We start from the raw sequence: 72,089 nt of genomic DNA, 5'->3' as shown, positions 1-72,089 counted from the left end.
CACTGTCTTTACATAAAATATGCTTTTTACATTGTAAGGCCCTTTCAGTACAAGAGGGACACAAAGTTAGAGGGGGTTCCACATCTAAACACATAGAACAAAGAGTTTCCTCAAGTTCAGAAATGTTAAACAGACTAGCAATAGCAACAATAGTCATTCTTAACCTTAATTATTGTCCTCTGAAGTAAAAAATCAAACTCAAAAATGTTTTCAAGAAAAATGTACTGCGCCTTTAAATAATAAAAGCGCAACAATTTTTCTGCATCTCACAAAAACGATCTTTTGCAGCAATAAAAAATAACCTAACAAGCTCAAATTAGCTAAATAATATTGCACGATTAGTTAGAAAATGCAAAATAGCATCGCTATTAAATCTAAAAAAATTTTAAAACAATATCAGCCCCTGCGCCTACCTGCCCCCAGGGTACTCAATTCTGTGAAAATAACGATCCGTTGATTGTAAATCAAGCCTTATACTGAAAAGAAACTACTCGTCGGAGCGTGCGAATTAGGCCCCGCCCACCATGGGCGTCGCACTAGCCATCCCAACAACCGCATGGGAAGAAAAATTAGTGAAGCCATGTGGTCCCCTAAACATGAGAATAGTACAAATGAATGCAATAATCAGGCCAATTATAAACAAATAACTGGCATCTACCAGTGTCTAGCCCATATTGACTCACATAAAACATAATAGCATCAATATAAAACCCAGTAATTCCAGTTCCGCCATAAAGCATATAGTGCCTACTGATTACCCCTTCCCTGGTAGGGAATGTCAGCCTGTTCTGATATAACAAGTCTCCCCAGAAGTAAAGGACTTAACATACCTCAATGCTGCTTGTAGCATGACACCATTCTCCACACTGAAGATTTTTCTTACGCTACCTTCAGAAGCTGTGGGAACCAAAATGGATCTTAGATAACGTTTGCTAAGATCATCAACATCAGGGCAGAAAAAATTAATGTCTCCATTCCTCTTGGGAATCCAGACTGACGATTTCTCCCTGAGGAAAATTGCACTCACTGGCACTATTTTAAAATAAAAAACTTCTTGATTGAAGTCTCTAAATTAACACCTCACTTTACCTCTTCCTATTACTAACACAGGCAAAGAGAATGACTGTGTGCTGTGGTGCTCTTTGCCACTTCCTGTTAGCAGGAGGATAAATCCCACAAGTGGGGATGAAATCCGTGGACTAGTCATATCTTGTAAAAGAAAACCTTTTTTTATTTTTTATTTAAATTTTTTATTCACTTGCTGCTTATGGCATGAGCATCCTCGCACAGTAATTATGCAGCACCATTTGCTTCTGTAGCGGCGAGCGTTCCTGTCCTTTACCAACTTCCCTCTGCTCTGCTGCCGTCCCGTACCGGGAATCTGCTAACCCGATTGGAGGATATGGGTCACATGCTCAGAGGGACACGTTGGCGGCACTGACACAGCTCAAACCACCGCTCCACAGAACTTGTCCCACTTTTTGAAATTGAGGCTGAGCTACGCACCCCGCAAGTGAAGGTGGCCAGAGAGACCGGCGCCGCTGTACTACTGGAAACTATCGCCTAGATTTAGAGTTCTGCGTTTGCCGTCCAAACCAGCGTTAGGGGGTCCTAACGCTGGTTTTGGCCTACGCTCACTTTACAGCTGCAACTTTTCCATACCGCAGATCCCCTTATGTCAATTGCGTATCCTATCTTTTCAATGGGATCTTCCTAACGCCGGTATTTAGAGTCTTGGCTGAAGTGAGCTTTAGAACTTTAACGACAAAACTCCAGCCGGTTCATAAAGCTCTTAACTACTGTGCTCTAAAGTACACTAACACCCATAAACTACCTATGTACCCCTAAACCGAGGCCCCCCCACATCGCCGCCACTCTAATAAATTTTTTTAACCCTTAATCTGCCAACCGCACATCGCCGCAACCTACATTATCCCTATGTACCCCTAATCTGCTGCCCCTAACATCGCCGACACCTACATAATATTTATTAACCCCTAATCTGCCCCCCCCCAACGTCGCCGCTACCTTACCTACACTTATTAACCCCTAATCTGCCGACCGGACCTCGCCGCCACTATAATAAATGTATTAACCCCTAAACCGCCTCACTCCCGCCTCAAAAACCCTATCATAAATAGTATTAACCCCTAATCTGCCCTCCCTAACATCACCGACCCCTAACTTCAAGTATTAACCCCTAATCTGCCGACCGGACTTCGCTGCTACTCTAATAAATGTATTAAGCCCTAAAGCTAAGTCTAACCCTAACACTAACACCCCCCTAAGTTAAATATAATTTAAATCTAACAAAATAAATGAAATCTTATTAAATAAATTATTCCTATTTAAAGCTAAATACTTTCTTGTAAAATAAACCCTAATATAGCTACAATATAACTAATAATTATATTGTAGCTATTTTAGGATTTATATTTATTTTACAGGCAACTTTGTATTTATTTTAACTAGGTACAATAGCTATTAAATAGTTAATAACATCTTGGATGACGTCCCTTAAAGGAACCTTCATTCGTCGTCTAGTCGTCGGGAGAATAGGATGTTCCGTGCCGGAGGTCTTGAAGATGGAGCCGCTCCTCGTAGGATGGATGAAGATAGAAGATGCCGCTTGGATGAAGATGTTTGACGATCTGGATCTCCTCTTCTTGCTGGATAGGATGAAGACTTCGGAGCCTCTTCTGGACCTCTTCTTGCTGGATAGGATGAAGACTTCGAAGCCTCTTATGGACGGATCGGTGATACCCGGCGTGGTGAAGACAAGGTAGGAAGATCTTCAGGGGCTTAGTGTTAGGTTTTTTAAGGGGGGTTTGGGTTAGATTAGGGGTATGTGGGTGGTGGGTTGTAATGTTGGGGGGGTATTGTATTTTTTTTTACAGGCAAAGGAGCTGTTTTCTTTGGGGCATGCCCCGCAAAAGGCCCTTTTAAGGGCTGGTAAGGTAAAAGAGCTGTAAACTTTTTATTTTAGATTAGGGTAGTGCATTTTTTTATTTTGGGGGGCTTTGTTATCTTTTTATGTTAAAATATTTTTTATTGAGAAAAACGTCACATCACATATTAAAAAGCATTAGTAATTCAGTACATCACAGTACAATTAAGACAACCCATCCCCATGGTATGGTTATATTTGCCATCTTTTGTCTCAACTTTTTACCATTGGATGCAAACTAGTATATGAGTCCACAATGTCCAAACTGTTTTGATTTTTTCTCACAATGATGCTTCACTATAGGCATACGGCCTCAATTCCGGTCTGACATACTGAGCAGTGTATTTTTAACATAGACATTTTGTAAATTTTTTCAAAAAGAAAAACCAAAGATGAAAAAACAAAAAAATTAGAAATAAGGTCAATCAAAACAAAAAATAACGAACAATAAAAACAAACTAACATGTGGACAAGCAAAAAGCAGTTATGTGTGTCATTGCCATTTAATATATCATGGAAGCTATGTTCTTTAATGGGGTGTAGAATGTCTATAAATGAACCTTCCCTAGCATATGTTATTTGTCTTTCTATCGCCTAGATTTAGAGTTTTGCGGCCAAAGGGGTGCGTTAGCTACGCGTGCTTTTTTCTGGCCGCACCTTTTAAATAACGCTGGTATTTAGAGTTCACAGAATGGCTGCGTTAGGCTCCAAAAAAGGAGCGTAGAGCATATTTACCGCAACTTCAACTCTCGATACCAGCAGTGCTTACGGACGCGGCCAGCTTAAAAAACGTGCTTGTGCACGATTCCCCCATAGAAAACAATGGGGCTGTTTGAGCTGAAAAAAACCTAACACCTGCAAAAAAGCCGCGTTCAGCTCCTAACGCAGCCCCATTGTTTTCTATGGGGAAACACTTCCTACGTCTGCACCTAACACTCTAACATGTACCCCGAGTCTAAACACCCCTGACCTTACACTTATTAACCCCTAATCTGCCGCCCTCGCTATCGCTTACCCCTGCATATTATTTTTAACCGCTAATCTGCCGCTCCGTACACCCCCGCCACCTACATTATCCCTATGTACCCCTAATCTGCTGCCCTAACATCGCCGACCCCTATATTATATTTATTAACCCCTAATCTGCCGCCCCCAACGTCGCCTCCACCTAACTACACTTATTAACCCCTAATCTGCCGACCGGACCTGAGCGCTACTATAATAAATGTATAAACCCCTAATCCGCCTCACTCCCGCCTCAATAACCCTATAATAAATAGTATTAACCCCTAATCTGCCCTCCCTAACATTGCTGACACCTAACTTCAAGTATTAACCCCTAATCTGCCAACAGGAGCTCACCGCTACTCTAATAAATTTATTAACCCCTAAAGCTAAGTCTAACTTTAACCATAACACCCCCCTAAATTAAATATAATTTAAATCTAACGAAATAAATTAACTCTTATTAAATAAATTATTCCTATTTAAAGCTAAATACTTACCTGTAAAATAAACCCTAATATAGCTACAATATAAATTATAATTATATTGTAGCTATTTTAGGATTAATATTTATTTTACAGGTAACTTTGTAATTATTTTAACCAGGTACAATAGCTATTAAATAGTTAAGAACTATTTAATAGCTAAAATAGTTAAAATAATTACAAAATTACCTGTAAAATAAATCCTAACCTAAGTTACAATTAAACCTAACACTACACTATCAATAAATTAATAAAATAAACTACCTACAATTATCTACAATTAAACCTAACACTACACTATCAATAAATAAATTAAATACAATTCCTACAAATAAATACAATTAAATAAACTAACTAAAGTACAAAAAATAAAAAAGAACTAAGTTACAAAAAATAAAAAAATATTTACAAACATTAGAAAAAAATTACAACAATTTTAAACTAATTACACCTACTCTAAGCCCCCTAATAAAATAACAAAGCCCCCCAAAATAAAAAAATGCCCTACCCTATTCTAAATTACAAAAGTTCAAAGCTCTTTTACCTTACCAGCCCTTAAAAGGCATGTTGGTGCTCTCTCCCTCCAATACTTAGCAATGCACAGTCTTGTAACTGTGCAAAGTATTCTGATAAAAGTGTTGATATGGTGATGATAATTTGGGAGTGGTATGTTGAGTAGTCCATGGGACATGGCAAGTGTTATCTGTTCCCCTAATAGTGTACTAAGGTGGTTGGACAGGCACAACCAAATCCCCTATAGCATTGTCTGTTTTTTACCTCTGTGAAGTGGGAAGTTCTTACCAGGGTTAGGTACCACCTGTAGATGGTTTTATAGCTGTTTTCTCGTAGATCTGCGCTTATCAAACCTCTGCAGGAGGAGTAAAGTAATTCATACCATTCTTTCACCTCCAAGTTAATACCTATATCAGTTTCCCATTTGCACATGAGAGGGGACTTTTCCTTGTTTGTTGCGGATTGTAAAGCTATATATATTCTTGAGATGATGTGTTTCTGCCTCAAATCAGCGCAGCATATTTTCTCTAACGTGGTGCTGAGGTGATTATGTGTGTTTGAAAGAAATTTATGTAATGCAGAAGGGATTTGCAAGTATAAGTACCACCTAAGGGGTTCTGGTGTCAGCTTCTCCTGGATTTGCGTAAAAGTTAATGGTTTGTTGTGTAGTACTATATCTCCTACCCTATAAAGACCCTTATTTGCCCATTTGTCTAATTGTTTCCTATATTCCTTTGGGATAAGATATCTAAATGGTGTCTTGAATGAGTATTCTGGGACCAGTCTTTTCTTTTTATTTAGAGTTCTCCAGTGCTCTACTGAGTGACCGGTGATTGGAGAGTAAGCATGGTGCACCTGTAAAGATACAGAAGTGTCCCATAATAAAGTGTCTGGGGGTTCAGAGTCTCCCAAGTCTGCTTCCAACCCTATCCAAACTATGTCTGTGTTAGATGTTCCTATTAGCACTGTCTGGGCCAGTCTTGAGGCATCATAATAGTCCTTTAAGTTAGGTACTCCAATCCCTCCCAGCTGTCTATGTTTTGTTAGCGTTTGAAAGGGGATTCTAGAATATTTTTTGCTATTAATGAAAATAATAAGTTCAGATTGCATTGTTTCCAGGTCTTTTTTTGGAACTGGGATAGGTAAGGTTCTAAACAAGTATAACAGTCTTGGAAGAATATTCATTTTTGTTGCCGCTATTCTGCCATACCATGAGAAGTTAAGATGCTTCCACTTTGCTATATCCCTGCGAATCTCTTTATATAGGGGCAAATAATTGATCCTATATAGTTCCTCATATTGAGCTAATAAATTCATTCCCAAATATTTAATATATGATTTGACCCAAGAAAATTCAAAATTGAGTTCAATTAGTTTTTTTGTCTGAGGTGGCAACGCTATTGCCATTGCTTCGCTTTTATCCATATTTATTTTATACACCGATATGGCAGAGAATCGGTCAAGGACGTCATAGAGGTTGGGGAGAGAAGTTAAAGGTTTGGTCAATGTCAGCAAAACGTCATCTGTGAAAAGGGCAATCTTATGATCCCTATTTTTAAGTTGAAAACCTGTAATAACAGGATTTTGCCTAATGCAGGCAGCTAAGGGTTCCATAAAAAGCGCAAATAACAACAGCGAAAGTGGGCATCCCTGTCTAGTTTTGAGTGGTGTCCAATAGCCCTAACCGTAGCTGTAGATGCAGAATATATACCTTGTAAAGCAGTGACAAAGGGGCCTCTAAATTCCATTTTCTCCAAGACAGCAAACATATACCTCCAGTCAATTCTGTCAAACGCCTTCTCCGTGTCCAGTGATAGGACCAGAGAAGGGGTTTTTGTCTTTGTCAATTGGGTAATGGTTGTAAGTATGCGTCTAATGTTATCAGGGGCTTCCCTGCCCATCACAAACCCAACTTGATCTGGATGGACCATTTCTGGTAGTATCAACTTAAGCCTATTAGCTAGTATCTTGGTAAAAATTTTAATATCTTGATTTATGAGAGATGGGTCTATAGCTAGCACACCATTTCACGTTTTTCCCCAGTTTGGGTATTACAGCTATCCTGGCTCTGAGAAGGTCAGGAGGTATCGTGTGGCCCTGCATGATATGATTGGAGAATTTAAACAAGTGGGATACCAATGAGGATTTGAACAATTTGTAGTATTCCCCTGGTAGTCCGTCCGGGCCAGGGGCCTTTCCTGGCTTTAAGTCTTTTATTGCCTGTTGGACTTCAATCACCGTAATATCTTGATTTAACTTATCTCTATCTTTTTCGGTCAAGGAGGGCAGTTGTGTTTCGTCAAGAAATTTATGGAGCAGAGTTTTAGTATGTACAGACTGAGCCACTTTATTCCCGTCATATTGTTATGTTATAAGAGTTTTTTATCCTTAACTACAGGACCACTCAGTCTCACACCAAACCTAAGACTCATAAGATGTAATCAAGAACCTTGTTTTTGCACATTGATCTGAGGGTCACTGCTGCATGGATACAGAGTGAAAGAATTAAAGGCAAAAGGAATATTATCACGATTGCAAAACCAGGTTGCAATATGCAGATAATAATATAGATAGAAAATATGTAATTCACAGAGTGAAGATAGATAGAATTTGATATTAATAGGTAATAGTGTAGTGTGGATGTTGGAATGTCAGCCACAAGTATTCTAGATTGTATCCTGTGTGTGTTCCACACAATTTCAAGCAACAAAGCACAGCTCCTCAATTATAGTTGATAAATGCAACAGGCAGTCTCTTGTTAGTCAACAATGTTAAACACAGCTCCTCAATTAAAGGTGTAAATAAGCAATAGGCAGTCTTTTGTTATTCAACAATGTTAACACTTTAAAATGAACGTAAGGAAAGTAAGCACAGTACATACAGCAAGTTGTTAGATGAAGCAGGCAGTCAGCTAGTAACCGTTATATAGGATATGCAGATGCAGTCACAAATAATTCAAACAGGAGTTGCCACAAGAAGTTATTGCAGATAAGGTACAATACGTTACCAACTTCAGAGAGAAGGAGAATGCAGAAGTAACCAGAACTTCACTGAGAGTTGCGGTAAGGCACACAAGCTGTTTGTTTGCAGCCTAAGTGAGCGTGGATCCGGAGGTTGCAATGACGTCAGACGCTGGCTCACGGCTTCACTGAGAACAGCCGGATGCGTCTCAACAGCGGGGAAAAGGTACCTGAAAGATCCCAGACAGTAACATGGAGTCCTGGCAAAAGACGATCCTAGTGTGGATGCTCACAAGAACACAGGAACCAAGTAGTGCAGGTACAACAACGTTAGTAGAATTTCCTTGTAATGGAATAGGAGCGAGGTGTCTTCGTTAGGGCTCAGCCAATAGCTAAGTGAACAAATTACCAAGCACAGGTAGACAGGAGGTGGGGCCTTAAATAGGGATGTCAGAACCTGATCAGTAGGAATTAAAGGGACAGGAACATAACACATATAGATCACTGTAATAGTTAGCAAAACAGTCAACTATTTCCTGTGGATGAGTAGTGGTGGTACCATCATGTTTCTGAATCTGTGCTATAGCCGCTACTCTCAATTTTTCACGAATTTTATTAGCCATATATTTATCTGGCTTATTGGCATAGATATAGTAATTGGTCTTAAGCCGGAATGCTGCCCTGACTGACTGGTCGTTAAGAATGTTAGCTAATGTCGAACGTTTTTTTTGTAGTTTCTGGTAAACTATCTTAGGCCTAGATTTGGAGTTCGGCGGTAAAAGGTCTGTTAACGCTCCGCAGGCTTTTTTCTGGCCGCACCATAAAATTAACTCTGGTATCGAGAGTTCAAACAAATGCTGCGTTAGGCTCCAAAAAAGGAGCGTAGAGCATTTTTACCGCAAATGCAACTCTCGATACCAGAGTTGCTTACGGACGCGGCCGGCCTCAAAAACGTGCTCGTGCACGATTCTCCCATAGGAAACAATGGGGCTGTTTGAGCTGTAAAAAAACCTAACACCTGCAAAAAAGCAGCGTTCAGCTCCTAACGCAGCCCCATTGTTTCCTATGGGGAAACACTTCCTACGTCTGCACCTAACACTCTAACATGTACCCCGAGTCTAAACACCCCTAACCTTACACTTATTAACCCCTAATCTGCCGCCCCCGCTATCGCTGACCCCTGCATATTTTTTTTAACCCCTAATCTGCCGCTCCGTAAACCGCCGCAACCTACGTTATCCCTATGTACCCCTAATCTGCTACCCCTAACACCGCCGACCCCTATATTATATTTATTAACCCCTAACCTGCCCCCCACAACGTCGCCGACACCTGCCTACACTTATTAACCCCTAATCTGCCGAGCGGACCTGAGCGCTACTATAATAAAGTTATTAACCCCTAATCCGCCTCACTAACCCTATCATAAATAGTATTAACCCCTAATCTGCCCTCCCTAACATCGCCGACACCTAACTTCAATTATTAACCCCTAATCTTCCGATCGGAGCTCACCGCTATTCTAATAAATGGATTAACCCCTAAAGCTAAGTCTAACCCTAACACTAACACCCCCCTAAGTTAAATATAATATTTATCTAACGAAATAAATTAACTCTTATTAAATAACTTATTCCTATTTAAAGCTAAATACTTACCTGTAAAATAAATCCTAATATAGCTACAATATAAATTATAATTATATTATAGCTATTTTAGGATTAATATTTATTTTACAGGCAACTTTGTAATTATTTTAACCAGGTACAATAGCTATTAAATAGTTAAGAACTATTTAATAGTTACCTAGTTAAAATAATAACAAATTTACCTGTAAAATAAATCCTAACCTAAGTTATAATTAAACCTAACACTACCCTATCAATAAAATAATTAAATAAACTACCTACAATTACCTACAATTAACCTAACACTACACTATCAATAAATAAATTAAACACAATTCCTACAAATAAATACAATTAAATAAACTAGCTAAAGTACAAAAAATAAAAAAGAACTAAGTTACAGAAAATAAAAAAATATTTACAAACATAAGAAAAATATTACAACAATTTTAAACTAATTACACCTACTCTAAGCCCCCTAATAAAATAACAAAGCCCCCCAAAATAAAAAATTCCCTACCCTATTCTAAATTAAAAAAGTTACAAGCTCTTTTACCTTACCAGCCCTGAACAGGGCCCTTTGCGGGGCATGCCCCAAGAATTTCAGCTCTTTTGCCTGTAAAAAAAACATACAATACCCCCCCCCCCCAACATTACAACCCACCACCCACATACCCCTAATCTAACCCAAACCCCCCTTAAATAAACCTAACACTAATCCCCTGAAGATCTTCCTACCTTGTCTTCACCATCCAGGTATCACCGATCCGTCCTGGCTCCAAGATCTTCATCCAACCCAAGCGGGGGTTGGCGATCCATAATCCGGTCCAGAAGAGGCTCCAAAGTCTTCCTCCTATCCGGCAAGAAGAGGACATCCGGACCGGCAAACATCTTCTCCAAGCGGCATCTTCGATCTTCTTCCATCCGGAGCGAAGCGGCAGGATCCTGAAGACCTCCAGCGCGGAACATCCATCCGGACCGACGACTGAACGACGAATGACTGTTCCTTTAAGGGACGTCATCCAAGATGGCGTCCCTCGAATTCCGATTGGCTGATAGGATTCTATCAGCCAATCGGAATTAAGGTAGGAATTTTCTGATTGGCTGATGGAATCAGCCAATCAGAATCAAGTTCAATCTGATTGGCTGATCCAATCAGCCAATCAGATTGAGCTCGCATTCTATTGGCTGTTCCGATCAGCCAATAGAATGCGAGCTCAATCTGATTGGCTGATTGGATCGGCCAATCGGATTGAACTAGATTCTGATTGGCTGATTCCATCAGCCAATCAGAAAATTCCTACCTTAATTCCGATTGGCTGATAGAATCCTATCAGCCAATCGGAATTCGAGGGACGCCATCTTGGATGACGTCCCTTAAAGGAACAGTCATTCGTCGTTCAGTCGTCGGTCCGGATGGATGTTCCGCGCTGGAGGTCTTCAGGATCCTGCCGCTTCGCTCCGGATGGAAGAAGATCGAAGATGCCGCTTGGAGAAGATGTTTGCCGGTCCGGATGTCCTCTTCTTGCCGGATAGGAGGAAGACTTTGGAGCCTCTTCTGGACCGGATTATGGATCGCCAACCCCCGCTTGGGTTGGATGAAGATCTTGGAGCCAGGACGGATCGGTGATACCTGGATGGTGAAGACAAGGTAGGAAGATCTTCAGGGGATTAGTGTTAGGTTTATTTAAGGGGGGTTTGGGTTAGATTAGGGGTATGTGGGTGGTGGGTTGTAATGTTGGGGGGGGGGTATTGTATGTTTTTTTTTACAGGCAAAAGAGCTGAAATTCTTGGGGCATGCCCCGCAAAGGGCCCTGTTCAGGGCTGGTAAGGTAAAAGAGCTTGTAACTTTTTTAATTTAGAATAGGGTAGGGAATTTTTTATTTTGGGGGGCTTTGTTATTTTATTAGGGGGCTTAGAGTAGGTGTAATTAGTTTAAAATTGTTGTAATATTTTTCTTATGTTTGTAAATATTTTTTTATTTTCTGTAACTTAGTTCTTTTTTATTTTTTGTACTTTAGCTAGTTTATTTAATTGTATTTATTTGTAGGAATTGTGTTTAATTAATTTATTGATAGTGTAGTGTTAGGTTAATTGTAGGTAATTGTAGGTAGTTTATTTAATTATTTTATTGATAGGGTAGTGTTAGGTTTAATTATAACTTAGGTTAGGATTTATTTTACAGGTAAATTTGTTATTATTTTAACTAGGTAACTATTAAATAGTTCTTAACTATTTAATAGCTATTGTACCTGGTTAAAATAATTACAAAGTTGCCTGTAAAATAAATATTAATCCTAAAATAGCTATAATATAATTATAATTTATATTGTAGCTATATTAGGATTTATTTTACAGGTAAGTATTTAGCTTTAAATAGGAATAATTTATTTAATAAGAGTTAATTTATTTCGTTAGATGTAAATTATATTTAACTTAGGGGGGTGTTAGTGTTAGGGTTAGACTTAGCTTTAGGGGTTAATCCATTTATTAGAATAGCGGTGAGCTCCGGTCGGCAGATTAGGGGTTAATAATTGAAGTTAGGTGTCGGCGATGTTAGGGAGGGCAGATTAGGGGTTAATACTATTTATGATAGGGTTAGTGAGGCGGGTTAGGGGTTAATAACTTTATTATAGTAGCGCTCAGGTCCGCTCGGCAGATTAGGAGTTAATAAGTGTAGGCAGGTGTCGGCGACGTTGTGGGGGGCAGATTAGGGGTTAATAAATATAATATAGGGGTCGGCGGTGTTAGGGGTAGCAGATTAGGGGTACATAGGGATAACGTAGGTGGCGGCGCTTTGCGGTCGGAAGATTAGGGGTTAATTATTTTAAGTAGCTGGCGGCGACGTTGTGGGGGGCAGGTTAGGGGTTAATAAATATAATACAGGGGTCGGCGGGGTTAGGGGCAGCAGATTAGGGGTACATAAATATAACGTAGGTGGCGGTCGGCAGATTAGGGGTTAAAAATTTTACTTTATCTTTAATTGTTTCTGTGTGGACGAAGGGTATAGATGAATGTATCAGTGTGGAGAATCCCCTTTTTTTCGAATCAGTCGTAGCATGATAATGTAGTGGGAATTCTCTAGTCCAGTATCTAGGTATCTGTGAGTCTAAGAAATGTGTCTCCTGTAGGAAAATCACATTGGCTCGTAAAGATCTATATTGTGTGAGTGCTGTTCTACGTTTAATATCTGAGTTTAGCCCCCTGACATTGTGTGAAATCAGGTTAATCGCCCATGGCTCCATAGATAAAACAGGTTTCATAGCTGTTGTTGTATATAGCTCCTGGTATTCTGGGTCTATATTGGCTTAGGTTTTCTCTGACTTGGGTCTGTCCCCCTGCCCCATAAGCTACACATAGAAAGAGGGGTCTCCTACCAACTTCAGTGTTTCCCCAAATATTTGGTATTGTATGGTAACTAAAAGGTACACAGCATTTCAATGACCACATGTCTGTAAACATCTTAAATGTATAAACTAAATATATCCATTCTGGATAAATAACAGTAATTAAGATAATAATATGAAATAGAATTTGCATAAAAAAAATATTTCAGAACTTTTAACTCGTGCAATTAGAAAAAAATATACTTCAAAATTTTGTGTGCATAGTAAAATAAACTTTGGTTATCTCTAGGTTATAAAGTGCCCGGGGATTTGCCTCAGGGCTGTTATAGGCTCATTCCCTAGTCTTAAATGTTCATCCTGATATACAATTTAAACCGTATAAACAGCTATAACTAAACTCAAAGGTTAAGTAGTATCTATTACTGATGTCCAGTGTAGCTCTTTTCAAGAGCTCAATATGTTTTAAAAAACAACACAGTCAGAGAAATATACTTATCTCCAGTCTCCAGTAATAAGTGTAAGATTAGGGGTGTTTAGACTCGGGGTGCATGTTAGGGTGTTAGGTGCAGACTTAGGAAGTGTTTCCCCATAGGAAACAATGGGGCTGCGTTAGGAGCTGACTGCTGCTTTTTTGCAGGTGTTAGGTTTTTTTTCAGCTCAAACAGCCCCATTGTTTCCTATGGGGGAATTGTGCACGAGCACGTTTTTGAAGCTGGCCGCGTCCGTAAGCAACGCTGGTATTGAGAGTTGCAGTGGCGGTAAATATGCCTGTATGCTCCCTTTTTGGAGCCTAACGCAGCCCTTCAGAGAACTTTAAATACCAGCGTTGTTTAAAAGATGCGGGGGAAAAAAAACATGCGTAGCTAACGCACCCCTTCTAACGCAAAACTCTAAATCTAGGCGTATGAGAGAGGTAGATGGTTGGCGTTTTGGTGCATCATTTATTATTTAAGATTTATTTATAAGAATTCCTGGGTGGCTCCTGTGTCCTGGGCCTGGCTGTATTATTTCAGAGTAGACACTGTCTGAAGTATTGAACAGATCATGTCTGACTCTGACTGTCAAGTGTGCAACAGTGCCTAGCTCTATAGGACTCAGCCTAATCATCATTTATTTATAAGAATTCCTAGATGGCTCCTGGCTGTATTATTATTTAATTCTAAACCCACAAAGCTAATGCTATATAACAGTCAGTGTCACAGACCAGTGAGACCACAGTTTCCTTTTTTATATATTTTTTTTCTTCATATAAATCTAATGGCACCACGTGTGTGCTAGTGCTATTGAAAGAAAAAAAAAATGGTGCCATTAGATTTATATGAAAAAATATATATAAAAAAGGAAACTGTGGGCTCACTTGTCTATGACACTGACTGTTATATAGCATTAGCTTTGTGGGTTTATAATTAAATAATAATACAGCCAGGAGCCTTCTAGGAATTCTTATTAATAAATGATGATTAGTCTGAGTCTCTATAGAGCTATGCACGACAGTGGTATAGAGATTAAGAGGTTACATCTATTGGAACATCTGTACATTGTTGGAGATTGTTTATGGCAGAATATGTTTGTGTGTGTATTTGTGTGTGTGAGTTTCTGTGTATGTGTGTGTGTGTTTGTATGTGTGTGTGTGTGTTTGATTATATGTTTGTGTGTGTCTGTCATTGTGTATGTATGCATGTTTGTGTGTGTGTATATATATATATATATATATATATATATATATATATGAAGGTGCAAGGATTATAACAGCGCCTATATATCCACTAAAGCATAGGATATGTACAACAATGTGGATGGAAAAATAATAATAAGCAAGATAGTTCAGTATAAGTCCTTAAATTGAATTTAGTCCGTGGTATATCTCCAACGTACAGTTGATATGAAGTAATGGATGGTATATAATACCCTTACCAGATATTACCCCAATCTGATGAGGTAAGTATGCCGCACTGGGGGTATGTGTAGGTAGTTAGATCTCCTCCTTGTATCCAGTGAGATGGCTATTTCGGTTTTCGTTAGCCTCCTGGAGTATGCAGGGATGTGCTTCTGATGGTAGATGTATCCCTTAAGCTTCCTGTAGATTAGTGGTTAGCCTCTTGGAGTACTTGTTCTGTCTTGGTATAAACTTTCTCCGGTGTGAGGATACCCAGGGAGACAAGAGAGAATATATAGTGTAATACAGTTTTATTTACAGCCAAGAACAGAAATGCAATTCACATAGCACTCACATTTATCATCCTCAAACAGTATGAGGTATGTATATAGCATATAGGACCTTAGTAGGTCCCTCCACGAGTAGATGTCAGTTAAAAAAGCCCCAATCTTTGTTGAAAACTCCGTAAAGGAGTTTCACACTGATGTTACTAAATCCAAAGTGAGGTTTATGCAGTACAAAGTTATTTAGTAAAATAGCGCTAGAAATCTAGCCACAAGGAGGTACACTAATGTCTAAAAACAATATGAACAATGAACAGTTAAAATGAATATTAAAAAAGTAATTCCCTGACGCGTTTCAAAGGTTGCTATCGTTAGTTCCTTCTTCTTCAGAGGGTTGTGTATAGTGTTAGGCCGTAATCGTTACTTTTGTACGCTTCGGCGGCGGCACGCCCTCTGCGTATAGTTGGTCATACGTGCCAGCGTGTCGTGACGTAATTCATACGTTTGTTTTAGCACAGCGTAAGTGCTGTGAACTATTGGTGATGATTGGATACGTTATTTTTTCTTAGCCTCGACGTAGTTGTGTGTTGATTTGTTAGATTCAGCATAGGCTTATGGGATATGTAGTTTCTAGTATCGTAATGAACTTGATATTTTAATATATGTTTTATTTGTGCGGTTCTTGTAGATAGTTGTTATTCATCTAGGGCTTTTTGTACTTATCAGTGTCATTAGGTCTGACCTGATTTATTGGACTTTGCTGTGTAATACAGAGCATATATTGAGTAATCTATAACACGGAATGTAGTTTGTAGAGAAATCCAAGTTATTAAGGACTGTATCGATTACTATATAGATATTGTTGTAATGTTATAGAGTAATTGTTATAAACGTATATATTAAGGGATAAAATTATAATAATTTAGCCTATTATGAGAACTAGAGTATGGAATATATTCTGGGTATCTATGTATATATATATTCCTTAGTATAGAATATATGCTCTATATTGAGGAAAGAAATTATCTGCATGGTACATAGATATTTTATAGACTAAGGTTAGACTGATCTGAGCTTGTAGACAATATATATATATATATATATATATATCCAGTTTCATCTATACACATTTATCTTAACCTTAGGTCTCAGGATAGTTAGTATATATTGATCTAGAGGTATAAAGTTAGTATGACTTAGAATCTGTTATCAACTGATGTAAAGTGTATAGTAATATGCTGTAGTGAAGTTAGTCTTAGCATTTTAAGATGTAGATAGGTATAGATTGTTATCTTGTATTGATAAGAGGTCTATGTATATGGGGGGAGCTTGTATGTATGTATACTACTGGGTCAGGAAGGCTGCTATATCTATGTCCTTATTGAGGCCTTTGGGAGTCATAGAGTCTAATTTGTGAATCCATTGGGTTTCCCTCCGTCTTAGATGTAGTTCTCTACTTACTCCCTCTGGTGGATCTCTAATATGTTCAAGTATAGTACCTCTTAAACATGAGGGATTAGAATCATGTGTTAAGCGGAAGTGATTTGAGACGCTGTGTTTTTTTAAACTGCTTTCTATGTTTCTAATATGTTCTAGAAGTCTGGTTTTGTAGGGTCTAGTGGTGCGCCCTACATATTGAAGCTTGCATTCGCATTCAATAAGGTACACCACATAGTCTGTTTTGCAGTTTGTGATGGAATCAAATTCCCAACTTTTGTTGTTTGAAGATGAAGTGATTTTTTTGGTAGGTTTGTTATTGCTATAATGGTGTTTACAGGCCTCGCAATGCAGCCGGTTACATTTAAAAAAACCTTTTGTCTTATTTTGTAACCAGTTGGTAGTTTTTACTGTCTTAGTTGTAGATTTAAGTTTACTTGGAGCTATAGTTGCTCTAATATTTCTACCCTTTCTGAAGACTAATTTCGGGTTATTCTTAGTCACTTCATTTAGCAGGGTGTCTTTTTTTAATATATGCCAATGTTTATTTAGGATGGTTTTGATGGCGTTAGCTCCTTCATTATATGTTATAATCATTAGCGGTATATCCTTTTGTTTTTTGTTGTTTTTCTTAGTGTTTTTTAGTAGTGTGTTTCTATTCATTTTGTTAACCTTGTTAAATGCTTTATGTATATTATCGGCTTTGTAACCTTTGTTTAGTAATTTATTTGTTAGAATTTTTGATTCATGTAGAAAATCTTCCTGTCTAGAACAATTCCTTTTTATGCGCTGGAATTGTCCGTATGGTATACTTTGTATCCATGCTGGGTGATGACAGCTATTTGCTGTTAAATAACTGTTACTGTTTGTAGCTTTACTATATAGTTTTGTATGTACAGAGTTTTCTTCCTGGTAAAGTATGAGGTCTAAGAATTCAATTTCTTTGGGGTTAGTTTTATCTGTAAATGTTAAGTTAAAATCTAAAAAGAATAAGGTCAACCAAAATGTAAAGTCTAACTTTATTGACTCATACTCTGAAGTAAAACTATTTAATCTGTCATCACATAAAACCCTTTCATTAGAAGAAGAAAACCTTCTAAAAAAGGGTTTAGCATTCGCCCCTACTAAGGGACCTAATCCCTTTGACCTCTTCATCGATCTGCATAAATATATCAGGAAGTTGACCCTAAACAGGCACTTCATAAAAAATACAAAAAGACAGATTAATAAATTTAAACAACATAGTCCCATCCCAATTAGACGATAGTGATCTAAATGTTTTAATAGATCTAGAATCATTATTAAATGAAAATGATAGTCCTATCGTCAATGACCATACACCTGGCCCTAATGTAGCAACAATAAATTTCCCACCTTACTCTAACTTCAAACCCACATCTACTTTTTTCTCCACACAATCTAAAGGGAACTATATTCCAGTATTTGAAAAGTTAGTTCAAGAAGACTTGCTACAAATGTGCGAAACATATAAAATAAAAAACGATAACCTTACTAAGAAAGAGAAAACCACATTAAAACGGTTAAAAGAGGATAACGAAATAGTAATAAGGGAAGCTGACAAGGGAGGAGGCATCATCATACAGGATAGAGCAGATTACATCCAGGAAGCAATGAGACTACTTGGTGACAATAAGACATATAAACCCCTCAAAACTAATCCAACAGACTGTTACTTAAGAGAATATAAAAATCTCCTAGACACTGCAAAATATGAAAACATAATCAATAATTATGAATTTCTCTTTCTATCAATTACCAATCCCAAAGTGGCTACCTTCTACCATACACCCAAAATCCATAAAAGCAATATTAATCCTCCTGGAAGACCCATCATTTCAGGGATAGGGTCACTTACTACCAAACTATCAGAATATATAGACTCATTTCTTCAACCTCTTGTGCCTAAACTCAAATCACACATCAGGGACACTCCGGATACCATAAGCAAACTATCTAATATCACATGGAAAGATAATTTTTGCTGGCTCACATTGGACGTCAGCTACCTATATACTAATATCCCCCACAATAAAGGTATAGAAGCCCTTGACAATTGGCTTAATAAACTGTCCAATCTAGAACAAAACAAAGTCGAATTCATAAAAGAGTCTGCCAAGTTTAAAAATTACTTTACCTTCAACAATGAATACTTTCTCCAAACAGGTGGCACAGCTATGGGGACGAAATTCGCCCCTAGCTATGCCAACCTCTATATGGGTATGTGGGAGGACAAATACATCTGGAATAATAACCCCTTCACAGATAACATCAAAACATATCACCGCTTTATCGATGATATTATAGTAATATGGGAACATAATGACAATAACAATACAGTTCAAGACTTCGTTAACTATATTAATACTAACAATTTTAACTTAACATTTACAGATAAAACTAACCCCAAAGAAATTGAATTCTTAGACCTCATACTTTATCAGGAAGAAAACTCGGTACATACAAAACTATATAGTAAAGCTACAGACAGTAACAGTTATTTAACAGCAAATAGCTGTCATCACCCAGCATGGATACAAAGTATACCAGACGGACAATTCCAGCGCATAAAAAGGAATTGTTCTAGACAGGAAGATTTTCTACATGAATCAAAAATTCTAACAAATAAATTACTAAACAAAGGTTACAAAGCCGATAATATACATAAAGCATTTAAAAAGGTTAACAAAATGAATAGAAACACACTACTAAAAAACACTAAGAAAAACAACAAAAAACAAAAGGATATACCGCTAATGATTACAACATATAATGAAGGAGCTAATGCCATCAAAACCATCCTAAATAAACATTGGCATATATTAAAAAAAGACACCCTGCTAAATGAAGTAACTAAGAATAACCCAAAATTAGTCTTCAGAAAGGGTAGAAATATTAGAGCAACTATAGCTCCAAGTAAACTTAAATCTACAACTAAGACAGTAAAAACTACCAACTGGTTACAAAATAAGACAAAAGTTTTTTTTTAAATGTAACCGGCTGCATTGTGAGGCCTGTAAACACCATTATAGCAATAACAAACCTACCAAAAAAATCACTTCATCTTCAAACAACAAAAGTTGGGAATTTGATTCCATCACAAACTGCAAAACAGACTATGTGGTGTACCTTATTAAATGCGAATGCAAGCTTCAGTATGTAGGGCACACCACTAGACCCTACAAAACCAGACTTCTAGAACATATTAGAAACATAGAAAGCAGTTTCAAAAAACACAGCGTCTCAAATCACTTCCGCTTAACACATGATTCTAATCCCTCATGTTTAAGAGGTACTATACTTGAACATATTAGATATCCACCAGAGGGAGTAAGTAGAGAACTACATCTAAGACGGAGGGAAACCCAATGGATTCACAAATTAGACTCTATGACTCCCAAAGGCCTCAATAAGGACATAGATATAGCAGCCTTCCTGACCCAGTAGTATACATACATACAAGCTCCCCCCATATACATAGACCTCTTATCAATACAAGATAACAATCTATACCTATCTACATCTTAAAATGCTAAGACTAACTTCACTACAGCATATTACTATACACTTTACATCAGTTGCTAACAGATTCTAAGTCATACTAACTTTATACCTCTAGATCAATATATACTAACTATCCTGAGACCTAAGGTTAAGATAAATGTGTATAGATGAAACTGTATATATATATATATATATATATATATATACATATATATATATATATTTTCTACAAGCTCAGATCAGTCTAACCGTAGTCTATAAAATATCTATGTACCATGCAGATAATTTCTTTCCTCAATACAGAGCATATATTCTATACTAAGGAATATATATATACATAGATACCCATAATATATTCCATACTCTAGTTCTCATAATAGGCTAAATTATTATAATTTTATCCCTTAATATATACGTTTATAACAATTACTCTATAACATTACAACAATATCTATATAGTAATCTGTACAGTCATTAATAACTTGTATTTTTCTACAAACTACATTCCGTGGTATAGATTACTCAATATATGCTCTGTATTACACAGCAAAGTCCAATAAATCAGGTCAGACCTAATGACACTGATAAGTACAAAAAGCCCTAGATGAATAACAACTATCTACAAGAACCGCACAAATAAAACATATATTAAAATATCAAGTTCATTACGATACTATATAAGAGATGAATAGACTAACTGTGAATTACCATATTATAAATCGTATATAAACTACCCTAGAATATTCTATGGGAATATCGGTCTTATAATTTATATTTTATATGTTTATAAACTATTAAATTTTAGACTTTGTTTCACCAAATTATTGCTAGCTTTCTAACGAAACCTGTAATATGTAATATGGGGTAGACTAAAAACTACATATCCCATAAGCCTATGCTGAATCTAACAGATCAACACACAACTACGTCGAGGCTAAGAAATCATAACGTATCCAATCATCACCAATAGTTCACAGCACTTACGCTGTGCTAAAACAAACGTATGAATTACGTCACGACACGCTGGCACGTATGACCAACTATACGCAGAGGGCGTGCCGCCGCCCGAAGCGTACAAAAGTAACGATTATGGCCTAACACTATACACAACCCTCTGAAGAAGAAGGAACTAACGATAGCAACCTTTGAAACGCGTCAGGGAATTACTTTTTTAATATTCATTTTAACTGTTCATTGTTCATATTGTTTTTAGACATTAGTGTACCTCCTTGTGGCTAGATTTCTAGTGCTATTTTACTAAATAACTTTGTACTGCATAAACCTCACTTTGGATTTAGTAACATCAGTGTGAAACTCCTTTACAGAGTTTTCAACAAAGATTGGGGCTTTTTTAACTGACATCTACTCGTGGAGGGACCTACTAAGGTCCTATATGCTATATACATACCTCATACTGTTTGAGGATGATAAATGTGAGTGCTATGTGAATTGCATTTCTGTTCTTGGCTGTAAATAAAACTGTATTACACTATATATTCTCTCTTGTCTCCCTGGGTATCCTCACGCCGGAGAAAGTTTATACCAAGACAGAACAAGTACTCCAAGAGGCTAACCACTAATCTACAGGAAGCTTAAGGGATACATCTACCATCAGAAGCACATCCCTGCATACTCCAGGAGGCTAACGAAAACCGAAATAGCCATCTCACTGGATACAAGGAGGAGATCTAACTACCTACACACACCCCCAGTGCGGCATACTTACCTCATCAGATTGGGGTAATATCTGGTAAGGGTATTATATACCATCCATTACTTCATATCAACTGTACGTTGGAGATATACCACGGACTAAATTCACTTTAAGGACTTATACTGAACTATCTTGCTTATTATTATTATTTTTCCATCCACATTGTTGTACATATCCTATGCTTTAGTGGATATATAGGCGCTGTTATAATCCTTGCACCTTCATTTACTCTTACTGCCTGAGGTTGCACATCTCATCCAGTACTTGTCTTATATAGCTGCCATTATATCCTACCCACTCCTGACTAGCGCCTACTATAGAGTAACGCTTGTATCTACTCAGTATCCTGAGTGGACACATTCTGCTTGCACCTACATTATTAGTTCCTATTCTTAGGTTCTTCTGTTACTCTAGGCTGCAGGTCTTAGACACATCACTGTTCCACCTAATACTGTTACTACGTTAAAACGTTTTTATCATCTTAACAGATTGATTTAACTACATCTAAGTAGTACACACCTATACATCATATTAATAACTAGATTATGGATCTTGAATATGGGGCATACTTTGATCCAAAAAATAAAAGTAGAAATTTATCAAAAAATGAGGAACAATCCACCTTAGAAACTAACCTGGAAATTACAAATCCAAAAAAACTATTTGAAAAGTTAGAAAAACTCAGTAAAAAACAACTACAAAACTGGTATGATAGTTTAACTCTTGAAAGATACATCAAATACAATATTGTACCACAGGGTCTACAACTTATTAAAGCACCTATATTTGAAGATACAGAAATTTAACTATTGTCAGAGTGGGACTCTGCCCTACACCAATGTTCTATCACATTTATGAAAATCCTAATCAAATATAGGGATAGAAAGGTAGACACCCTAACAGAACAGATTACTGACATAAGACAGAGACTAAACAACTTTAAAGGAGACGTATATTATAATGAACTCGATAAAGAGAATAAGAACAAAATTCTAAGATATGAAAAAATAGTAGAAAACCGAAAAAGGGAAAAATTCATGAAAGACTTAAACCTACACAAAGAAAGAATAAGAGAAGACAACATTTCTCACAACCTAGGTTTTAGCTATGATAACCATAACACAGAAGTAGAACCTGAACCCAATGAAAAAACTAATGAGGACAACTTTGAGGAAATATACTCACCACATTTTTCATTACATTACCCAGGTCCAAAAGAACACTATAATAAAGGTAATAAAACTGTGCATAACACCATGCCCCTTAAACATATTCCTTATAAAGCACAGAATAGAAACCTAAGAGAGACGTATCAACACAATATGTATCAAAATGGGCACAATAGCAGTCATTATAATCCACATTTTTTAGGACAACGTCCACTACCTCACTCCTCTCACACCCAGATCAAACAACCATACAAACACTCTCCCAGTTTCAGGAGACAAGAATACACTACTCATACACAGATACATCACCAGCCATACCCTCTGCAACCATATCAACAACCATATCAGATACACAACCGGCATCCCAAACAGAACAACCAGAACTCAATACTCAGGGATCCACACACACCTCTCCTATTGGAGCAGAACACCAACATCCCACACTGGAGAATAAAACCACACCACCAAAAAAGAAGAAGAAACGAGTCAGAAGAAGGGGATGTAGAGCAGGAAGACGAATGCAATCTAAAAAGAATAAGGTCAACCAAAATGTAAAGTCTAACTTTATTGACTCATACTCTGAAGTAAAACTATTTAATCTGTCATCACATAAAACCCTTTCATTAGAAGAAGAAAACCTTCTAAAAAAGGGTTTAGCATTCGCCCCTACTAAGGGACCTAATCCCTTTGACCTCTTCATCGATCTGCATAAATATATCAGGAAGTTGACCCTAAACAGGCACTTCAAAAAAATACAAAAAGACAGATTAATAAATTTAAACAACATAGTCCCATCCCAATTAGACGATAGTGATCTAAATGTTTTAATAGATCTAGAATCATTATTAAATGAAAATGATAGGCCTATCGTCAATGACCATACACCTGGCCCTAATGTAGCAACAATAAATTTCCCACCTTACTCTAACTTCAAACCCACATCTACTTTTTTCCCCACACAGTCTAAAGGGAACTATATTCCAGTATTCGAAAAGTTAGTTCAAGAAGACTTGCTACAAATGTGCGAAACATATAAAATAAAAAACGATAACCTTACTAAGAAAGAGAAAACCACATTAAAACGGTTAAAAGAGGATAACGAAATAGTAATAAGGGAAGCTGACAAGGGAGGAGGCATCATCATACAGGATAGAGCAGATTACATCCAGGAAGCAATGAGACTACTTGGTGACAATAAGACATATAAACCCCTCAAAACTAATCCAACAGACTGTTACTTAAGAGAATATAAAAATCTCCTAGACACTGCAAAATATGAAAACATAATCAATAATTATGAATTTCTCTTTCTATCAATTACCAATCCCAAAGTGGCTACCTTCTACCATACACCCAAAATCCATAAAAGCAATATTAATCCTCCTGGAAGACCCATCATTTCAGGGATAGGGTCACTTACTACCAAACTATCAGAATATATAGACTCATTTCTTCAACCTCTTGTGCCTAAACTCAAATCACACATCAGGGACACTCCGGATACCATAAGCAAACTATCTAATATCACATGGAAAGATAATTTTTGCTGGCTCACATTGGACGTCAGCTCCCTATATACTAATATCCCCCACAATAAAGGTATAGAAGCCCTTGACTATTGGCTTAATAAACTGTCCAATCTAGAACAAAACAAAGTCGAATTCATAAAAGAGTCTGCCAAGTTTATTCTAGAAAAAAATTACTTTACCTTCAACAATGAATACTTTCTCCAAACAGGTGGCACAGCTATGGGGACGAAATTCGCCCCTAGCTATGCCAACCTCTATATGGGTATGTGGAAGGACAAATACATCTGGAATAATAACCCCTTCACAGATAACATCAAAACATATCACCGCTTTATCAATGATATTATAGTAATATGGGAACATAATGACAATAACAATACAGTTCAAGACTTCGTTAACTATATTAATACTAACGATTTTAACTTAACATTTACAGATAAAACTAACCCCAAAGAAATTGAATTCTTAGACCTCATACTTTACCAGGAAGAAAACTCTGTACATACAAAACTATATAGTAAAGCTACAGACAGTAACAGTTATTTAACAGCAAATAGCTGTCATCACCCAGAATGGATACAAAGTATACCATACGGACAATTCCAGCGCATAAAAAGGAATTGTTCTAGACAGGAAGATTTTCTACATGAATCAAAAATTCTAACAAATAAATAACTAAACAAAGGTTACAAAGCCGATAATATACATAAAGCATTTAACAAGGTTAACAAAATGAATAGAAACACACTACTAAAAAACACTAAGAAAAACAACAAAAAACAAAAGGATATACCGCTAATGATTACAACATTTAATAAAGGAGCTAACGCCATCAAAACCATCCTAAATAAACATTGGCATATATTAAAAAAAAAACACCCTGCTAAATGAAGTGAATCAAAAATTCTAACAAATAAATTACTAAACAAAGGTTACAAAGCCGATAATATACATAAAGCATTTAACAAGGTTAACAAAATGAATAGAAACACACTACTAAAAAACACTAAGAAAAACAACAAAAAACAAAAGGATATACCGCTAATGATTATAACATTTAATAAAGGAGCTAACGCCATCAAAACCATCCTAAATAAACATTGGCATATATTAAAAAAAAACACCCTGCTAAATGAAGTGACTAAGAATAACCCGAAATTAGTCTTCAGAAAGGGTAGAAATATTAGAGCAACTATAAATAACTCCAAGTAAACTTAAATCTACAACTAAGACAGTAAAAACTACCAACTGGTTACAAAATAAGACAAAAGTTTTTTTTAAATGTAACCGGCTGCATTGCGAGGCCTGTAAACACCATTATAGCAATAACAAACCTACCAAAAAAATCACTTCATCTTCAAACAACAAAAGTTGGGAATTTGATTCCATCACAAACTGCAAAAGAGACTATGTGGTGTACCTTATTGAATGCAAATGCAAGCTTCAATATGTAGGGCGCACCACTAGACCCTACAAAACCAGACTTCTAGAACATATTAGAAATATAGAAAGCAGTTTAAAAAAACACAGCGTCTCAAATCACTTCCGCTTAACACATGATTCTAATCCCTCATGTTTAAGAGGTACTATACTTGAACATATTAGAGATCCACCAGAGGGAGTAAGTAGAGAACTACATCTAAGACAGAGGGAAACCCAATGGATTCACAAATTAGACTCTATGACTCCCAAAGGCCTCAATAAGGACATAGATATAGCAGCCTTCCTGACCCAGTAGTATACATACATACAAGCTCCCCCCATATACATAGACCTCTTATCAATACAAGATAACAATCTATACCTATCTACATCTTAAAATGCTAAGACTAACTTCACTACAGCATATTACTATACACTTTACATCAGTTGCTAACAGATTCTAAGTCATACTAACTTTATACCTCTAGATCAATATATACTAACTATCCTGAGACCTAAGGTTAAGATAAATGTGTATAGATGAAACTGTATATATATATATATATATATATATATATATATATATATATATATATATATATATTGTCTACAAGCTCAGATCAGTCTAACCTTAGTCTATAAAATATCTATGTACCATGCAGATAATTTCTTTCCTCAATATAGAGCATATATTCTATACTAAGGAATATATATATATACATAGATACCCATAATATATTCCATACTCTAGTTCTCATAATAGGCTAAATTATTATAATTTTATCCCTTAATATATACGTTTATAACAATTACTCTATAACATTACAACAATATCTATATAGTAATCTATACAGTCATTAATAAGTTGTATTTTTCTACAAACTACATTCCATGGTATAGATTACTCAATATATGCTCTGTATTACACAGCAAAGTCCAATAAATCAGGTCAGACCTAATGACACTGATAAGTACAAAAAGCCCTAGATGAATAACAACTATCTACAAGAACCGCACAAATAAAACATATATTAAAATATCAAGTTCATTACGATACTATATAAGAGATGAATAGACTAACTGTGAATTACCATATTATAAATCGTATATAAACTACCCTAGAATATTCTATGGGAATATCGGTCTTATACTTTATATTTTATATGTTTATAAACTATTACATTTTAGACTTTGTTTCACCAAATTATTGCTAGCTTTCTAACGAAACCTGTAATATGTAATATGGGGTAGACTAAAAACTACATATCCCATAAGCCTATGCTGAATCTAACAAATCAACACACAACTACGTTGAGGCTAAGAAAACATAACGTATCCAATCATCACCAATAGTTCACAGCACTTACGCTGTGCTAAAACAAACGTATGAATTACGTTACGACACGCTGGCACGTATGACCAACTATACGCAGAGGGCGTGCCGCCGCCCGAAGCGTACAAAAGTAACGATTACGGCCTAACACTATACACAACCCTCTGAAGAAGAAGGAACTAACGATAGCAACCTTTGAAACGCGTCAGGGTATTACTTTTTTAATATTCATTTTAACTGTTCATTGTTCATATTGTTTTTAGACATTAGTGTATCTCCTTGTGGCTAGATTTCTAGCGCTATTTTACTAAATAACTTTGTACTGCATAAACCTCACTTTGGATTTAGTAACATCAGTGTGAAACTCCTTTACGGAGTTTTCAACAAAGATTGGGGCTTTTTTAACTGACATCTACTCGTGGAGGGACCTACTAAGGTCCTATATGCTATATACATATCTCATACTGTTTGAGGATGATAAATGTGAGTGCTATGTGAATTGCATTTCTGTTCTTGGCTGTAAATAAAACTGTATTACACTATATATTCTCTCTTGTCTCCCTGGGTATCCTCACGCCGGAGAAAGTTTATACCAAGACAGAACAAGTACTCCAAGAGGCTAACCACTAATCTACAGGAAGCTTAAGGGATATATCTACCATCAGAAGCACATCCCTGCATACTCCAGGAGGCTAACGAAAACCGAAATAGCCATCTCACTGAATACAAGGAGGAGATCTAACTACCTACACATACCCACAGTGCGGCATACTTACCTCATCAGATTGGGGTAATATCTGGTAAGGGTATTATATACCATCCATTACTTCATATCAACTGTACGTTGGAGATATACCACGGACTAAATTCACTTTAAGGACTTATACTGAACTATCTTGCTTATTATTATTATTTTTCCATCCACATTGTTGTACATATCCTATGCTTTAGTGGATATATAGGCACTGTTATAATCCTTGCACCTTCATTTACTCTTACTGCCTGAGGTTGCACGTCTCATCCAGTACTTGTCTTATATAGCTGCCACTATATCCTACCCACTCCTGACTAGCGCCTACAATAGAGTAACGCTTGTATCTACTCAGTATCCTGAGTGGACACATTCTACTTGCACCTACATATATATATATGTGTATGTATATGTGTATAAATGTGTATGTGGTTGTGTGTGTGCAAATATGTGTGTGTAAATATGTGTGCATAAATATGTGTAAATATGTATTGTGTGGGTGTAAATGTGTATGTGTGTATAAATAAAGGTTTAAATATGTGTGCATGTATGTATAAATGTGTGTGCGTATGAGTGTGTCTGTATGTGTGTAAATGTGTATCTGTGAAACTATGTATATGTATGAGTATGTAGAGTATGTATGTACTGTATGTGTGTGTAGGTAAATTTTGTTACCTGTTATGTTGTGCACAGCCATCACTTTAGGACATTGTCATGCAGAAATTAACCATTATAGCTATTACACATTACTAGAACATTAATGAAAAATATATATTTTTTAAATTGGTGGGTGGGGGGGGGCAAAATGTGTGTTTGCCTGTGTAGCCAAAATTCCTAGCACTGGCCCTGGCTCCAGCACAGCAGCAGCACAGATCATTCCTCCAGGGGGGTGGACCAGGAAGCGTCACATCAGTGTCTCCTTGTTTGTTGCTCTAGTCCTGACGAGTGCACAGACAAGAAAGGTAGCGGAGTGCCAGTTCTGTAATCTCTGGCCAATTCACTCTGCAGTGCAAACTCTGAGGAGAAAAAGCTGCTGTTTTGAACAAGTTAAATGCATTTTCTAATGCAAAAATGTATGTTTAAAAAATATTTTAATAAAAAATCACAATATTTCATAAAAAAAAATCATGATATTTCTGTTCCATATCGTACAGCCCTAGTTTTAATATTAACTTCATGCCTACCTAATGACTAGTTACCCTAGATAGGTCAGAATACTATAATACACACCTTAGGGGTTTGGCTTTTCTATGTACCTAGGGCCCGATACGATATGCAGCGTCGCCCGCAAAAGCCGGCGACGCCAAATTTTGCGCTGGTTTGGTATCACATACACGGCGTAGCATACAACTTACAAGCGTATATTTCTGCCTTCGCACATATTTTTTTTACCCATAGACTGACATACAAAACACGCGCAGTTTGGTATCCAATATACAGCGTAAGGACTTACGCGCGCATATTTCAGAAAATCTACTCCATTCTCATCTCGCTACAAATTGCAGGCGCAGGTACCCTTGCACTGACGAAAAAAGCAACGTAACTCCCTGGAAGCCTTAACAAACACATACATATAAGCAGCATCTCAAGGTTAAAGGGACAGTATACTATGATATTGCTTTTTTAAGGTTTATTTGTGTATTTGAAATAGTTTCAAGCCACAACATAATCAAATGGTTTGACCTTGTAGGTACTTTATCACATTGTGGACATATACTTGCTTATTTACTTTAAATTGGTTTGCCTTCATCTCTTTAGAACCCACTGGAGTGTAATTTATTCTAATGCTAACACAGCTTGGCACTGATGCCAAAATATATAAAGGGACAGTAAAGTCCAAAGAAAACTTTCTTTTTTTAAATAGGGCATGTTATTTCAAACTACCTTCAGATTTAATTAAAACACTTGCGGCTAGATTTAGAGTTTTGTCTGTAACGACCCGCGTAGCTAACGCTGGCTTTTTTTCCCCCGCACCTTTTAAATACCGCTGGTATTTAGGGTTCACAGAAGGGCTGGGTTTTCAGTGCGTTAGGCTCCAAAAAGGGAGCGTAGAGCATAATTTATCGCCACTGCAACTCTAGATACCAGCGGTGCTTACGGACGCGGCCAGCTTCAAAAACGTGCTCGTGCACGATTCCCCCATAGGAAACAATGGGGCTGTTTGAGCCGCTATCGCTGACACCTGCATATTATTTTTAACCCCTAATCTGCCGCTCCGTACACCGCCGCAACCTACATTATACCTATGTACCCCTAATCTGCTGCCCCTAACACCGCCGACCCCTATATTATATTTATTAACCCCTAATCTGCCGCCCCCAACGTCGCCTCCACCTACCTACAATTATTAACCCCTAATCTGCCGACCGGACCACACCGCTACTATAATAAATGTATTAACCCCTAAAGCTAAGTCTAACCCTAACACTAACACCCCCCTAACTTAAATATAATTTAAATCTAACGAAATAAATTAACTCTTATTAAATAACTTATTCCTATTTAAAGCTAAATACTTACCTGTAAAATAAACCCTAATATAGCTACAATATAAATTATAATTATATTGTAGCTATTTTAGGATTAATATTTATTTTACAGGCAACTTTGTAATTATTTTAACCAGGTACAATAGCTATTAAATAGTTATTAACTATTTAATAGCTACCTAGTTAAAAAAATTACAAAATTACCTGTAAAATAAATAAGTTACAATTAAACCTAACACTACACTATCAATAAATAAATTAAATAAAATACCTACAATTACCTACAATTAAACCTAACACTACACTATCAATAAATTAATTAAATACAATACCTACAAATAAATACAATGAAATAAACTAACTAAAGTACAAAAAATAAAAAAGAACTAAGTTACAAAAAAATAATAAAATATTTACAAACATTAGAAAAATATTACAATTTTAAACTAATTACACCTACTCTAAGCCTCCTAATAAAATAACAAAGCCCCCCAAAATAAAAAAATGCCCTACCCTTTTCTAAAATTAAAATAGAAAAGCTCTTTTACCTTACCAGCCCTGAAAAGGGCCCTTTGCGGGGCATGCCCCAAAGAATTCAGCTCTTTTGCCTGTAAAAAAAACCATACAATACCCCCCCCAGCTTTACAACCCACCACCCACATACCCCTAATCTAACTCAAACCCCCCTTAAATAAACCTAACACTAAGCCCCTGAAGATCTTCCTACCTTGTCTTCAGCATGCCAGGTATCACCGATCGCTCCAGGCTCCGAAGTCTTCATCCAAGCCCAAGCGGGGGCTGGCGATCCATCATCCGGCTGAAGTCTTCTATCAAGCGATGGCTGAAGAGGTCCAGAAGAGGCTCCAAAGTCTTCATGCTATCCGGGCAGAAGAGTAGATCCAGACCGGCAACCATCTTCTTCAAAGCGGTCACAAGCGGCTCCATGTTGAAGACCTCCGGCACGGATCCATCCTCTTCTTGCGACGTCCTAAGTCCGAATGAAGGTTCCTTTAAATGACGTCATCCAAGATGGCATCCCTCGAATTCCGATTGGCTGATAGGATTCTATCAGCCAATCGGAATTAAGGTAGGAAAATTCTGATTGGCTGATTGAATCAGCCAATCAGATTCAAGTTCAATCCGATTGGCTGATCCAATCAGCCAATCAGATTGAGCTCGCATTCTATTGGCTGATCAGAACAGCCAATAGAATGCAAGCTCAATCTGATTGGCTGATTCAATCAGCCAATCAGATTTTCCCTACCTTAATTCCGATTGGCTGATAGAATCCTATCAGCCAATCGGAATTCGAGGGACGTCATTTTGGATGACGTCATTTAAAGGAACCTTCATTCGGACTTAGGACGTCGCAAGAAGAGGATGGATCCGCGCCGGAGGTCTTCAACATGGAGCCGCTTGTGACCGCTTTGAAGAAGATGGTTGCCGGTCGGATCTACTCTTCTGCCCGGATAGGAGGAAGACTTTGGAGCCTCTTCTGGACCTCTTCAGCCGTCGCTTGATAGAAGACTTCAGCCGGATGATGGATCTCCAGCCCCCGCTTGGGCTGTGATGAAGATTTCGGATTCTGGAGCGATCGGTGATACCTGGCATGGTGAAGACAAGGTAGGAAGATCTTCAGGGGCTTAGTGTTAGGTTTATTTAAGGGGGGTTTGGGTTAGATTAGGGGTATGTGGGTGGTGGGTTGTAATTTTGGGGGAGGGTATTGTATGTTTTTTTTTACAGGCAAAAGAGCTGAATTCTTTGGGGCATGCCCCGCAAAGGGCCCTTTTAAGGGCTGGTAGAGTAAAAGAGCTTTTCTATTTTAATTTTAGAATAGGGTAGGGCATTTTTTTATTTTGGGGGGCTTTGTTATTTTATTAGGGGGCTTAGAGTAGGTGTAATTAGCTTTTTTTATTTTTTGTACTTTAGTTAGTTTATTTAATTGTATTTATTTGTAGGTATTTTATTTAATGTATTTATTGATAGTGTAGTGTTAGGTTTAATTGTAGATAATTGTAGGTATTTTATTTAATTTATTTATTGATAGTGTAGTGTTAGGTTTAATTGTAACTTAGGTTAGGATTTATTTTACAGGTAATTTTGTAATTATTTTAACTAGGTAACTATTAAATAGTTATTAACTATTTAATAGCTATTGTACCTGGTTAAAATAATTACAAAGTTGCCTATAAAATAAATATTATATTATAATTTATATTGTAGCTACATTAGGGGTTTATTTTACAGGTAAGTATTTAGCTTTAAATAGGAATAATTTATTTAATAAGAGTTAATTTATTTTGTTAGATTTAAATTATATTTAAGTTGGGGGGGGGGTGTAAGTGTTAGGGTTAGACTTAGCTTTAGGGGTTAATACATTTATTATAGTAGCGGTGTGGTCCGGTCGGCAGATTAGTGGTTAATAATTGTAGGTAGGTGGAGGCGACGCTGGGGGCGGCAGATTAGGGGTTAATAAATATAATATAGGGGTCGGCTGTGTTAGGGGCAGCAGATTAGGGGTACATAGGTATAATGTAGGGTGCAGCGGTGTACGGAGCGGCAGATTAGGGGTTAAAAAATATGCAGGTGTCAGTGATAGCGGGGGCGGCAGATTAGGGGTTAATAAATATAATGTAGGGGTCGGCGGTATTAGGGGCAGCAGATTAGGGGTACATAGGGATAACGTAGGTGGCGGCGGTGTGCGGTCGGCAGATTAGGGGTTAAATTTTTTTAATAGAGTGGCGACGATGTGGGGGGACCTCGGTTTAGGGGTACATAGGTAGTTTATGGGTGTTAGTGTACTGTAGAGCACAGTAGTTAAGAGCTTTATGAACCGGCGTTAGCCCAGAAAGCTTTTAACTACTGACTTTTTTCTGCGGCTGGAGTTTTGTCGTTAGATTTCTAACGCTCACTTCAGCCACAACTCTAAATACTGGCGTTAGAAAGATCCCATTGAAAAGATAGGATACGCAATTGGCGTAGGGGGATCTTCTGTATGGAAAAGTCGCGACTGCAAAGTGAACGTTAGACCCTTTCCTGACTGACTCTAAATACCAGCGGTAGCCCAAAACCAGCGTTAGGAGCCTCTAACGCTGGTTTTGACGGCTAACGCCAAACTCTAAATCTAGCCGTTGCTTTGTTCTCTTGGTATTCTTAGTTGAAAACAAAACCTAGGATAAGAGCTACTGAAATCCTATTGGCTGATTTGAACAGCCAATAGGATTTCAGTAGCTCTCATCCGATTGGCTGATTTGAATTTGAAGGCTCAAATCAGCCAATAGGAATTCAAGGGACGCCATTTTTAATCGCGTACCTTGAATTCCTATTCAGTGTACAGCGGAGATCGTATGAAGAGGATCCTCCACGGTCGCCGGTCTTCAGTTCCAGAGTCACCGGTCTTCAGTTCCAGAGTCGCCAGTCTTTAGTTCCAGAGTCGCCGGTCTTGAACTCCGCCCTCCACTCCGCGTCGGCTGGTTCCTGGAAGAAGAAAGAAGAGGTCGCCGCTTGGAAGAAGACTTCACCGCCTGGAACAGGACCTTCTCCGCTGAACTTCAGGACAGGTGAGAACCACTTGGGGGTTAGACGTAGGGTTTTTTATTTGTATTTTAAAAGTAGTGTAATTTTTTTTATATTTAATAGTAACTTTAGTATTTTGTAAATTAGGTAATTTTAGTTTATTTAGGGGGGGTTAGGTTAGGGGGGGTTAGGTTAGGTTAGGTGTTAGGTTTATTGCGTTGTGGGCTATGGCGGTTTAAGGGTTAATACTTGATTAGGTTTATTGCGTTGTGGGCTATGGCGGTTTAGGGGTTAACAGACTTTATTAGTTATTGCGGTGGGGGATTGCGGTTGACAGGTAGATAGACATTGCGCATGCGTTAGGTGTTAGTTTATTTTTGCAGACATTTTCGGGAGTTACGGTGCTCCCATACTCAGCGCAAGGCTTGCTTCGGCTGCCTTTTATGGCGAGGTAAAAATGGAGTAAGATTTCTCCATTTTCGCCACGTAAGTCCTTGCGCAGGATTTTGGATACCGATTTGCGACGCGGTTCTATGTTAGCCTATGGGAGTAATAATTGCGAGCGACAGGTGAAATATACGCGCGTAACTTGTATGCTACTCTGTATATGTAATACCAAAATCGTGTAAAATCTGGCGGCGGAGGATTTTGCGGGTGACGCTGCGTATGTAATGGAGGCCCTGGTGAGCCAATGACAAAAGACAAATATGTGTTGCCACCAATCAATAGCTAGCTCCCAGTACTGCATTGCTGCTGAGGATATGTACATGTTCTTTTCAGCAAAGGCACCCAAGAGTAAGTAAGTTTTATAATAGAAGTGGATTTTAAAATGACATGCTTTATCTAAATCATGAAAAAATAGTTTAACTTTCCTATACCTATCAGTATGTCTAAATTATACTAGTAGTATTTTATGTGCTTGTTTTGAGGTGGATTTAAGTGGGCGGAGATATTGAAACCATAAACGGGCAAAGTCTCACTCATTCTTTATTTTATTTTTTAATGTTGGCAACTATGCATATATGTGATTGGGTATTCTTCATGCATTTAAGAAGACATCTAGGGGCCTAGTTATCAAGCCGTCAACCTCAAATACGCTGGAATTCCGCAGCGTATTTGTGGCGAGGCTGATTCGTCTTAGTTATCAAAGGCTAGAGACCGGCAAAAGTAGAATTTTGTGACGTAAACTTCTATCTGCCGGACTCAGTCCGACACAGATCGATTCTTACGTCACTACAGATGTTCCGCACACAAGTGCGGCACAACTTGACTACTTTTGCTAGTTATCAAAAAACTAGCAGGTACGCTCGGCACTTTTCCGGCACAGCGTACCTGGTTTTCAAACCGCCACCCTGGAGCGGCGGATCCCATAGGAATCAATGGGAGTCTGACCATAGCGAAAGTTCATGTTCGCTGCTGCCAGACATCCCATTGATTCCTATGGGAGATGTCTGCACCTAACACCCTAACATGTACCCCGAGTCTAAACACCACTAATCTGCCCCCCTAAACCGCCGCTCCCTGACCCTGCCGCAACTATAATAAATGTATTAACCCCTAAACCGCTGCTCCCGGAGCCCACCGCCACCTACATTATACCTAGTAACCCCATACTGCCCCTCTATCCCGCTGCCCTCTATAATAAAGTTATTAACCCCTATCCTGCCGATCCCGCACCTAGCCGCATTTAAATAAATAGTTTAACCCCTAAACCGCCGCTCCCTGACCCCGCCGCAACCTATATTAAATTTATTAACCCCTAATCTGCCCCCCCTACACCGTCGCCACCTATAATACATTTATTAACCCCTATCCTGCCCCCCACTACACCGCCGCCACCCTAAACCTAAGTCTAACACTAACCCTAACACCCCCCTAACTAAAATATTAATTAAATAAATCTAAATAATATTTCTATTATGAACTAAATTAATCCTATTTAAAACGAAATACTTACCTTTAAAATAAACCCTAATATAGCTACATTATAAATAATAATTATATTGTAGCTATCTTAGGATTTATTTTTATTTTACAGGCATCTTTCAATTTATTTTAACTAGGTACAATAGCTATTAAATAGTTATTAACTATTTAATAGCTACCTAGCTAAAATAAAGTGAAATTTACCTGTAAAATAAAAACTAACCTAAGTTACAATTACACCTAACACTACACTTTACATAAATAAATTATTCCTATTTAAAACTAAATACTTACCTGTAAAATAAACCCTAAGATAGCTACAATGTAATTAATAATTATATTGTAGCTATTTTAGGAATTATATTTATTTTACAGGTAACTTTGTATTTATTTTAGCTAGTTAGAATAGTTATTAAATAGTTATTAACTATTTAATAACTACCTAGCTAAAAGAAATACAAAATTACCTGTAAAATAAATCCTAACCTAAGTTACAATTAAACCTAACACTACACTATCATTAAATAAATTAAACAAATTAACTACAAATAACTACAATTAAATACAATTACATAAACTAACTAAAGTACATAAAAAAAGAGCTAAGTTACAAAAAATAAAAAAATAGGTTACAAACATTTAAAAAATATTACAACAATTTTAAGCTAATTACACCTAATCTAAGCCCCCTAATAAAATAACAAACCCCCCCAAAATAAAAAAATGCCCTACCCTATTCTAAATTAAAAAAGTTCAAAGCTCTTTTACCTTACCAGCCCTTAAAAAAGAATTCAGCTCTTTTGCCTGTAAAAGAAAAATACAACCCCCCCAACATTAAAACCCACCACCCACATGCCCCTAATCTAACCCAAACCCCCCTTAAAATAACCTAACACTAATCCCCTGAAGATCATCCTCTCCGAAGAGGAGATCCGAAGCGGCAGAAGTTATCCTCCAAGGGGCGCTGAAGAAATCTTCCATCCGATGAAGTGATCCTCCAGTCGGCACTGAAGAAGTCTTCCATCCGGGCGATGTCATCTTCCAAGAGGCGCTGAAGAAGTCTTCTATCCGGGCGATGTCATCTTCCAAGCGGGGTGTTCAATCTTCATCCTGCCGACGCGGAACATCCTTCTTTACCGACGGACTACCGACAAATGAAGGCTCCTTTAAGGGACGTCAATCAAGATGGCGTCCCTTCAATTCCGATTGGCTGATAGGATTCTATCAGCCAATCGGAATTAAGGTAGGAAAAATCTGATTGGCTGATTGAATCAGCCAATCAGATTCAAGTTCAATCCGATTGGCTGATCCAATCAGCCAATCAGATTGAGCTTGCATTCTATTGGCTGATCGGAACAGCCTGATAGGGGTTAATAAATGTAATATAGGTTGCGGCGGGGTCAGGGAGCGGCGGTTTAGGGGTTAAACTATTTATTTAGTTGCGGCGAGGTGAGGGATCAGCAGGATAGGGGTTAATAACTTTATTATAGAGGGCGACGGTATGGGGGGGCAGGATAGGGGTTACTAGGTATAATGTAGGTGGCAGCGGTGTACGGGAGCGGCGGTTTAGGGGTTAATACATTTATAAGAGTTGCGGCGGGGTCTAGGAGTGGCGGTTTAGGGGTTAGTAACTTTATTTAGTTGCGGGGGGCTCCGGGGGCGCCGGTATAGGGGGTAGAACAGTGTAGTTTAGTGTGGGTGCTTAGTGACAGGCTAGCAAGAAAGCTGTAAAAAAGCCGAAGAGCAGCGAGATCGGATGAGTGATAACTCTCACAGTCCGCTGCTCATCGCCCCGTACTTGGTGCGCGGCTTTTTGACAGCTTTTTTGATAACTTAGGCGAATTTTTGTAGGTCCGCGGCGGCGATGTGAGGCGAGCTTAGGCGGGCGTATTGGGCCGGCGAAGGCAGGAAAAGTAGACACGTTGATAACTACCCCCCTTATCATCCATTATTTTTGTTTAAGTCAAATAGCCATTGTAAATGTTTTCCAGTAGATGGCAGTAGCCATCTTTTATTTATAAGGTATAGTGGGGTCAATTACAATTCTTTAGAAAAGATTATCAAACAATTTATCTACACAAATCCAATTTTAGCAATTTCGATTACAATATAAACAATTAAAAGGACATAGAATTTGTAACATTTTGTACCTTTTTCCCCTTATAATGCCTTAGAGAAAGGTTATTCTGAAATCTAAATTCCAGGCACCTACCTCTAATATTATATAATTAAAAATGGTCTCATATCTTATTAAAGATTTTGAGTACAATACTGTATATATATATTACTGAATATATATATATATATATATATATATATATATATATATATATATATATATATATATATATATATATATATATAAATGGCGTGAGAGAATAAAGTATAGTATATATATATATATATATATATTTTTTATTTTTTTTTTATTGTACAAATATGCAGTATAATATTACAAAAAGACAAATGTATTTTGCTAAATAAAAACAATGAAAATGTAAAAATATGAATCCAATTTTGCATTTACAATACTTTAATTATGCTTGCTTATAAATAAATATTATACCATACCAGACAGTCTTGTCAAAATATTGGTTCATATAATCTTTCCTGCCCCCTTATAAGTTCAGGGAAGGGGTATTTATACCATTTTAAACTTTTCTTTGGCATTACATCATGCGTATTTAGCAAAAAAATAAACAATCCTATAACCTTGAGCTACACAACCAGAAGAATATTGGCGCCATTGACAGTGGTCATAAGACATAAACAATTGTATAACCTTCAGGGAAAATACAAAAATTTTAAATAAGCATATAATTTTCCTTCATTTCTTATTTATTTATTTTATTTTAAACTATAAATTATAGTTTTTAATGTATATCATAATAAAACGCTACATTGAAATAAAGTATTTTCTTTTTTATTTGGAATAACTACCTTTATTGAAAAACTCTCTAAAAGTTAATCTATATTGCATTACAAACATGAATAAATGAGGTGCCTGTTGTTTCAGTTTGGCTCGGATCGATTCGGATGTTTTCGAATTTCGGTTCGGATCGATTCGAATTCGGAAAAATTAGAATTAATTTGTTTCGGATTCATTCAGATTCATTTGGATTCGAATATATTTGGCTGGATTCAGTTCGGTTCGATTCGGAAATTCGGAATTTCGGTATGTGTTAGGTGGGATGTGCTGTGTATTAGACTAGTATAATGTACTGTACATTAGGTGTAATCCATAGCAGAGTGATATAACCTAATATACTGTATAATACTAGTTTAATCCATTGCCATCTGAATGTAACAAATAAATCCGAACTAATTCGTATTTATTCGCTAGATTCTGTACTACCGTAATTCGGAAATTCGAACCAATCCAAATCTCCAAATTTAACAAATTCGGCCGAATTTCGATTCAAAACAAATCGAAACGCACATGTCTAGTAACAACCTCTCTTACAAATGAAAGAGAAATCATAACATAACTATTATTTAGTTTAATGAGTGCTACAATGTGAAAATAAAATCTTCTGTGGCTAATGATGCAGCAATAGATGCAGAGATGAAGATATTGGTGCAACCGTTTCTGGAGAGAAATTTCACAAATATTCTGTGTAGAATGTCCAAAATATCTTTAACCCCTTCATGACCAGAGCACTTTTCCATTTCTTGACCGTCTGGGACCAAGGCTATTTTTGCATTTCTGCTGTGTTTGTGTTTAGCTGTAATTTTCCTCTTACTCATTTACTGAACCTACACATATTATATACCGTTTTTCTCGCAATTAAATGGACTTTCTAAAGATACCATTATTTTCATCATATCTTATAATTTACTATAAAAAATTATAAAATATGAGGAAAAAAATGGAAAAACACACTTTTTCTAACTTTGACCCCGAAAATCTGTTACACATCTATAGCCACCAAAAAACCCCTATGCTAAATAGTTTCAAAATTTTGTCCTGAGTTTAGAAATACCCAATGTTTACATGTTCTTTGCTTTTTTTGTAAGTTATAGGGCAATAAATACAAGTAGCATTTTGCTATTTCCAAACCATTTGTTTTTCAAAATTAGCTATAGTTACATTGTAACACTGATATCTGTCAGGAATCCCTGAATATCCTTTGAAATGTATATATTTTTTTTTAGTAAACAACCTAAAATATTGATCTAGGCCCATTTTGGTATATTTTATGCCACCATTTCACCGCCAAATGCGATCAAATAAAAAAAATTGTTCACTTTTTCACAAACTTTAGTTTTCTCACTGAAATTATTTACAAACAGCTTGTGCAATTATGGCACAAATGGTTGTAAATGCTTCTCTGGGATCCCCTTTGTTCAGAAATAGCAGACATATATGGCTTTGGTATTGCTTTATGGTAATTAGTAGGCCGCTAAATGCCGCTGCGCACCACACATGTATTATGCCCAGCAGTGAAGGGGTTAATTAGGGAGCGTGTAGGGTTATTTTTAGCTTTAGTGTAGTGTAGTAAACACCCCCAAGTATTTATCTAGGCCCATTTTGGTATATTTCATGCCACCATTTCACCACCAAATGCGATCAAATAAAAAAAATTGTTAAATTTTTTACAATTTTAGGTTTCTCACTGAAATTATTTACAAACAGCTTGTGCAATTATGGCACAAATAGTTGTAAATGCTTCTCTGGGATCCCCTTTGTTCAGAAATAGCAGACATATATGGCTTTGGCGTTGCTTTTTGGTAATTAGAAGGCTGCTAAATGCTGCGCACCACACATGTATTATGCCCAGCAGAGAAGGGGTTAATTAGGGAGCTTGTAGGGTTAATTTTAGCTTTAGTGTAGAGATCATCCTCCCACCTGACACATCACATCACATCCCCTGATCCCTCCCAAACAGCTCTCTTCCCTCCTCCACCCCACAATTGTCCCCGCCATCTTGAATACTAAAATAAAAGGCTTTTTTTTTTTTTTTTATAATAATTATGTAGCTCTGATGGACCCCCCTAAGCCCCCAACCTCCCTGATCTCCCCTAAACAGCTCTCTAACCTTCACCCCGCTACCTTGGGTACTGTTTGCCAGTACCCATTTTGCTAAAAAAGTTTTTTTTGTTTTTTTTTAATAAATTGATTTTTTCTGTAGTGTAGTAGCCCCCCCCCTCAAAACCACCCTCTCCCTCCCAGATCCTTTGATCCATATTTTTCCCCCTCCCTCTCCCTCCTTCCTATTAAATTTCATTGATGGCCAGTGGTTGCGGCGTGTGCGCATTGCACATAGAGGAACCGGATGCCGGGTAGCGATGGACCGTCCACCCCCAATGCTCCCACCCACCAACGATAATCGTTCGCCGGTATTACAAGTTTTGTGGTGAGGCTAAAAAGCTTGTGTTGCAGCCTATACCGTCAAGATCCGTTCCGCAATCTAAAAGCATTAGTTATGAGTTTAACACTACAAAACTGTTACATAAAACTCATAACTAATGTGTTACAAAGTACACTAACACACATAGACTACCTATTAACCCCTATACTGAGGCCCTACCGCATCGCAAATACTATATTAAACTTATTAACCCCTAATTTGCTGCTCCCGACATCGTCGCCACTAATAAAAATTATTAACCCCTATTCCGCCGCTCCCCGACATCACCGCCACTATACTAAAGTTATTAACCCCTAAACCGCCACCCTCCCACATCGCAAACACTATTTAAATATTATTAACCCCTAATCTGCCGTCCGCTCACATCACCCCCCCTATACTAAAGTTATTAAGACCTAATTCCGCCGCCACTATAATAAACATTTTAACCCCTAAACACATTGCAATAAACTAATTTAAACTAGTAACCCCTAAACCTAACCCTAAACCTAACCCTAACGTAACCCTAAAACCCCCTAACTTTATCATAATTAAAATAGAGCTAAATTAAACTTACAAATATTAACTAAGTAATACCTATTTAAAACTAAAAACATACATGTGAAATAAAACCTAAGCTAGCTACAATATAACTAAAAGTCATATTGTAGCTAGCTAAGGTTTTATTTTTATTTCACATGTAAGTTTGTATTTATTTTAACTAGGTAGACTAGTTAGTAAATAGTTATTAACTATTTACTAACTACCTAGTTAAAATAAATTAAAACTTACCTGTGAAATAAAACCTAAGCTGCCTTACACTAAAACATAACATTGCAAAAATAAAAAGCCTACCATTACAAAAAAATAAAAAACAAAATTATACAAAATAATAAAAAATTATTACTTATTCCTAAAAAAAAAACCACCCCAAAATAAAAAACCTAATCTAGAATAAACTACCAATAGCCCTTAAAATGGCCTTTTGTAGGACATTGCCCTAAGTTAAACAGCTCTTTTACCTGGAAAAAAATACAAAGGCCCACATTACAAACCCCCACCCCCAAACCCACAAAATAAAAAAAACTATCTAAAAAAACCTAAGCTAACCATTACCCTGAAAAGGGCATTTGTATGGGCATTGTCCTTAAAAGGGCATTTAGCTCTTTTGCTTTGCCATGAAAAGGGCATTTAGCTCTTTTATAAAAAAAAAAAAAAACCCACCCAAAAAAAACCTTAAAAAAACTTTACAGTCCCGCTTGAATGATCTTCATCCAGGCGGCGAAGTCCTCATCCAGGCGTCGAGAAGTCTTCATCCAGGAGGCCTCTTCTATCTTCATCCAGACAGCATCTTCTATCTTCATCCCGGGGCTCGGAGCGGGTCCGTCCTGAAGACATACGGCACAGAGTATCATCTTCATACGGTCGCCGCTGTACACTGAATCTTCAATGCAAGGTACAACTGCTGTCTATCTGTGATCCATATTCCAGGAGTGGACAATTGGGAAGCAGATTTTCTGAGCAGACTGACCTTTCACCTGGGGGAGTGGGAACTCCATCCAGAGCTGTTTTCCAGCTTGATCCTCAAATGGGAACAGCCAGAACTGGATCTCATGGCATCTCGTCAGAATGCCAAGCTCCCAAGGTACGGGTCGAGGTTGAGGGATCCTCAGGCTGTACTGATAGATGCTCTGGTGGTCCCTTGGAATTTCAGTCTCGCATACCTATTTCCTCCGTTCACTCTCCTTCCTTGAGTCATTGCTCAAATCAAACAGAAGAGGGTGTTGGTGATGTCATCTCTCCCACCTTGGAGACTTCCACTGAGGAAGCACCTTCTACTTCAGGGGCCCTTCCTTCATCCAAATCTCGTTTTTCTGAAACTGACTGCTTGGAAATTGAAGCTTAATCCTATCTAAGCGGGGATTTTCTGAGTCGGCCATTGAGACCATGATTGAGGCTCATAAGCCATTTACCAGGAAGATTTACTACAAGATATGGCATAAATATCTGTATTGGTGTGAATCCAGAGGCTACTCTTGGAGTAGAGTTCTGATTCCTAGAATTCTGTCTTTTCTCCAAGAGGGTTTGGAGAAGGGTTTATCGGCAAGTTCTTTGAAAGATCAAATATTTTCCTTGTCTATTTTGTTACATAAACGTCTGGCAGATGTACCAGACGTGCAATCGTTCTGTCAGGCCTTGGTCAGAATCAGGCCAGTGTTTAAACCTGTTACCCTGGAGTCTTAACCTTGTTCTTAAGGTTCTTCAACAGGCTCCGTTTGAGCTTATGCATTCCTTAGATATTAAATTGTTATCTTGGAAGGTTTTGTTTCTTGTTGCTATTTCATCTTACCTTTGAGTCTCAGAGCTCAAAGGTAAGTCTCCTTACCTTATTTTTTATTCGGATAAGGTAGTTTTGTGTACTAAGTTAGGGTTTCTCCCTAAAGTGGTTTTGGATAGGAACATTAATCAGGAGATTGTTCGTTCTTCCTTCTTTATGTCCTAACCCATCTTCTCATAAGGAATGTCTGCTGCACAACTTAGACGTGGTGTGTGCGTTAAAATTCTATTTACAGACGTCTAAGTATTTTCGCTAGTCTTCTGCTCTGTGGTTTTCTCTGGAAAACGTAAGGGGCAGAAAGCTACGGCTACTTCTCTTTCTTTGTGGCTGAAGAGTATAATTGGCTTGGCCTATGAAACTGCTGGACAGCAGCCTCCTGAGAGGGTCATGGCTCATTCTACGAGAGCTGTTTCCTCTTACTCGGCATTCAAAAATGAAGCTTCTGTGGAACAGATTTGCAAGGCTGAAACTTGGTCCTCTCTTCACACTTTTTCAAAATTCTATAAATTTGATACTTTTGCCTCGGCTGAGGCTTCTTTTGGGAGAAAGGTTCTTCAAGCAGTGGTGCCTTCTGTTTAGGTTCCCTGTCTTGTCCTTCCCTTATTATCTGTGTCCTCTAGCTAGGGTATTAATTCCCAATAGTAATTAGATGATCCGTGGACTCACCGTGTCATTAGAAAGAAAACGAAATTTATGCTTACCTGATAAATTTATTTATTTCTTGACACGGTGAGTCCACGGCCGGCCCTGTTTTTTTAAGACAGTTTTTTTGTCTTATTATGAACCTCAGGTATCTCTGCACCTTGTTGCTGAAGAGAGGTGATATAATTTAATAGCTTTGCTGTGGTGCTCTTTGCCGCCTCCTGCTGGGCAGGAGTGATATTCCCAATAGTAATTAGATGATCCGTGGACTTACCGTGTCAAAAAATAAATAAATTTATCAGGTAAGCATAAATTTCGTTTTTGAGTGTGGAATTTTTAGGTCACCCGTATTATAGGTTGTGCGGTCAGGCTATTCCACTAACCTTAAACCGCCAAACACCCACATAGAGAATACCTAAATAAACGTATTAACCCCTAAACCACCCCCCACATTGCAACAAACAAACATAAACTATTAACCAGTAAACCTAACACCCGCAAACTTTAAATAAACTTACATTATAACTACCTTTAAACAAAAAAAAACTTACCTGTGAAATAAAAAAAAATAAGCTTAATCTATAAATAAAACTAACATAACTATTTAAAAAAAATATATATATATATCAAAAATAAAAATCCTAAATTACAAAATTTAAAAATTACGAGAAATAAAAAAAATCTAAGATTACAATAAATAATAAACAAAATTATCAAAAACAAAAAAAATGAAACCTAATCTAATACCCCTATAAAAACAAAAAAGCCACCCCAAAATAAAAAAGCGGTTTAGGTTATTAATAGGTTGAGTTGAGTATTTGCGGATTAGTGATTATTTAGACTAGGGGTTTATGTAAGGGTGTTAGAGTTTTACATAAACTTCTTGTCCCCATAGACATCAATGGGGATTGCATTATAGCGATAACCATTCCATAATCGCAGGTGTTTTTTTCTAACAATTTTTCTCCATTGATGTCTATGGGGAAAAACTTGCACGAGCACGTAAAGTCAGGACTTTTGCTTTTGTGCGGTATGGAGCTTAATGCACCATAACACACAACACAATAAGGTTTTTTTGTAACTTGTAATGGCAGCGATAGGGAAAGTGCGGTACCACTAAATTTTTAGCGTTATTACGCACCGGGTTTAGAGCAAAACTTGTAATTTAGGTGTTAATTATTTGTACCTGATATGTTACATATTAGATATGCTGCTCTGTACAGGTGTTCTGTAATGATAGACATTATTTATCATAACTTTTATTTTTACCCTCTCCTTGAAAACTGTCTGTTTTTCTTTCAATATAAAGAAACAAAATATAATTTAATGTAAGAACAATAACCCATATAGCTGAATTATTAGGCATATTACTAATAATGTACAAGAAGCATATTTTGCTGGTACATATCACATGCTAGCTTTACTTCCATCTGTGAGCATATGCATCTGATAACTACACCTGCATGATGACTTTACTGCTACTGAGACATTTCTGAAACAGGGAGTAAGCTTTAATTTAGCTTTAAAATGTGTTGTTTTGTTACACACCAGAAATCAAGCAGTCCAGTATAATAAAAAATGACTCACCATTAGATCATAATTATATGAGTACACAATATATCCATAACTATCAGCATCTTTTCTTTAAGGGACAGACAAGTCCAAAATAAACTTTCATGATTCAAGTAGGGCATGTCATTTTAAACAACTTTCCAATTTACTTTTATCACCAATTTTGCTTTGTTCTATTGGTATTCTTAGTTGAAAGCTAAACCTAGGAGGTCCATATGCTAATTTCTTAAACTTTGAAGGCCACATCTATTCTAAATGCATTTTGACAAGTTTTCACAACTGGAGGGCGTTAGTTCATGTGTTTCATATGGATAACATTGAGCTAATGCACGTGAATTTACTGAGGAGTGAGCACTAATGGGCTAAAATGCAAGTCTCTCAAAAGAACTGAAAAAGGGGCAGTTTGAAGTGGCCAAGCAACGTAGTTTCTAGACAACCTATTGTTTTTTTCAGGATTATTATTAGGTGGCCATGCAACGATGTTGCAGGACAACCTTTTGGTATTGTCAGGATTAATATTATTATTAGGTGGCCATGCAACAAAGTTACAGGACAACCTATTGTTATTGTCAGTTTTATTATTAGGTGGCCATGCAACGAAGTTGCAGGACAACCTATTGTTATTTTTAGGATTATTGTTAGGTGACCAAGCAACGCAGTTGCAGGATACCTATTGTTTTTGTTAAGATTATTATTATTTGTATTATTATTATTATTATTAGGTGGCCAAGCAATGCAGTTGCAGGACACCTATTGTTTTTGTTAAGATTATTATTATTATTTTTATTATTATTAGGTGGCCAAGCAACGCAGTTGCAGGACACCTATTGTTTTTGTTAAGATTATTAGGTGGCCAAGCAACGCAGTTGCAGGACAACCTATTGTTATTGTCCGGATTATTAGGTGGCCATTCAACTGCTTTGCAGGACAACCTATCGTTATTGTCAGGATTATTATTAGGTGGCCAAGCAACGCAGTTGCAGGATACCTATTTTTTTTTGTTAAGATTAATATTATTATTTTTATTATTATTATTAGGTGGCCAAGCAACACAGTTGCAGGACACCTATTGTTTTTGTTAAGATTATTATTATTATTTTTATTATTATTAGGTGGCCAAGCAACGCAGTTGCAGGACACCTATTGTTTTTGTTAAGATTATTAGGTGGCCAAGCAATGCAGTTGCAGGACACCTATTGTTTTTGTTTTGATTATTATTTTTATTATTATTATTAGGTGGCCATGCAACGAAGTTGCAGGACAAAATGAGAAGAAAAAGAGAGGCGCTTGTGTGTACCAGTAAAAAAATTAAATGGCTTAATTTCACCCACAACAGGGTACTCACATTTCAGTAGAGAACTCAGACAGTGCTATCAGGCGCGGACTGGGTACTCATCAGCAACCCAGCTTGCTGAACACTCCAGCGTGTATACAGGAACACCTTGGGCTCTATTCTCCTAGAGCTGGAAAAAAGACTGCCAACACAAGCAGCTCCACAGAACAGGACAGGTGGTCAAGGTACACCCAGGGACTTCCACACAGAGCAGAAACAGTCCACATAAAGATGATTGGTATAAGGTAGTGAGGTTTGTAGTAATGATGAGTAGAGGTTCCAATGTTAAATAAAATTCAACTTTATTAAAACATTAAAAGTAGTAAAAACAGGAACCATAAGGTAGGGCATAAATTAACTACTGATCATTACTACAAACTTCACTACCTTATACCAATCATCTTTATTTGGACTGTTTCTGCTCTGCGTGGAAGTCCCTGGGTGTACCTTGACCACCTGTCCTGTTCTGTGGAGCTGCTTGTGTTGGCAGTCTTTTTTCCAGCTCTAGGAGAATAGAGTCCAAGGTGTTCCTGTATACATGCTGGAGTGTTCAGTAACCTGGGTTGCTGATGAGTACCCAGTCCGCGCCTGATAGCACTGTCTGAGTGCTCTTCTGAAATGTGAATACCCTGTTGTGGGTGAAATTAAGCCATTTAATTTTTTTACTGGTACACACAAGCGCCTCTCTTTTTCTTCTCATTTTTTCTGTTAGACGTCTTGCCACGCTGATGTGAGGAGAGTGCAGCTTCCGATTATTTCCTGTAAATGATCCACCTTATACCCTTTTTGTTGGTTTGGATTTGCTACTGGGATTATTCCTTTAAAAGACTTTGTGACTATATGTACTTATTGCTTATCTGAATGCTATAATATTTGTATAACAGTTTCAAATCTTTGCACCTTTAGGAATTGTCACTGTTACTTTTATTTATTTATTTATTTTTTTAAATTTCCTTTATTGTAGCAAAAAAGAAAAACATAAGTACATAACAGAAAGTGGCATAGCATCACAGTTAAAGATAAAACATATCTTAAAATAATGGGTACATAGGTGTGTCATTTACTGTAATACAGAGTAAAGCTATAAATTATATCACAAATCAATTATTTACATTGATGCCAAGTAATCTTCCCATATAAACTTTACATTATTATAAAACTCCAGTTTTTGTGAATGTGTATAATGGTATTTCTCTAGAATTAAGATCTGTGCAATGTGGTTTTGCCATTCAATGGTTGTGGGGATTTTCAAGCTTTTCCAGAATCTTGGTAATAATTGTTTGGCCCCGTTTGTCATTACGGATAACAATTTTAGTCTAAGTTTGCATTTTAATTTAGGGGGGTAATTAAAGAGCAAGACCAGGGGGTCCAACTGGATCTTGTGGGACAAGCATTTCTCTATTTCGTCTTTGATTTTCATCCAGTATTGTCTAATGTAGGGGCAGTTCCACTATATGTGGACTAGTGAACCTTCCCCACCACAACCTCTCCAACATGCACTGTTTGTAGTAATATATATTTTTGAAAGTCTAAGTGGGGTGAGATACCATCTATATAGAAGTTTCAGATTAGTTTCTACAATACTCATCGAGGATGAGGACTTTCCCATATTATTAAAAATTATGGCCCATTCTTTTTGCGAGATTTTCTTTTTGTAGGTCAGTTTCCCAAGTCTTACAATAAGCTGGTAGAGATCTGGAGTGATGTTCTATTAACATTTTATATAACATTGACAGGCCTCCTTTGGTGGGAGATTGTGAGTAGCATACATTTTCAAATATTGTGAGGGGTCTAGTTAAGTTGGATTTCTGTATATTATGTGAAATGAAATGTAGTTGTTGTTGGCATGTGTACCAGTCATTTACAAATAATGAGGTCATTTCTCCCATCTCCTCCTGTGGTTTCAGTTTTCCATTACTTATAAGTGAGTGAACTGGGATCAATGTATTTATATTGGACCATATTTTGCTGGCAGGGAGCTGTCTCAACGGGATCTCTGGGTTATGTAAGATCGGTGTTAATGGTGAGGGATTAGAGGAAATACCCGTGGTCTTATTAGAGATATAATTCTATGCAATCTATTAATCTAGCACATTCCTCCCACATTAGGACAGTTGGCTATTTGTTGTTCCAACCGCACCCATTCTTTGCATTCTCCGTGCTTACACCAGTCTATAACCCGATTGAGGATAGCTGCCTGTCTATAGTAAACCAAATTAGGGACCCCTAAACCTCCATTTTTCCTATTTCTATATATAATTTTTTTTGCTATGCGTGGTCTTTTATTTTGCCAGATATATGTATTAAAAATATTTTGGAGAGTGGTCAAATATGATGATGGAACTGGGAATAGGTATAGTTTGGAGTTTATATAAGATTTTTGGCAGGCTGGTCATCTTAAATGCTTCCATTCTTCCTATCCAGGACTTAATTCTTGTTGCACCTCATCTATTAGGGTCTGGTAATTCAATTTGAATAAAAGGTCTTGGTTATATGTTATTTGGATTCCTAAATATTTGATAGAGGAGGTAAGATATAGTGGTGTTTATTTGCAATCTCTTGCAACTCTTGTTCGGGTATATGTACCCCCAGCATCTCTGATTTTGTGGGGTTGATTTTGAATCCTGAGAATGTACTATATTTGTCAACTTCCTTTTTTAGTGCCTCCAGAGACAATCGTGGGTTAGTAAGTGTTAAAATAATATCATTGGCATATAGTGCCTGCTTGTATTGGGTATCTTGGATCTGAATGCCTTTTATGTTAGGGTTATGTCTAATTGCTGTGGCTAAGATTTCAATTGTCAATACAAATAAAATTGGTGATAAGGGGCATCCCTGTCTAGTACCATTATTAATCCAAACTTTACCGGATAAGGAGTCATTAAGTTTAATTTTGGCTGTAGGTGAATTATATAGTGTAAATATTTTGTTAATAAAATTTTCTCCCATTCCCAGTCTTTCAAGTGAACTTCTCAAGAAGGCCCAATCCAATCTATCAAAGGCCTTTTCGGCATCCATGGCCAGAAAGATAGATGGAATGTTCTGTATTTGTGCATATTCAAGTAGGGTCAGAATTTTCAAGGTATTATCCCTCGCTTCTCTGTAAGGTGTGAAGCCAACTTGATTCATATGTATTAATTTCGGGAGGAATTTATTGATTCGTAAGGCTAAGATTTTGGCAAATAGTTTTACATCCACATTTAACAATGAGATGGGTCTAAAATTTTGGGGTGTATCTGGGGATTTTCCTGGTTTCGGAAGTACAGTGATATGGGCTTCCAGCATAGCCCGAGGGAAGCGGTTATGTACATTTACTTTATTAAAGTTTTGTAATAGCTGAGGAATTAATATTGGAGCAAGGGTTTTATAATAATAAGTTGAGAAGCCATCTGGGCCGGGGCTCTTACCAGAATTAAGATCATGTATTGCTATTGTTAGGAATTATTGTTAGCATGACTAGCGCCATCTTGTTCTTCACCGCCATTTTGTCTTAGGCATCCATCTTGGGTAATGAATCTTTTATTATAGTGGTTTATTATGTAGTAAGAAATATGCTGATGTTAGGGAGACTTGCATTGATATAATAGCCCTGAGAATGACCCTGACGATGTGCTTGGATGCATTGTTATCTCTACAAGATGTCAAACGGCTGTGATTTGTGCTGGGCTAGAAGGCCCAGTTACTGTTTATCTGTAGTTAAGTATTTCTGTAGAAATGACTCCCTAACACTCCTTTTCTTTCAATTATATTTTAAATGACTTTCTTTGTTCTTATAGAAATACTATGTGAAATGATGTAATTATGAATACGTCACTTGTTAAACCTATATGCTGTAATTCTTGGCTATAAAAGTGCCTAACAACTGGTAATAAACAGAATAGCTTTTGGAATCATAGCTGCGTGGTCTGAAATCTATTCTCCTGGACGTCCTGAACAGATAAGTACTGATTTCCAGCTGGTATGGTGTGCCTGATGCTCAGTCCTGAACTGACACCCCCCTCCTGAAACCAATATGCAACAGTTTCTGGTGTCAGAATTGGGATTTACACTGGGGAGTGGATCAGTGTTTATTTACTCTGCTTTCCCTCTGTGAATCTGAACCTAAATTTAGTTGGTTTTGAATTTATGATAAAGGGTTAAAAAAGGGATTCCTGCATTAAAGAAAGAAGCAGGGTTTGTGCGAAGGTTTGAGTCCTGTCTCGGCACTTGTGATAAATCCCTCTAGACAGGTTAATAGTCCTGTGCTAGTTCTAGACAGGTATTGTAGTCCTGTGCTAGTTTATGACAGGTATTGTAGTCCTGTCTGGTAAGCGCGCAAGTTAATTTAGCATGCAATTTGACGGTGTTTTTAAGTTACGTTCCCCGGGCAAATTGGCATTGCTGTGTTGAAGTTGTCCCTATACATTCCTATAGTAGATTTTTGTTACCTATCACTGGAAATTGGATACTAATTTGTTTGCTTGCTTGCTTTTTATTGCTATATAATTGCTGTGCTGTTTTGTGCTTAAAATATATATTAAGTGACTGTGCATTTTATTACTGCTGCTCTTTTTGTGTTGTTAAAGAAACGTGGTGTAAGTATTGTTAATAATGCACAGAGAAGAGGAAAATGTTATTGCATTTGTAATGTCTACAAAACGGTTAACAAACTGTTAAAAAAAAAAAAAAAGCAGAAATATTTCAGGCAGAAAGGCACCCACTCTAGAAAGGGAGGGGGGGGGATCATAAAAAAAATCTGTCAGTGAGCAGCTGTGTAGAGTCAGTGAAGAGAAATTTTAAAAAAAAAGTATAATTTTTTCTTTCTTTTGTTTGCAGTAATGAAAAGTAAATTTTGTATATTTGGATGTGTCATGTGTTATGTGTCTAGTATTATGTGTCAAAGAGTTGCTTAGATCAACAGAATAACAAAATAAAAAATAAATAAATAAATAAAAAAGGAACGGAGGATGTTTTTTATCCTGGTTTGAAATATTTCTCAAATCGTGGGGAGATGGCCATTCCTTACGATTTCGGGAATTTTTCAAATACATTGTAAATTTGGTGGAAAGTTGATCTTATTGTGTTTTATGTGTCTTTGGTATGTTAATTTGAATATTTATTTTCCGGAGGGAAGGAATAAGGGGAGAGTGAATTGCTGGTATGCGAGATGATCTGAGCTTGTATGTATCGCTGTAAAAATGACGTTGTAATGAGGTATTTTGAAGTCTTATTGTTACAACATTAAAGTCATAAGCATGTTTTAAATATGTGTATTATTAATAAGCAGTTTTAGTTTTAAGTGATATTTGTTGTATGAAAAAAAACTGTCCACCTGATGCATCATATAAATATATTGTTTTTGCAAGGAAGCAAGGAAACTAATTAAAGGATTTGTTACATGATAAATGGTTAGTCCTTAAAGGGACAGTGTACTGTAAAATTGTTTTCTCTTGTTAAGTGTATCCAGTCCACGGATCATCCATTACTTATGGGATATTAACTCCTCCCCAACAGGAAGTGCAAGAGGATTCACCCAGCAGAGCTGCTATATAGCTCCTCCCCTAACTGCCATTACCAGTCATTCTCTTGCACCCAATGAATAGATAGGATGTGTGAGAGGACTGTGGTGTTTATACTTAGTTTCATACCTTCAATCAAAAGTTTGTTATTTTATAATAGCACCGGAGTGTGTTATTCCTTCTCTGGTAGAATTTGAAGAAGAATCTACCTGAGTTTTTCTATGATTTTAGCCGGAGTAGTTAAGATCATATTGCTGTTTCTCGGCCATCTGAGGAGAGGTAAACTTCAGATCAGGGGACAGCGGGCAGATTAATCTGCAAAGAGGTATGTAGCAGCTTATTATTTTCTGACAATGGAATTGATGAGAAAATTCTGCCATACCGATATAATGTAAACTCAGCCTTAAATGCAGTAGCAGCAACTGGTATCAGGCTGTCATGTATGTATATTTTACACTTCAGTATTCTGGGGAATGGCACTTCACTGGAATTATACTGTATGCATAAAACTTTAGCCTAATTTGCAGGGACTAGCAACAGGCTTTTTAATAACACTCAATTTATTAATGTTAAACGTTTTTTGCTGGCATGTAAAATCGTTTAATTTTCTGAGGTACTGGGTGAAAAAATGTTTTGGGCACTATTTTTTTCCACTTGGCAGTCGTTTTATTTAATTTATGACAGTTTACTGATCTCTCTCACTGTTATGTGTGAGGGGGAGACATCAAAAAATTCAGTCAGAAGTTTATTGTCTTCCCTGCATGATCCGGTTCATCTCTACAGAACTCAGGGGTCTTCAAAACTTGTTTTGAGGGAGGTAATCACTCACAGCAGAGCTGTGAGATTGTAGTTGACTGTGATAAAAAAACGTTTATTTCTGTATTTTTTTTTTTTTTTTTCTGCTATCAGGGTTAGTTATCCTTTGCTAATGGGAGCAATCCTTTGCTAAAATTGTGTTTTTGACAAAGATTTGATGCTATAACTTTTCAGTTTATTAATTTTCAACTGTCATAACTTTTTCTGTGCTTCTTATAGGCACAGTACGTTTTCATATTATAGTAAATTACTTGAAAAGTATTTCCAAGTTGCTAGTTTATTTGCTAGTGTGTTAAACATGTCTGATTCAGAGGAATATATCTGTGCTATATGTGCTAAAGCCAAAGTGGAGCCCAATAGAAATTTATGTACTAACTGTATTGATGCTACTTTAAATAAAAGTCAATCAGTACAAATTGAACATATTTCACCAAACAACGAGGGGAGAGTTATGCCGACTAACTCGCCTCACGTGTCAGTACCTGCATCTCCCGCTCGGGAGGTGCGTGATATTGTAGCGCCGAGTACATCTGGGCGGCCATTACAAATCACATTAAAGGATATGGCTACTGTTATGACTGAAGTTTTGGCTAAATTACCAGAACTAAGAGGTAAGCGTGATCACTCTGGGGTGAGAACAGAGTGCGCTGATAATATTAGGGCCATGTCAGACACTGCGTCACAATTTGCAGAACATGAGGACGGAGAGCTTCATTCTGCAGGTGACGGTTCTGATCCAAACAAACTGGATTCAGATATTTAAAATTTTAAATTTAAGCTGGAAAACCTCCGTGTATTACTAGGGGAGGTGTTAGCGGCTCTGAATGATTGTAACACAGTTGCAATACCAGAGAAAATGTGTAGGTTGGATAAATATTTTGCGGTACCGGCGAGTACTGACGTTTTTCCTATACCTAAGAGACTTACTGAAATTGTTACTAAGGAGTGGGATAGACCCGGTGTGCCGTTCTCACCCCCTCCGATATTTAGAAAGATGTTTCCAATAGACGCCACCACACGGGACTTATGGCAAACGGTCCCTAAGGTGGAGGGAGCAGTTTCTACTTTAGCTAAGCGTACCACTATCCCGGTGGAGGATAGCTGTGCCTTTTCAGATCCAATGGATAAAAAGTTAGAGGGTTACCTTAAGAAAATGTTTGTTCAACAAGGTTTTATATTGCAACCTCTTGCATGCATTGCGCCTGTCACGGCTGCAGCAGCATTTTGGTTTGAGTCTCTGGAAGAGACACTTGAATCAGCTCCATTAGATGAGATTACACACAAGCTTAAAGCCCTTAAGTTAGCTAACTCATTTATTTCAGATGCCGTAGTACATTTAACTAAACTTACGGCTAAGAATTCCGGATTCGCCATTCAGGCACGCAGAGCACTGTGGCTAAAATCCTGGTCAGCTGACGTTACTTCTAAATCTAAATTGCTTAATATACCTTACAAAGGGCAGACCTTATTCGGGCCCGGGTTGAAAGAAATTATCGCTGACATTACAGGAGGTAAAGGCCATGCCCTGCCTCAAGACAGAGCCAAACCTAAGGCTAGACAGTCTAATTTTTGTTCCTTTCGTAATTTCAAAGCAGGAGCAGCATCAACTTCCTCTGCACCAAAACAGGAAGGAGCTGTTGCTCGCTACAGACAAGGCTGGAGACCTAACCAGTCCTGGAACAAGGGCAAGCAGGCCAGGAAACCTGCTGCTGCCCCTAAGACAGCATGAATCGAGGGCCCCCGATCCGGGAACGGATCTAGTGGGGGGCAGACTTTCTCTCTTCGCCCAGGCTCGGGCAAGAGATGTCCAGGATCCCTGGGCGTTAGAGATCATATCTCAGGGATACCTTCTAGACTTCAAATTCTCTCCCCCAAGAGGGAGATTTCATCTGTCAAGGTTGTCAACAAACCAAATAAAGAAAGAGGTGTTTCTACGCTGCGTACAAGATCTTTTATTAATGGGAGTGATCCATCCGGTTCCGCAGGCGGAACAAGGACAAGGGTTTTACTCAAATCTGTTTGTGGTTCCCAAAAAAGAGGGAACTTTCAGGCCAATCTTGGATTTAAAGATCCTAAACAAATTCCTAAGAGTTCCATCATTCAAAATGGAAACTATTCGGACAATTTTACCCATGATCCAAAAGGGTCAGTACATGACCACAGTGGATTTAAAGGATGCTTACCTTCACATACCGATTCACAAAGATCATTACCGGTATCTAAGGTTTGCCTTTCTAGACAGGCATTACCAGTTTGTAGCTCTTCCATTCGGATTGGCTACGGCTCCGAGAATCTTCACAAAGGTTCTGGGTGCTCTTCTGGCGGTACTAAGACCGCGAGGAATTGCGGTAGCTCCGTACCTAGACGACATTCTGATACAAGCTTCAAGCTTTCAAACTGCCAAGTCTCATACAGAGTTAGTACTGGCATTTCTAAGGTCGCATGGATGGAAGGTGAACGAAAAGAAGAGTTCTCTCTTTCCACTCACAATAGTTCCCTTCTTGGGGACTCTTATAGATTCTGTAGAAATGAAGATTTACCTGACAGAAGACAGGTTAACAAAGCTTCAAATTTTAAATTTTAAATTTAAGCTGGAAAACCTCCGTGTATTACTAGGGGAGGTGTTAGCGGCTCTGAATGATTGTAACACAGTTGCAATACCAGAGAAAATGTGTAGGTTGGATAAATATTTTGCGGTACCGGCGAGTACTGACGTTTTTCCTATACCTAAGAGACTTACTGAAATTGTTACTAAGGAGTGGGATAGACCCGGTGTGCCGTTCTCACCCCCTCCGATATTTAGAAAGATGTTTCCAATAGACGCCACCACACGGGACTTATGGCAAACGGTCCCTAAGGTGGAGGGAGCAGTTTCTACTTTAGCTAAGCGTACCACTATCCCGGTGGAGGATAGCTGTGCCTTTTCAGATCCAATGGATAAAAAGTTAGAGGGTTACCTTAAGAAAATGTTTGTTCAACAAGGTTTTATATTGCAACCTCTTGCATGCATTGCGCCTGTCACGGCTGCAGCAGCATTTTGGTTTGAGTCTCTGGAAGAGACACTTGAATCAGCTCCATTAGATGAGATTACACACAAGCTTAAAGCCCTTAAGTTAGCTAACTCATTTATTTCAGATGCCGTAGTACATTTAACTAAACTTACGGCTAAGAATTCCGGATTCGCCATTCAGGCACGCAGAGCACTGTGGCTAAAATCCTGGTCAGCTGACGTTACTTCTAAATCTAAATTGCTTAATATACCTTTCAAAGGGCAGACCTTATTCGGGCCCGGGTTGAAAGAAATTATCGCTGACATTACAGGAGGTAAAGGCCATGCCCTGCCTCAAGACAGAGCCAAACCTAAGGCTAGACAGTCTAATTTTCGTTCCTTTCGTAATTTCAAAGCAGGAGCAGCATCAACTTCCTCTGCACCAAAACAGGAAGGAGCTGTTGCTCGCTACAGACAAGGCTGGAGACCTAACCAGTCCTGGAACAAGGGCAAGCAGGCCAGGAAACCTGCTGCTGCCCCTAAGACAGCATGAATCGAGGGCCCCCGATCCGGGAACGGATCTAGTGGGGGGCAGACTTTCTCTCTTCGCCCAGGCTCGGGCAAGAGATGTCCAGGATCCCTGGGCGTTAGAGATCATATCTCAGGGATACCTTCTAGACTTCAAATTCTCTCCCCCAAGAGGGAGATTTCATCTGTCAAGGTTGTCAACAAACCAAATAAAGAAAGAGGTGTTTCTACGCTGCGTACAAGATCTTTTATTAATGGGAGTGATCCATCCGGTTCCGCAGTCGGAACAAGGACAAGGGTTTTACTCAAATCTGTTTGTGGTTCCCAAAAAAGAGGGAACTTTCAGGCCAATCTTGGATTTAAAGATCCTAAACAAATTCCTAAGAGTTCCATCATTCAAAATGGAAACTATTCGGACAATTTTACCCATGATCCAAAAGGGTCAGTACATGACCACAGTGGATTTAAAGGATGCTTACCTTCACATACCGATTCACAAAGATCATTACCGGTATCTAAGGTTTGCCTTTCTAGACAGGCATTACCAGTTTGTAGCTCTTCCATTCGGATTGGCTACGGCTCCGAGAATCTTCACAAAGGTTCTGGGTGCTCTTCTGGCGGTACTAAGACCGCGAGGAATTGCGGTAGCTCCGTACCTAGACGACATTCTGATACAAGCTTCAAGCTTTCAAACTGCCAAGTCTCATACAGAGTTAGTACTGGCATTTCTAAGGTCGCATGGATGGAAGGTGAACGAAAAGAAGAGTTCTCTCTTTCCACTCACAATAGTTCCCTTCTTGGGGACTCTTATAGATTCTGTAGAAATGAAGATTTACCTGACAGAAGACAGGTTAACAAAGCTTCAAAATGCATGCCGTGTCCTTCATTCCATTCAACACCCGTCAGTAGCTCAATGCATGGAGGTGATCGGCTTAATGGTAGCAGCAATGGACATAGTACCCTTTGCACGCCTACATCTCAGACCACTGCAATTGTACATGCTAAGTCAGTGGAATGGGGATTACTCAGACTTGTCCCCTACTCTGAATCTGGATCAAGAGACCAGAAATTCTCTTCTATGGTGGCTTTCTCGGCCACATCTGTCCAGGGGGATGCCATTTAGCAGGCCGGACTGGACAATTGTAACAACAGACGCCAGCCTACTAGGTTGGGGCGCTGTCTGGAATTCTCTGAAGGCTCAGGGACAATGGAATCAGGAGGAGAGTCTCCTACCAATAAACATTCTGGAATTGAGAGCAGTTCTCAATGCCCTTCTGGCTTGGCCCCAGTTAACAACTCGGGGGTTCATCAGGTTTCAGTCGGACAACATCACGACTGTAGCTTACATCAACCATCAGGGAGGGACAAGAAGCTCCCTAGCAATGATGGAAGTATCAAAGATAATTCGCTGGGCAGAGTCTCACTCTTGCCACCTGTCAGCAATCCACATCCCGGGAGTGGAGAACTGGGAGGCGGATTTCTTAAGTCGTCAGACTTTTCATCCGGGGGAGTGGGAACTTCATCCGGAGGTCTTTGCCCAAATACTTCGACGTTGGGGCAAACCAGAGATAGATCTCATGGCGTCTCGACAGAACGCCAAGCTTCCTCGTTACGGGTCCAGATCCAGGGATCCGGGAGCGGTTCTGATAGATGCTTTGACAGCACCTTGGACCTTCGGGATGGCTTATGTGTTTCCACCCTTCCCGATGCTTCCTCGATTGATTGCCAGAATCAAACAGGAGAGAGCATCAGTGATTCTAATAGCGCCTGCATGGCCACGCAGGACTTGGTATGCAGATCTAGTGGACATGTCATCCTGTCCACCTTGGTTGCTACCTCTGAAACAGGACCTTCTGATCCAGGGTCCCTTCAAACATCAAAATCTAATTTCTCTGAAGCTGACTGCTTGGAAATTGAACGCTTGATTTTATCAAAACGTGGTTTTTCTTTTTTTTTTTTTTTAAATATTTTTATTGAGGTTGAAAACAGGTTACAACATACATGTCATGCTTCAAGAAGTATGTTAATACAGGAAAGAATAAACACAACAGAATTATGTCCAATATACTTTCAAAGATATAGTCATAACCATTGTAACACAAAGGAATTTAAACATACAGAACAAGTACCTCACATTTTCAAATTTAGTTTTGCTTTGAAACATTCTGAAGGTATGCATGACTAATATTATAGGATAAAAAAAAACAATCAAGGGATTCCCTTATGTCTTGAGACAATCCATAGTCATACTGTATACTTATATTACCGCTTAAATGAATTTAATGAGTACTACATTGATTCTTGTAAGACTCAAGGGAAACGTTTCATAAACATGCATGACTAGTTATGTAGTAGAGAGAATAAAGAAGCTAAAATGAAGAGATTCCATAGGGGCTACGGGAAGATTTGAGTATACATAGGAGGAATCTCACAACTTCAAACTCTACTACTATGCTTTGAAACATTCTGTAGACATATATAACTAGTGACACAATATAGGTGAGATTAGGAGATGTCATGTTGCGGTGCATGCTAGACAAACCTGAAGGTATGCATGACTAATTTTATAAGATAGAGAGTTAGGGGATTCCCTTATATCTGGAACCAATCCGTAGTCATACTGTATACTTGTGTTACCGCATAAATGAATTTAATGAGTGCTGCATTAATACTTGAAAGACTCAAGGGAAACATTTTATAAACATGCATGACTAGCTTTGTAATAGAGAAAATAGAGAAAATAAGATAGAGAGATTCCATAGGGGCTACAAGAAGATTTGGGTATACATAAGAGGAATCTCACAACTTTAAACTCCATTACAATACTTTGAAACATTCTGTAGACATATATAACTGGTGACACAATATAGGTGAGATTAAGGAATGTCACATTAGTACTTTTACTATTTAGAGTTGCGGTACATGCTAGATAGACCGCGTGAGTGGCCCTCCTGAACAAGGAGGTACATTATCTAGAGTAACCCTCCTACCTTAGGAGGCATAGTATAGAGGGGGGGAAGGAAGGGGGGGAGGAGGTGGTAAATTAAGTAATGGACTTATTGACACTGAGGCACTGCTTCCAACAGATATATATTGATTTTGAACATAAGTATGTCTTTAATGAGCAACCTGAACTCTGGCCTATATGAGAAGAAAACATATAAACTGACATGCAAACATATAAATCTCAAAGTGCTGGTTATCTGAGCAGTATTTTAAACAAGGACCAGCCTCATGTTATGTATGGAAGCCTAGCAGCTTCATAAATACGAGTAGGGACTTTAGAAGGAAATTAAGACTGCCGTCGGGCAAGGGCCCTTTGCCCAGCGGCAGTAAGCGTAAGACTGCTTCAATCCCATTCAGGCATTAATTATAAGCAGTAGGCATATAAGTGACTTAGCCCTAAGCATGCAATTGTTATTCGCATTTGGTAAGACACCAATCCAGTGATACCCTATAAGAAGAGTGTGGTATAGAGGTGAAGCTACTGTTGGTGTGTGCCCTCATCGTAGAATCATGTCCAGCACTATGGTGAGGCAATACGTGTTGGTTCCTGAGCTGCTGAGATTTCTGCCAATACCTATGTGTATATATCTTTAAGCTATTAAGGTGTTTTGCAGTCTCAAGTTAACAGTGCAAAATGGTTGTGCTTCAATGGGGGATGCAATATGTCAGGGTGTAAGCAATGTACAAGATTAAGTATATGAAAGGCTTTATAGAGCTATACCAAGGTAAACAGCTATGCGTGGTTATAGGCAGCATTTTTGGCAGTCATGTTATCACGTCATAATGATCAGAAATGATTATGTGCACAATTTTGGGTAGCAAGCCTATAGGAGTGTTTTATACATCAAGCTAAGGAACTTCACTTATGCAAAATGAGAGAAGAACGAGCAGGTTGAATCTGAACTACATCGTTAAGCTAACATAGAGGCTAGGGCCATGGGTATAGAGCAGAAAAAGTTATGCTAAATGATCTAAGATCCAGCCACTATTCCCCTAACAAGGTGTACATTGACTAAAACTCATTATCAGTAAAGATCTTAGATTAACCCTATGCACTATATTGTAACTCGTTTACATATGTAACTCTCAAGCGCCATACATTTATAATAGTTAATGGGGTGCGCAAAAATCTATAACTGTGTAGAAGAGAAGAGTTCCCAAGCATAGGGAGCAGAGAGAAAATGGACAGCAATCTTTTCCCATACGTGCTGAAAGTCTGGTAGCTGCAGCGGCAGTAGCAGTATCCTGCAAGCTTGGCATGTCATGGGCCATTAGGAGATCTTCATGAGCTAGGGCTAGGTTCCCATGCAATGCGAGTCCTCTAGCTGTCTCTGTAACCCTAAAAAATTCCTGCTGAGGGTTCTGAAACGCTGGTCAAGCTAACCGATGCCAGTCAGGTCAATCGAGCCCCACCTGTGAGAGGCCAGCTCCCCAGAAGGTACAGAACCCAGTGCTTCCATACTTTTGGCCTCAGTGTTGACATAAAGAGTCCCCCCTGTATATCTTACTGGCAGAAGTTGTCCACCGTTTGCATGCATAAGATGGCCTGCGGTTAAATTAGTAGGTGTAGGCTTACTCAGTTCATCAGCTGCGGTATTGAGCGCAAGGGGAGCGCTCCACGCATGGCCGCCGGCTGCATTCACCGTGTATTCTGCAACTGTGTGTGTGCTCAGGATTAAGGTGGAGTCTGCTCCGATGTCTAGCTTAGCAGGCTGATCAGGGCGATCTTCCGTTATAGTCTCCGATCCTGTGCCCGCTTCATAATCAGCTCGGTCACTGTAGCAGCATGTGGCAGATTCGCCATATTGGAGAGGCTCAGGCAGGGAACACGGGGGCCCAGGGGTGGGCGACACAGCATGGTCACCTTGGTCTAGGGTAGTGTAACCAGCCACCAAGTTAGGGGTGACATGCACAAACAAGCTTGTCCCGGTGTAGCACTCCACTAGTGTCGCTTCCATCTTCGCAAAATGCTCATGTAGGAGCTGCGTTACGGCTAGTTCCCAGTCTTTGAGGGCCTTCATCCTGCTCAATTTTTTAAAGGGATTCTCGCAGTCAGAGGTAACCCCTTACACATCACTTGAGTTTGCGGTATTAGTAGGGAGCAAGAAGGTTCCTTGTGGCATAGAAAATTATTATTTTAAGGGCAAATATTCAATTGAAAACTGGTTAAAGCCAGGAGCTACACTCAGGAGCGTCTGTCTCCCTCGGCAGTTGGCTCCTCCCCCCAAAACGTGGTTTTTCTGAGTCAGTTATTGATACCTTAATACAGGCTAGGAAGCCTGTTACCAGAAAGATTTACCATAAGATATGGCGCAAATACTTATATTGGTGCGAATCCAAGAGTTACTCATGGAGTAAGGTTAGGATTCCGAGGATATTGTCTTTTCTACAAGAAGGTTTAGAAAAGGGTTTATCCGCTAGTTCCTTAAAGGGACAGATTTCAGCTCTGTCCATTCTTTTACACAAACGTCTGTCAGAAGTTCCGGACGTTCAAGCTTTTTGTCAGGCTTTAGCTAGGATCAAGCCTGTGTTTAAAACTGTTGCTCCACCATGGAGTTTGAACTTAGTTCTTAATGTTTTACAGGGGGTTCCGTTTGAACCCCTTCATTCCATTGATATCAAGTTGTTATCTTGGAAAGTTCTGTTTTTAATGGCGATTTCCTCGGCTCGAAGAGTCTCTGAGTTATCTGCCTTACATTGTGATTCTCCTTATCTGATTTTTCATTCAGACAAGGTAGTTCTGCGTACTAAACCTGGGTTCCTACCTAAGGTGGTCACTAACAGGAATATCAATCAAGAGATTGTGGTTCCATCTTTGTATCCTAATCCTTCTTCGAAAAAGGAACGTCTGCTACACAATCTAGATGTAGTCCGTGCCCTGAAATTTTATCTACAGGCAACTAAGGATTTTCGACAAACGTCTTCCCTATTTGTCGTTTATTCTGGTCAGAGGAGAGGTCAAAAAGCTTCGGCTACCTCTCTCTCCTTTTGGCTTCGTAGCATAATACGGTTAGCCTATGAGACTGCTGGACAGCAGCCTCCTGAAAGAATTACAGCACATTCTACTAGAGCTGTGGCTTCCACTTGGGCCTTTAAGAATGAGGCTTCTGTTGAACAGATTTGCAAGGCTGCAACTTGGTCTTCTCTTCATACTTTTTCCAAATTTTACAAATTTGACACTTTTGCTTCTTCGGAGGCTGTTTTTGGGAGAAAGGTTCTTCAGGCAGTGGTTCCTTCCGTATAAAGAGCCTGCCTGTCCCTCCCGTCATCCGTGTACTTTAGCTTTGGTATTGGTATCCCATAAGTAATGGATGATCCGTGGACTGGATACACTTAACAAGAGAAAACATAATTTATGCTTACCTGATAAATTTATTTCTCTTGTAGTGTATCCAGTCCACGGCCCGCCCTGTCACTTTAAGGCAGGTAATTTTTCCATTAAACTACAGTCACCACTGCACCCTATGGTTTTCCTTTCTCTGCATGTTTTCGGTCGAATGACTGGTAATGGCAGTTAGGGGAGGAGCTATATAGCAGCTCTGCTGGGTGAATCCTCTTGCACTTCCTGTTGGGGAGGAGTTAATATCCCATAAGTAATGGATGATCCGTGGACTGGATACACTACAAGAGAAATAAATTTATCAGGTAAGCATAAATTATGTTTTTTGATATTAATGTATTGTCAATGGCTTGTGATACAAGCTGAAAAGCTTAAAATGTAGGAGAAGTTGCATTTGCAAGTTTGTGTATATATGAAGTAAATTGTAATGGGTTGAATTGTTTGTCGGTAAAATCAGAGCTCAGTGCGTAGACAGAGCACTAGAAAATAGTCATTTTATTATTTAAAGGACCAGTTCACTCATGTGAAAGGAGTTCAGGAGCAGCAATAACGCTGTATTAGTAGTTTGTAAAATATATAGTTTTATGGGACCTTTCTTTGTATTTTTTTTAAATCTGCCATTTAGTTAGCAGATATTTCTTTTGCAGTGTAACTGAATTCTCTCTGTAATGCAAACTGAATTGATAAGTTGTCTACAATCTTAGGCCTAGATTTGGAGTTCGGCGGTAGCCGTCAAAACCAGCGTTAGAGGCTCCTAACGCTGGTTTTGGCCGCCCGCTGGTATTTGGAGTCAGTGATTAAAGGGTCTAACGCTCACTTTTCAGCCGCGACTTTTCCATACTGCAGATCCCCCTACGCCATTTGCGTATCCTATCTTTTCAATGGGATCTTTCTAACGCCGGTATTTAGAGTCGTTTCTGAAGTGAGCGTTAGAGCTCTAACGACAAAATTCCAGCCACCTGAAAATAGCAGGAGTTAAGAGCTTTCTGGCTAACGCCGGTTCATAAAGCTCTTAACTACTGTACCCTAAAGTACACTAACACCCATAAACTACCTATGTACCCCTAAACCGAGCTCCCCCCACATCGCCGCCACTCGATTTAAATTTTTAACCCCTAATCTGCCGACCGCCACCTACGTTATACTTATGTACCCCTAATCTGCTGCCCCTAACCCCGCCGACCCCTGTATTACATTTATTAACCCCTAACCTGCCCCCCACAACGTCGCCGCCAGCTACTTAAAATAATTAACCCCTAATCTTCCGACCGCAAAGCGCCGCCACCTACGTTATCCCTATGTACCCCTAATCTGCTACCCCTAACACCGCCGACCCCTATATTATATTTATTAACCCCTAATCTGCCCCCCTCAACGTCGCCGACACCTGCCTACACTTATTAACCCCTAATCTGCCGAGCGGACCTGAGCGCTACTATAATAAAGTTATTAACCCCTAACCCGCCTCACTAACCCTATCATAAATAGTATTAACCCCTAATCTGCCCTCCCTAACATCGCCGACACCTAACTTCAATTATTAACCCCTAATCTGACGACCGGAGCTCACCGCTATTCTAATAAATTGATTAACCCCTAAAGCTAAGTCTAACCCTAACACTAACACCCCCTAACTTAAATATAATTTACATCTAACGAAATAAATTAACTCTTATTAAATAACTTATTCCTATTTAAAGCTAAATACTTACCTGTAAAATAAATCCTAATATAGCTACAATATAAATTATAATTATATTATAGCTATTTTAGGATTAATATTTATTTTACAGGCAACTTTGTAATTATTTTAACCAGGTACAATAGCTATTAAATAGTTAAGAACTATTTAATAGTTACCTAGTTAAAATAATAACAAATTTACCTGTAAAATAAATCCTAACCTAAGATATAATTAAACCTAACACTACCCTATCAATAAATTAATTAAATAAACTACCTACAATTACCTACAATTAACCTAACACTACACTATCAATAAATTAATTAAACACAATTGCTACAAATAAATACAATTAAATAAACTAGCTAAAGTACAAAAAATAAAAAAGAACTAAGTTACAAAAAATAATAAAATATTTACAAACATAAGAAAAATATTACAACAATTTTAAACTAATTACACCTACTCTAAGCCCCCTAATAAAATAACAAAGCCCCCCAAAATAAAAAATTCCCTACCCTATTCTAAATTAAAAAAGTTACAAGCTCTTTTACCTTACCAGCCCTGAACAGGGCCCTTTGCGGGGCATGCCCCAAGGATTTCAGCTCTTTTGCCTGTAAAAAAAAACATACAATACCCCCCCCCAACATTACAACCCACCACCCACATACCCCTAATCTAACCCAAACCCCCCTTAAATAAACCTAACACTAAGCCCCTGAAGATCTTCCTACCTTGTCTTCACCATACCAGGTTCACCGATCCGTCCTGGCTCCAACATCTTCATCCAACCCAAGCGGGGGTTGGCGATCCATCATCCGGTGCTGAAGAGGTCCAGAAGAGGCTCCAAAGTCTTCCTCCTATCCGGCAAGAAGAGGACATCCGGACCGGCAAACATCTTCTCCAAGCGGCATCTTCAATCTTCTTCCATCCGGTGCGGAGCGGGTCCATCTTGAAGCAGGCGACGCGGATCCATCCTCTTCTTCCGTTGTCTCCCGACGAATGACGGTTCCTTTAAGGGACGTCATCCAAGATGGCGTCCCTCGAATTCCGATTGGCTGATAGGATTCTATCAGCCAATCGGAATTAAGGTAGGAATTTTCTGATTGGCTGATGGAATCAGCCAATCAGAATCAAGTTCAATCCGAATGGCTGATCCAATCAGCCAATCAGATTGAGCTCGCATTCTATTGGCTGATCGGAAAAGCCAATAGAATGCAAGCTCAATCTGATTGGCTGATTGGATCAGCCAATCGGATTGAACTTGATTCTGATTGGCTGATTCCATCAGCCAATCAGAAAATTCCTACCTTAATTCCGATTGGCTGATAGAATCCTATCAGCCAATCGGAATTCGAGGGACGCCATCTTGGATGACGTCCCTTAAAGGAACCGTCATTCGTCGGGAGACAACGGAAGAAGAGGATGGATCCGCGTCGCCTGCTTCAAGATGGACCCGCTCCGCACCGGATGGAAGAAGATTGAAGATGCCGCTTGGAGAAGATGTTTGCCGGTCCGGATGTCCTCTTCTTGCTGGATAGGAGGAAGACTTTGGAGCCTCTTCTGGACCATTTTCAGCACCGGATGATGGATCGCCAACCCCCGCTTGGGTTGGATGAAGATGTTGGAGCCAGGACGGATCGGTGAACCTGGTATGGTGAAGACAAGGTAGGAAGATCTTCAGGGGCTTAGTGTTAGGTTTATTTAAGGGGGGTTTGGGTTAGATTAGGGGTATGTGGGTGGTGGGTTGTAATGTTGGGGGGGGTATTGTATGTTTTTTTTTACAGGCAAAAGAGCTGAAATCCTTGGGGCATGCCCCGCAAAGGGCCCTGTTCAGGGCTGGTAAGGTAAAAGAGCTTGTAACTTTTTTAATTTAGAATAGGGTAGGGAATTTTTTATTTTGGGGGGCTTTGTTATTTTATTAGGGGGCTTAGAGTAGGTGTAATTAGTTTAAAATTGTTGTAATATTTTTCTTATGTTTGTAAATATTTTATTATTTTTTGTAACTTAGTTCTTTTTTATTTTTTGTACTTTAGCTAGTTTATTTAATTGTATTTATTTGTAGCAATTGTGTTTAATTAATTTATTGATAGTGTAGTGTTAGGTTAATTGTAGGTAATTGTAGGTAGTTTATTTAATTAATTTATTGATAGGGTAGTGTTAGGTTTAATTATATCTTAGGTTAGGATTTATTTTACAGGTAAATTTGTTATTATTTTAACTAGGTAACTATTAAATAGTTCTTAACTATTTAATAGCTATTGTACCTGGTTAAAATAATTAAAAAGTTGCCTGTAAAATAAATATTAATCCTAAAATAGCTATAATATAATTATAATTTATATTGTAGCTATATTAGGATTTATTTTACAGGTAAGTATTTAGCTTTAAATAGGAATAAGTTATTTAATAAGAGTTAATTTATTTTGTTAGATGTAAATTATATTTAACTTAGGGGGGTGTTAGTATTAGGGTTAGACTTAGCTTTAGGGGTTAATACATTTATTATAGTAGCGGTGAGGTCCGCTCGGCAGATTAGGGGTTAATAATTGAAGGTAGGTGTCGGCGATGTTAGGGAGGGCAGATTAGGGGTTAATACTATTTATGATAGGGTTAGTGAGGCGGATTAGGGGTTAATAACTTTATTATAGTAGCGCTCAGGTCCGCTCGGCAGATTAGGGGTTAATAAGTGTAGGCAGGTGTCGGCGACGTTGAGGGGGGCAGATTAGGGGTTAATAAATATAATATAGGGGTCGGCGATGTTAGGGCAGCAGATTAGGGGTACATAGGGATAACGTAGGTTGCGGCGGTTTACGGAGCGGCAGATTAGGGGTTAAAAAAAATATGCAGGTGTCAGCGATAGCGGGGGCGGCAGATTAGGGGTTAATAAGTGTAAGGTTAGGGGTGTTTAGACTCGGGGTACATGTTAGAGTGTTAGGTGCAGACGTAGGAAGTGTTTCCCCATAGGAAACAATGGGGCTGCGTTAGGAGCTGAACGCTGCTTTTTTGCAGGTGTTAGGTTTTTTTTCAGCTCAAACAGCCCCATTGTTTCCTATGGGAGAATCGTGCACGAGCACGTTTTTGAGGCCGACCGCGTCCGTAAGCAACTCTGGTATCGAGAGTTGCATTTGCGGTAAAAATGCTCTACGCTCCTTTTTTGGAGCCTAACGCAGCATTTGTTTAAACTCTCGATACCAGAGTTAAATTTATGGTGCGGCCAGGAAAAAGCCTGCGGAGCGTTAACAGCCCTTTTACCGCCAAACTCCAAATCTAGGCCTTAGTGTTGCGATCTGTGAGACTAGCGAAGAAAAAAAAAAAGAAAAAAAAAAAGACAAACAGAGGAGTGAAAATATTTAAAGGGATACAGGCAAACTGATATAAAATCTGAGATTTTAAGGAAATATTTACAGAGAAGACAATGAGGTTTACTGTAAGCCTAACACTAGTATATGTAACTGTGTCAGCAGTTTCAATTAAAGATAATTTTTAATTTGAGTAAAATGTCCCTTTAACTAGCCTTCATCCCATTGTGAGTGTGTTTTTATGCTGGTTATGCTTGCTTAGGCTATTTAATGAATGTTAGTATACATTTTTATTATAAGTAAGGCCAATGGCTCATTGGGAATAATTTAAAGGGGAAATTTTATTATTATTTTTTTGTAGAAAGCTTATTTTATTTTTTTGTTATATACATTTGTTACATTTGGCTAGAGAGCTGCAGTATGGTGAATATCAAATTATAAACAAAGTTAAATCAAATAATTGTGTTGTTATTAAAATGTGGGTTATGAAAAAGTATAGACTGGATTCTAGCAGCTTTTCACAAATTATTTGTGCCACACCTGATTTACTTAAAGGGACAGTCTACCATATAATTGTTATTGTTTTAAAGATAGATAAACCCTTTATTACCCATTCCCCAGTGTTGCATGGCCAACACAGTTGTATTGGTATGCTTTTTGCCTCTGTAGTTGCCTTGTGTCTAGGGGCGTTCTTCCAGCTCCCTGGTCACATGACTGTGACTGTGACTGTTTATGGTCTATTGTCTTAAACTTAGCATTGTTTTGTGCTGGATCTTGGATGACCCCCTGTGCCTCAACACAGTGTTATCTATATGGCCCACATGTATTTTGTCTCTCTGTGTTGGAAAGAGATTTTAAAAAGCCTGTGATAAGAGGCAGCCCTCAAAGGCTTAGAAATTAGCATATGAGCCTACCTATGTTTAGTTTAAACTAAGAATACCAAGAGAAAAATTTGATGATAAAAGTAAATTGGAAAGTTGATTAAAATTAAAAGTCCTATCTGAATAATGAAAGTTTAATTTATACTAAAATGTCCCTTTAACAGTGGATTTGCATGGTGCATGCGAGCAGGAGCTATATAGAACAGTGGCTGTATCATTATTATCTAATTATTCCCAAAATTGGATACTTAGGTGTTTGTGTGTTCTTTTGTAAATTTATGGTTAGGGATTTTATTTGTAAATATGCAACTGGAATTTATTGATCTTCTGAAGTGATTGCATTATTAGTGTGATCTCATAGTATTGTGCATGGTAGAATTTGCAAATCTAGGGCATAGAAAGTTGTTATAGGATTTTAATTATTTGTAGAGTTTTGCTAGAATGTAGGATTTTTCAGTGCTGTGTTTCAGTGAATGTAAATACGTATATGTGTTGAATTTCAGGTTAATTCTGGTTGTTAAAAGTTTGTGTTGGCTGTTTATGTTTTGTTTTGTAAACTGGACAATTGGTTTAAGTGTTTTCTAAGAGAATGTTGTGTTTTTATTTTTCGTGAATGCGTGTGGTAAGGTGCTGTATGAATGGAATATTGCATGTGGAGGTGTATTTGATTTTGCTTGCCTAACAACCACCAGCTGTGCCCTAAATTTGTCTTTCTGTGTTTTGTTTTGCTCTCATATTTCAGATGCCTAAAATGTTTTATTTTTCTATTTGGTTCTTAACACTATATTTGTATTTGCAGGATGAGATCATGCAGCTGTATCCAGAAATTAAAGACACTAACGGAATTATTTTTGAGTTTTTTTCCATATTTAGGTACAATCTGTACAGATAAAATTCCATAAAAGATTGAATGCAAGTAAACCTTTAAAGAAAGAAAAGATGAAGATAAAAGACCTTTTGTCAAGCTTGTTTTAACCACCATACTGCAGTAAAAGTTGCTGAACTATCTTTGGATCTATTCTTTGCTTTGCATGCTGGTACCAGCCCCAGAACTGGACTCTGGGTAATCCATGACTGTCTCCTCTGATGTGTGTCGTCAGAACATAAAGACTATCCTTCTCTGGACTGTGCCTTGCCGCTCAATATGGAGGACCTGTTATGCTGTTACAGGGTCAACCAATTAAATTAGGGGAGTATTGTTTTAACTTGTTTACTTATATTTCTTGTTTTGTATGCTCTTTTATTTGTTTTATTTTTATTGAACATATTAGGTATAAGAGGTCATATGCTTTATTGGTATTAGTGCACATTGTAGTTTATGTGCTTAACAAAGTAACCCTTTAGATAAGTGTAAGTATAAACTTTGCAGTATTGTAACCTATTGAATGGCCCATCAGAATATTTTAGACCCTCCACCCTGTGGAACATAATGAGGACATGTCTCAGCTAGAAGTTTATATTAATTAGACAGAGAAATATTTGTTTAGGGAGTAGCATAATTATAGTCATATTGATAGTATATTTTCTACATGCCATGGCTCTTATTGGAGCTATGTTATGAAAGCAAATGTATTTTGTTTCCCCTTTATTAATTGGTATGGTACTTGCAATTTGAATTTGGTAATTCCAGATGTTTGTCAAAGAAAGGATTTATCTTACCATACAGAAGTGTTTATCTTTAAGAGATTTTGTAGTTTTAAATGATGTTATGATTGTATTCTTTCCTCATACAGGAGTGTGAGAGAATTTAGGTTGCATAAAATAATTAGTAAACTATTAAATGTTTATATCAGGTGAGATTGTTGACTATTAAGATCATAGTTGGAGAATTATAAACATTATAGATAGTAGCTGTGCAGAATAAATCAACACTAGGTTCTTTTACTTTTAGTAGTTCAAAGTAACCGTGTAAAGAAATTCATTTGAGAGAAAATGTTTTTATTGACTGTTTTATTTTTCATTTTTGCTACAGGGCAGGCCTTAGGATAAGTTTTAGTATAGCCATGCAGCCTCTTGATGAAGTTTAGTAGTTTTCACTTGCTTAATATTCATGAAGTATCATTTAAATTGTATAGAGAAGCTGTAAATTATTCTCTGTAAAGTATCAATGTATTTAGTTTGTATTATATATCCACAATGTTTACATAGGATGAGTTAAGCTAAAGGAATTGTGATGCTTGCAAAAAAAGATGAAAGAAGTTTTATTTGGACATAATTGTGATTGTATTGGGGTGTGTACTCATCTTGTGCTGATTCTGTTTCCTTCATAGACTCCCTGTGACTTGAGTGTCTGCTTGCCATGGGGATCCACTGGCTGCCTTGTCTACCCCATGAACAAACCATCAGATTTCCAGCATCTCCCTGCGGAAGAACACTGGATAAGCACCCCTACTGTAAATGAACTGTTGGAGAACTGTATTATAGCAAAGTGTCTGAGGAAGGTGAAGAGGACAAAGGCTGTTCTTAAAATGATCAGAGGCCACCTAGAGACAGTTGTGCTGTTACCATGTCATGCTTTACTGTGGAGAAAGGAACTGTTGGAAATATTGGGGGTTGCTAGCAATGCAGGTGGAGAAATAAGAGATGCAGCGTTGTTTGGGGTAGATGGGGGGCTGGTTGGGTCTTTGTGCAGATAGACCAGTAGTTTGGGGATGCTGGGAGGTGAACGGAGAGTATTGGAGGGACCGCACCTAAGTGCAGTGACAAATTGTGCCCTATTAGCCTATAAAATTATATCACTACATATGAGTATTTTGCTGTATATGAGTTCTGTTACCATAGTATTAAGCTTATACTGTTTTAAAGGCTTTACTAATTTTCTGCGCCTGTCTATTTTTGTGTTATTCTGTTAGAATAAAAGAGTGGTATGTTAGGAATTATTGTTAGCATGACTAGCACCATCTTGTTCTTCGCCGCCATTTTGTCTTAGGCATCCATCTTGGGTAATGAATCTTTT

The sequence above is a fragment of the Bombina bombina genome, chromosome 1 (genome assembly GCF_027579735.1).
Source record: "Bombina bombina isolate aBomBom1 chromosome 1, aBomBom1.pri, whole genome shotgun sequence".
Taxonomy (NCBI): Eukaryota; Metazoa; Chordata; class Amphibia; order Anura; family Bombinatoridae; genus Bombina; species Bombina bombina.
Note: the sequence above shows the minus strand (reverse complement) of the source record.